The sequence below is a fragment of the Nipponia nippon genome, unplaced genomic scaffold (assembly GCF_047370975.1).
Source record: "Nipponia nippon isolate SJK-2023a ecotype South Korea unplaced genomic scaffold, ASM4737097v1 scaffold_3, whole genome shotgun sequence".
Classification (NCBI taxonomy): Eukaryota; Metazoa; Chordata; class Aves; order Pelecaniformes; family Threskiornithidae; genus Nipponia; species Nipponia nippon.
The window spans coordinates 47,333,499-47,405,587 of NW_028262347.1; the positions used below are offsets into that span (position 1 = coordinate 47,333,499).

Here is a 72,089-nt window from a genome sequence, read left to right on the forward strand (position 1 = left end):
AACTTAAGGCAGTTGGGTATGTAAACACCTAGTAGTTAGCCTGAATAATATTTCAGAATCTAACTTCCATCAGTTTAAATCCCTAAATATCTTTCAGGATCTGGGCTATAAACACTTGAAAATTTTTTTTGTTTCACTAATGTCTTAAAAGTCTCAGTTGTGTGACTTTACTCTGAGATGTAAATTCCCTCAAGTTTCCTGTCCTCACAAGCAATAAATACTCTGTATTTTTAATAGGCTTTGCTGTATGTAGTAATTTACTAGAGGATTTATATTAGCTTCTACCTTTTAAAAATTCTATGTGTGCCATGCTGGGCCTGCTTTTGCTTCTAGAGAAGAAAATTCAGAACCCTAGTTGGCTTCATTGGATGCTAGAGCAGTCCTACAGTAATGTATATGTATAGCAGGCCAAAGGGAAGATGCCTCTGTAGTATCTATGACAGATCACATATTCTCTGCCTAACAGCACTGCAATGAATGTCCTCAAAATTAGTGGGTCACTAGCATGTGAGATACATTCCTATATGTTTGCATGCATTTATGTTACTGTGTTTTGATATTAATGATGTTTCCTCATTGTTGTGTTGTATAATTGTATAATATTGTACGTTATGATATCATTAAGGATGTCCCACTTACAATTGCCATGAGAATTAATTGTTCATCTTTATCTGTTACTTGGACAGGCTTTCCATAAAAGATGTAAGAAGCATTTATGTTTCCCCTGTATGCTATACTGCAGTGAAGAGCAATATCTGTTTCCATTATGAATCACTTAATCAGAAGGCAATGTTAGCCCTGCAACATAAAAGCATAAGAAAAACAGGCCTCTTGCTATGCAGGAAAAGATACATGCAGAATCATAGCAATATGAGAAGATTATGATGGCTGGGAAAAAGCTTCAGGGCAAAAGAAATGGGTGGAGAGAGGAGGGAGGATCAGCTTATAGAAATGAACTGGCATGGCTCTGGGGTTTTTTTGAACCATTCCATTTAATTCTATCACAGAAGCAAATGATGACTGCAAAATCTTCCCAAAAAACCTACTGCTGTCTAAACAGTGGTAGCACTGTTGGGAACAATGTTGAAAGTGAGCACTTTTGAATTTCAATAGGGCCTTATACAAAGAGGAGAATAACAGCCCTGTACATCGTGTAACTTTGGACCAGACACCTTATGAGGACAGCTACTACACAGCTAGGAAAATAATCTGAAGCCTATTACAGAACAAGAGAGCAACTGTTTGTGGGAATATGAAAGTACTGGCAATGAAAAACAGAACAGAGAAAACAGTCCATTAAAAATGCAACAAGGAAATTTACATACATTAAAAAAATATGTGAAAATGTCAGAAATCAGCTGGTCAGTTTATAGAAGGTAGATAGTAATTCAATTTGTACCCTGATACCTGAGAAACTGGAACAAGAAAATTAATTAACAGTTTGTCTAATATAATTAGGTCAACTTAACCTGGAAACAATTTCATTTGGCAGAAAGAAATGAACCAATATTGTATTGAGGAGAGCTCTGGAGAGGATTGTGTTCTGATTAATGAGAAACTGGAACACTATAACAAGCAGCAAAAGCTTTGGACCCCATTCTGATTTTAATTACACCAATATGAATAAGACTAACCTTGCTAATGAGTTTTCCAGTGCAAAAGTCAGATCACAAACAATTCAAACTTCAAGACCTACCTGGAAGAGGTCAGCAGTAAGTAGTAAAGAAAATTACTTATTCTTGTAAATTATGATACTCAGAAGAGTCACTATGGAATTTGGAATACAAAATAAAAGCAGTTTGTTATTCCCAAAGAGCATCAGAGAAACTGAATTTCCTATTGAGGGAAAAAAAAAAAAAGTTGTTATATAATGTTTATACTGTTTCCATGCCCATATAATTTATTTCTAATGATGACCTTGATTATGGCATGTTAACTTACATACATCAAAAAATTGTATCTGAGGTAAACGTGATAGAAGCAAAATGAAGAGGTTCCAAAACAGCCTAAAGTGATGTGGCTCACAGGATGATTTTCTAGGTAATACAGCACAAAATCCATAGATAGCACAGCTGGAGATCTCATCACTGTATTAAAAAGGGGGAAATTTTGAGTGTTATTGTCTATGGCCTCTGAGTTACAGTTTGGGAAATAGGATGTGTACAGAAGATTGTAGGGTTTGAGGGGTTTCTCCTCAAAAGGAGACTCTGCATCTACATAATCCATGAGACCTACACAGCTCTGCCTTTATTTTTTTGAACCACCTGTGTGTCACAACCTTACAACATGTTGCCATGGCCTTTTTTTTTCCCAGCCTCATCAATTATTTTCTTCACATTTGTTTTTTTCTGTGAGGTCTTTTATCCTGGCCATATTGCCAAAGGCTACTAGACTGTAACCTGCCCTGCATGAGAATTTCAAAAGAATTGTACTCCATAGGAAAAGTATGAAAGAGTCCTTCGTGTTCTTTGGAATAACAAATTAAAACAAAGGCAAAAGATCATGTTCCTCTCTCCCATGCTACTTTGAACACATGCTCAAAATGCTTACAAACTGAAATGCTGCTACCCAATACAGCCACAACAAAGAACAGTACTTTTTAAAGTGTAGTGGAAGGCCATTTAGTGTTATATGCAGAAGCATCAGTCTATCAATTTTCTTCATTTTCCATGGGTTTGGAAGTCCAACACATGTGACCACATTATTCAATGAGAAATTTCAAAGAGGAATTTCACAGAATTCATTGGATACATTCATAAAATGGAAGTGAAAGTAGTAAATGCAAATCATATATTCTTGTTCATAGTAACTAGAGGTACATTCTCATTTTTAATTGTTGTCCAACCCACAAAAGCACTTTAAGCATGTACTTACTTGCTTACTGCATTACAAAGTTTTAACAGTAATGGTCCCATTGGGACTTTTACCATTGACTTCAAAGGGAACCAGATTAGGATTTATACAGATTTGGCTAGTAGCACTGCTTATTATTAAAGACCTTCTTTTATGTTGCATAAAACTTTGCCAGACTTTAACCATTTAGGCTGAAATTCCATATGCTTCATAGCTGCCTCAGGCTGAATTATTCTGGAAAAATCCAAACAAAACAATTCAGCTCTTTTCAAGAGCTAAGACTGACTAGGCAAGAAGACTGGGGCAGGGAAACCAAGGAATGTGAGTGGGACTGGGAATGTCTGGAAGACAAAACTTGGACTGGTAGTGGCAGAAGTAATCTAGGACTACAAGGAAAAGCTAAGAGATAGAATCAAGAAATATATGTTAGAAAATGACAAGCCTGAGGAGCTGGAAATAAAATATCATGGACAGGGCAACATGACTGGTACAAGAAACCATGAGTGGGAAAGATGCAAAACTGGGAAACAGGCATTAGGTTAAAGAAGCTGGAACATGAGGATGGGCTATAATGTTGGAACAGCCTGTGCTGTTGCAGCACCATCTTCTCTGGAACTTGGAGCAGAGCCCTGAGCTCCGTAATCTTATTGTTCATTCCTCCTGTGGGCAAATAGCCATAAAAGCCACTAGCAAAATTGCTCATTCTCCTCTACATCTTGTTCATGCAGAGGATAAAAATTTTGACTTCATTAGCTTTGATAAGCTTAAATCCTCTCTTTTATTCCATTGGTTTAAATGAGGCATATAAATACTCCAACTTCAATGACCCATACTGGTGTCAACATGAAACCACGTCACAGAACTTAATTTTTCCCCATTTCTTCAAAAAATTTTCATCTGCCTCCTGACTTCCCTGATAAAAAGAGCGTTATTTCACCTGTGAAATGTCAGATTTAGAGTCAGATCTAAGAAATTGTCCCCTTGTGACCATGTGATTCCTGCTGCTAACTAAACTTTTTCTGGTGAGGAACAGGAATTATATATTAAAGAGAGACCAACAATAAAACAAACAAAGACAACCATTTGTGAACTAAATAGGAAACCCCAGGAAAAAAAGAGAGAACTGACATTTTGAATTGTAACCTAGATTATTCCTAGAAGCTCCTACAGAACTGTGAAGAAAAGTGTGTGTCTGATTTATTTGCTTCCAACTTGCATATTATCTTCCCTATCATAGAGTGAGACAGTCAGGTCAACTCCTCAGGAAGATAAGAGGTTGCTCCTTAGGTCATGGACAAGGAGAAGTTTCCCAGAGACTGCAGAGAAGAGCAGAACAAGATAGAAGGGGAACGACACCAAGAAACTGGGAGCACAAACCACTATGAAGATCAGAGAAGGGACAGACATGCCTCTAAGACAATGGAAAGAGAAAATACCTAAGGACCAACAAGAACTGTGTCATTTGTTGCACAATTGGCAACATCAAGCCAGGACCTGTCTTCAGGGACACAGTTGACAAAGCGAGTGGGGCTTTTTTATTTCTATTCTGTTTCTATTTCTATTTTATTTTTAAAAAAATATGCATTGTAATATCTAATCCTAAAATACCTAGACATGTGATGGCGTTGCTTTGAGTGTTTGATTTGGTTAAGGTTGGTTTTTCTTTTTTACTTTAAAAACCTTGTGGCGCTCACCATAAGCAAAAGGTCTAAGCAGTTGGCTGAAAGATCAGCATATCTGGGGTTCTGACATGATGGTGAAACAGAGGTTTCAAGGACAACTACTGATTTTGCATTCCTTGACTCCTAAACAGACAGATTCCATAGGAAGAAGGCTGATAGGTCTACTCTCTCCCTGACAAACAGTACCATCCCACCTAGACCCTAGACCTTGTGCTATGCATCACATGCCATGGTTACAGTGCTGTAGCTGCATTGCTCTTCTCCCCCTCCACCTGGACCACTTAGAGAACTGAGTTCCACTGAGAACCCGATGTCTAACTGAGGCGCATCCTGAAGCCACAATGAAATGTAAATGAAAACAATGGAAGTCGGGACTTTGAACTCGTACCTGTCATTGAGGGCTGTACATTAATGCTATGAGTTAAGTGCTGAAGAACTCTTGTTAAACATGCAATATTAATGGAAATGTTTGACCTTAAGCTCTTTCTGCTTCAGCTTCTCCTCTTCTAAGAGAGGCGTATAACAAGATATTTGTGAGTCTTTGTGAATCTTTTGTGTCTTTGATTCCATGGATGCCTCCCACAGTGAAATCCAGGAGGGAATTAATAAGTCGTCCTAATGTCTGAATAGTGTACAATGCATAGAGCAGAAGGCCACACAGGGAACAAGGAGAGAATAATACCTGAAACAGTGGTCCATTATGTGATAACAACTTTTCCTGCTGAAAAATATCATATGTTAATGTGATTGGTCTCTGCATATTATAATGCATGAAGTCAGAGGAAGTGAATTCATTCTGTGAAAGGAAACTAACCCTGACATTTGAGTACTTGATATTGCAGTTAAATTATACGTTTTTAAAATCGTTTTCTTGGATAGTATATTTTAAAATAAAAGCTGTGCCTCTATAATCTGCATACAGAAATAACAAAAATATGAAAAAAATAGGAAGCTATTTAAATACCCCAAATGTTAATGATTTAAGAACTATTTCTATTATACAAAAGGAAATGGCACTTTTAAAGTTACAAATCTTTTTCCATATAAAGTACTTGCATGTTGACAGAGGAAAAAGGCAACGCTGTATTTATTTTGTTTTCCATGTCAATATCTTATAAATTATCAATTAACATAAGTTAGTTCCTAAAAATTCATAAAATATTTTACTTTAAAAAAAAAAAGAAACTTTTATGTTTGAAAACCTGGGTTTCTTTACAGACATTTTTTAATTTATATAATCTCGCAAATCCCAGAAAAACTATTGGTTTTTGCTGTTAATTGTGTCTCTGGATTAGAAGGCAATAATCTTCCAGAAAGAAGGCAGAGTTAAAAACCTCTGGTACCAACAATAACTGTTACTGTGGATCTTTTCGTCCACCTAAATGGGAACTGGTAGAAAATAATGGACAGAGGACTATTCTAGGACTGATCATTAAAAATCCCAACTCTACCACTGACTGACTGTCTGAGTGATCTTAGCCAACCCAATTTTCTTCTTCTGCCTTGATTTACCTTGGAAATAGTAATACTGATATATTTCATAAGGCATTGTAAGACCTTAAGATGAAAATCATTAGAAGCATTAGAGCTATGCTTTCCTAAAAGCTATTACTGAAATGGTCAGATGTAATGAAATTGCTGCTGCGTTTTATATTAAAATTCAGGCATTCTGATTTTTAACTTTTTTTTCTTATTCCTCCTGCCCAATGTACACCTACACATAACTTTTGCCCATCTAAAAACATGCTCATGAATCCATCCCCACGCTCCTGGAGGTCAAATGGCTTCCCCAGTACATATCTACAAAAGAGCTCAGCTCTCTTAGCAGGCACTTGAACAATGTGGCTTTTCTGCTCAGATAGTATATGAGAAGGAAAGTTTTCAAAACATATCCCCTAGAGTCACTGCTTAATAGAGGCAAGCCACAGTCACAAGTGGCAATGATTCTAACACTAGTCGCTTTGTCTCTTGCTTTTGCTTTGAAAATGTTTCAAGATGTGATCCTGTGGTGATAACAAAAGCCATGAGATTCTATTATATTTGGTAGTGATGGCAGACCCTATGTCATTTGTTGCCACAGCAGGAAACTCCTAACTATGCCCCAGATGATGTATCATATGGCAGAAAATTCAAAGTGAATCCTACATGCTATTCCTAACTCATACACACAGCATGTCCTTTGTAGTGAGAAACTAAGCAGTTCCACAAATATAATAAAGAGGCTGTTGCATAACTCTGCACACTTGGCAAAAACCCTGCTATTGTTTTTTTGAAAATTACTGTTGGTAAACACTGAAAATCTTGGTGCAATAGCGCCTTTGGCATGAGGAAGCAATGTTCTGCTGTAAAGCTGATGGTTGTTTTATTCCATACTTAATCAATACTCAATGCACAGCTTTCCTCGGGCCCACGATCAGCCATGGTGCAGGTATAAGACTCCATGCATGGAGAAATGCCAACTTGAGCCCTAGAAACTGGACAAGAAAGTGACTCTTCTTCCTCTGTACCAGGGGCACTGCCAGCCACATTACACAGAAGCCTCACTCACAGTTTCCCAGCCTCTTGTGAGCTGAGGGAGTCCATTTTTAAAGAAATAAATCTATGTGCAACATATTTATTCTCACTTCCTCTCCCACATCCTAGTGCTGGCAGGAGAATATGGAGAGAATTTCACTACTGGTATACCTTCCCTTGTCTCTCCTTCCCATTTCTTCTTTGCAGTTCAAAATCCACTTCCAACCAAAGAGTCCAACAGAGGCCTACTCTGCTGGATGTCTGGATTATAACTGATCCAAATTTTGTAACATAAACCTTTGCACAGTACCTTGTTATCAACAATTTCCTTCTACTAGATGAGTATTTCTAAAGTGAGTAGCAACTGCAGAGGTTAGGCAGACTTCAAACTAAGAGTGAGTATTTTTCAGTATCTTACCATTTTTACTTCTCTCTCTTGTGAAATGTTTTTTCTTAGAAATCTGCATTGCCATAACTAGTTTTGAATAGTTATTCTGGGATCAGTTTTCTCTCTAGCACTTCCTCCCTTTGATGTATTTATAAAATACCTTATGCTCCTTAATTCTTTTGCCTGGCAGCAATAGTTTGCTATGAATGATTTCACTGTCAATGTTCCTGCAAAATTTTACACTTCTAAGTCACATGCAAATTTTCTGACATTTATTAAAAAAACCAACAGTCTATGCAAATACAAGGAACTCATTATTAAAAAAAAAAAAAAAAAGAGAAAAGGAAGAAGTTACCAGAGTTTTCCATTTGTAGCAAGAAGTCCATAGTATAGGCCTGAGAATGACACAATTTCTTAAATTACTTGTTCTGGACCGCTAGGATCCTAAACTGGGAGAGCATTGTGTTGCATCCTGCACAAACACACGATGCTTTCACACAGAATAACAGAGAAATTGCTTCTTGATGTTTGTAGCATCCTATAGCATCCATCATGACTGTATTTGCTGTATTAGCCCTGAAATTGCTTTAAGATGCAGCATAATCCTTGCTGAAGATTCAGGTCTGCTTATTTGAGAACTAAGTGTACCAAGTTCCCTGCTGGTTTTGTGAAGTCAGATCACTATTTCCACCTTGACAACCCTTGAGCAATTCTTCCTTTTTTTCAATGCCTCATGGCTTTTGCAGGCCTCATGGTACAGTTTCCAAGTACATCTAGGTTTTGAGAGACTATCGAAACAGCAATTCCGGTTCTTCTTTTCGTCTCTACTTGTCTGTTCCCAAGAATATTATATCATTTGCCAAGTTAGGTGAGGAAAGGGGTATTTAACTTACTAGCGAGGAAAGTCATGCAACTCCATATGAAATAGCTATTCCTTTAAGGAATAAATTGAGCTTAAATTGCAGATGTTCTTATGCTTTCACATGTAATTTGCTGCTCAGCATGGGTGTGTATATTCAGAGATCCACACAGTTCTGCAGGGAAGCAGGCTGTTTTCAAATAACTTATATTTAATAAAAGGCTATTTGAAAAATTACTTTTCAGAGGCTGCTATCAAAAAAGCACATTCGTACCAATAGTCTATCAACTTTTTTATATAGTAAATTATCCAATTCCCGTTACAACAGATGGAGTGCAGCAATTAGATGATGTCTCATATAGGACGATATGAATTTTATTAGCTGATGCCTTTGCTGAAACTAAAGCTGAAGAATGCACAGGACCATTTCTACTTAGTGTGTGATCACATGTTAAATGAGATGATTTATCTTACTTTTGTCAATCAGGGTAAATGCAATTATACTGAAAATTTCTAATAATGAACTGCTATTGTATTGAATACTTCACGTGTTGGACCCTGAACAATACATGATGAATTGTGGTTCAGTGCACAGGCATAAACACAAGTTGTACATCAGGAAGTGTTTACTAAAACCTGCTGTCCCAGTGAAGTTCCACAATAAGCTAAAGATGGGTAGACTCTGCTAACTCCTGTTTCTTGAGCTCAAGGAAGTGATACTTTCATGGAAAAGCTTTTGGTTTGTTTTGCTTCATTTTGCCTCTTTTAACTAAAGGCTTTTTCTTTCAATACAGATATTAGAAGTATCAGTAGAGAAGACCAAGAAAGTGAGATCAGGTTTTGATACTAAACGAATTTCAGTCAGATCACTACTGGTGAAATAACTTTCGTAAAATACTTATCAGGCCATGAGTGAGAAATACCATGTAGGACAGAATATTTTTGTTAAAAATATTGAAAGAGAGATTGATCCTTCTCAATCTGTTCCTTTTATTGACTAACTTGCATTGCCCATAGTCCCATGAGGTATCTTAAAGCATTATTTTGGGGGTGTTCAAATTTCATGCTTTAGTGAAGTGAGGTTATCAAACACCCCAGATTTCTCATCCTTTATCACTTTTTCAAGTTTTTGACCATACACAGCCATTAGGTCAGATATCTTATCTCTTAAGTGTTCTGATCTGTCACTTTTCTTATCAGGGATCAGTTTTCAGATGCTATTCTTCTGAAATATACCTTAGATATCTTTCCAGCCATGACCAGCTTGTGATGTAGAGAAAGCTGTAAGGAAAAGGAGAAGGGATGGAAGAACATTTTTTTTCTACAGTTTTCTGGGGTGGGGTCATCTGAAGGGTCCATTGTGTGTAACTTCTGGAAACATTCTGAAAAAGATGAAAAACTCTTTCCTGTGCTGGCACAAGGTTTCTTTTTTTGTGTGAGCTCAAGAGAGCAGATCAATAGTCTGTGATTTAAAAGGGTATATGTCAATACCAACCCCTGGAACACTGTGTTCTCATGTTTTTGACATTTGTTCCAAGTACATGTAATGTACCTCTTATTCCTCAATCTTACAAACAACTTCTGAGAATTTACTAAGCTATGTAACTGGCAATGCAAGCCTAACATTATTACAGCACTTCTGTTTGTGTGCTTGATGATTTACAGTGAATATACAAAGAAAAAAAAAATGCAGAAATCAGCTTTGCAGCTATAGTTTTATAGCAATAGGTTAAAGCAACTTGACTGTGATTACATGACAGAAAGTTTAAATAAACTAAACCATCTCATACTTTAACCCTAATAAAACAAGACGAAGACTAATGTTTAGAATTTTACTTCATATGCTTACATGCAGCAGAACTGTCCCAAGCTTAGACTGAAATAGTGAATGGAAAACTAAGAACTAAATTTGAAGTAGTTTGGAAATTTACAATTCATCCTAAGAAGGATGTGGCATGCAGCTAAAAGCTAAAGCAGAAGACAGAATTAATACCTTTGGGCTATGGTATTTCCCTTCTCCATCTTTTGCACTGTTGAAGAAAAGAGTCAGAAAGTGCTTCGCCTCTTTTTTTTTATATGGCACATTATTTTCCCTTTGCATTCATCCATTCTCCCCATCTTCTTTTCACCTGTTATGAGGTGTTGCACCTGAAGTATTCCCACTCTTTGAGCCCTGTAGTAGTATTACAATTTCAGCAGGAGCAAGTAGGAAAGATTTACTGTGTGCCAGGGCGTCATGTTTTAATCCCAGCTGGCAACTAAGCACCACATAGCCGCTCACTCACTCCCCTCCCGTGGGACAGGGGAAAGAATCGGAAGAATAAAAGTGAGAAAACTTGTGGGTTGAGATAGAGACAGTTTAATAGGTAAAGCAAAACTGCGCATGCAAGCAAAGCAAAACAAAGAATGAATTCAGTACTTCCCATCAGCAGGCAGGTGTTCAGCCATCTCCAGGAAAGCAGGGCTCCATCACGTGTAATAGTTACTTGGGAAGACAAACGCCATCAATCTGAACATCCCCCACTTCTTTCTTCTTCCCCCAGCTTTATATGCTGAGCATGACATCATATAGTATGGAATATCCCTTTGATCAGTTGAGGTCAGCTGTCCTGGCTGGGTCGCCTCCCAGCTTCTTGTGCACCCCCAGCCTACTTGCTGGTGGTGTGGTGTGAGAAGCGGAAAAGGCCTTGATGTTGCATAAGCACTGCTCAGCAATAACTAAACCATTCCTATATTATCAACACTGTTTTCAGCACAAATCCAAATCATAGCCCGATACTAGCTACTATGAAGAAAATTAACTCTATCCCAGCCAAAACCAGCACTTTGTCAGTCTAGTTCCTTTGGACCTTTCTGCTTCTTTTCCTCCAGTAAAGTGCTCCATGATGTGAGACTGGATGGCAGAAACTAGATAGGAGGGAAAGTTTTAGCGTTAGTAGCATGATAGATTCACGCCTAATTCTATTTATTTCCTGTCTCTGACAGAAGCTTCACAACTTTGAGTGACTCAGTCATTCTGAGCCTAGTTTCTCACATGTAAGAAGACACTCTTTCTTTGTCTGCTTAGACAGTCATTGTATGGGCAGGTAAATCTCTACATGGTTTGACATGAGAGATGTACACTATGGAAGTGTAGGCAATACTTCTTTCAATTGCCAGAAGAGAAAGTAGTAGAGAACTTGCAGCTTGCTTTTTTTTTTTTTCTGTACAAAATTTTCAGTTAGGCTGTGACTACAACCAAGTCTAGGGACATAATAATTCCAGAACAAGCAGATTTGCCCATTCTGGAAACAGTGGTGCTTTATTATAAGGAAAACATTTTAGACCAGTGCTTCAGCCCTCCTCTTTCCCTTCATCATTTTCTGACAAGGTTATGCTTCTGAGCAGCTGTAAATTTTAAGGGCAAATTTTAAGACATAAGGATCATCTGGTTTGATCTTTGCTTAACACAGGCCATAAAATTTCACCAATAATTCTTGTAGTGGAACATATCATCTTCCCCTAAAATGTAAGTGAATACTGTCAAGCCCAATAACTTGCGGTTTACTAGAGCATAAAAACATCCTGTCTCAATTTAAGGAATCCTGGAGATGATGAATTTCCTTCTTCCTTGGCAATGGATGATTACTATCACTGCAGAACAGTTGTTTCTAATTTTCATTTTGAACTAGAAACAAATACGGGGCTGCCATATGATATGGGTGGGTATGGCCTGAGAGTTTGTCACACCCACAGCAACGGACAACATATTCTACTTTATATCTGTGCATATGTCCTTGCTCTGCTGGCCTTTTATAACTATGTTTTAAAGGTTTTACATTATGGTTGGCTCCAGTTCAACCATTACTTTACTTTTATCCTATTTCCTGCTAAACCACACTTAACTTCATTCCTCTCTCAGGCCTCACAAAAGCTGTCCCAGGCCACAGAAAAGAGGAGGCAGAAATTATCTGGTATGTCATGAGATGTAACAGATTGTGGATTGTGTGATGACGGTGCTTTTTACTCATATAAGATTATGTGCTGGGAGAAAAACTATGGTAGCACAATTCAGTTGTGAGACTCAGAATTACCAGCCTTGTGAGCCAAGCATCTGTCAAGCATGAATTTACCAACTTCTGCATAAATCACGCTGGAACTGCAACTACCAGATGCAACCGGTCATATCTAAGCCTGCCTGACTGCATCAGGCACATGGGATCATGCAGTAGGAGAGTGTCAGCACAGTGAATGCCAGAAATACTACTGTTGTAACAGGGAAACTTGAAATTGGAGGAAGATATATGCAAATGCATAAGTCATAAGAAGTTCATTCCCAGAGTATTTCCATACTCTTTTTAACTGTAAAAAAAAAAGAACAAAACCCCCAACCTCTCCCAGAGTGAAATCCTACAGATAAACTTTCCTTATGCTCTTTATGTGTTGGTGATTTTCCATTCTTAGTGTCAATCTATACTGTAATTGGCAAAATCATGTATTTGCCTTATAAACACATTTTTAAAAGTACTGATAAAAAGTCTGACTCAATAGTGTAGCAGCTGCACTAACAAACTGAAGTATCTAAAACTGCATGCACCGATTATGGGTCAAAATGCTATTTAGGGAGAGTCATAGTCTAAAAAGAAGGAAAATCCAATGTTAATTAACAAAGCATAGATACAAACTGTAAGATTATTACTTAGCAACATAAAAGATTAATTAATCCAGTAGAGTATAAAAAAACCCACACTGTTTAAAAGAGACAAAAGAAGTCATGTAGAGAATGCTACAAGACAGTGGAAAATTAACTGGGAATCACAACAAACTGTTGTGCTTTTATGGAGAAATATAAGGATATTAATCTACTTATAGAAAACAGATGGTAGTATTCTTTCCTTGTTTTATTCCACTGAATTTACTTATAGCATAAATTTGAACTCCTATATCACTCATTCATTTTTCAGGCAGTCTTCTGCGAAGCTAGAAGAGGAAGTTTATTTCCCTCCCCTCTCCTAGTGACAGCAGAGTCCCATGTAATCACAAAATTCAAGAAATTAACTTATCAGGAAATTACAGTTAATAAAGCATTCTCTTGCCATCTTCACCAAGATACAGTTGTAGAACACTTGTGTTGCAGCAGATGCTGTGAGATGGCTCTGCCTCCACTCCATAGTCATATATAAACAATTCCTCTTTCCTGAATCTTGTGGAATTTTACAGCAATGAAACAGTTACACAACCACAGGACTTGGCCTTTCTCTAAATGCCTATGTTGCATAGCTCAAATATTGACTTAACTACAAACACTCTCAGGCTGTAATTTTAGACATCAAAACCAAATACATGAAATATGTCTTGAAAAAGAACACTGAGAGCAGCAATGGTACGATAGTGACTAATCTGTACAGAAAGGAATAGTACAATTTTTTTTCAAAACACTTGAGATAAAATTTGTTTATATCATTCTGCTTTTGCAAAAAAGAGAAATGAAAAACAGCTAAAGATCTGCTTGTTAATACAAAGTCCTTCCCAAAGAAAGGGACGGTTCAAATTTACAGAACAAAATTGTTTGCATAGTAAAATAATCATCCAGATGGCAAAAATAAGCAACCCTGAAAATGGTAACTGTTAAGAGGAAGACTATGCCTCTTGGGGTCATCATCAGTAACAGTTTCATAACAACTATTTCAAGCCCTCAGCTTTAAGCATACTAGAAGAGTTTAGTGAACATTAGCTAATCCATGTATTGCTAATCTATTATTCTACAAATGTGTGACTGTGCAATACAGTCCTGGGTTTATGATTGACCTGGCCCTGTTTGACATGAAAATACCAGAAAAGAAATACCAGTTCAGAATTTTTTTTGTATAACTCCTCTGCTGTCAGAATTTAGTGCAACTATAAATAATGTAGGAAATATTTTAATCAAGACATTCCTATGTTACATAAAAGCATCTTCCGATCCACTTAAATTTTTTCATACATAAAGAAGAGCAAAAGGGCAATTTACTATATGCAAACTATTAAGAGGCTAATCAACTTGGTGAACTTAGATTTAAACAGTAACCTCCTTCCTCAAGAAAGTATGTATATCTATTTTATATTATAGCAAAATAAAATATGAAGCAGTAGCTACTTAATCTGCAGTTTAAAACAAATACATGCACTCAGAAATAAGAACTTGAAATACAGCTGATCTGAAGCAAAAAAGGAATGAACATAAAATAAAAGAGCACAATATTTGATGTTGGAAGAAATTCTAAATTAAATTTGATCTAATCAAACATTTGAGTTTGAATAACTCAAAAAAGTGCAGATATGAACGTAATGGAAGTTGCATGGAGCTGCAAATACATAAGACTGGTAATTATTTACATGAAGTATGGAGATGAGTCAAATCAGAATTGGGGAAAATGGTCAAATAAGCTTTACATTCACACAGTCTGCAAAATAATTAAAATTACCATGAACACTGTATATTTTTCTGTCGCTATAGTCTAATGCAAAAGAAGTCCACACTACTTCTAGGTAATGAATGACAAAAGCTCTCTAAATCAAAAGGTCCTTCTCTATGTCTAGCAAAAACTCTGAATACAGATAGAAAGGAATTAATAATTGCTTCCTCATGCAAATAACTCTCCCTTTCCCTCTACAATCTGTAACAGAGGTGCTGGCATGTAGTATTCTCAGGAATGCACTGGTAAAGCGCTCAGATATTTTTGTATCTTGCATATTCCTCTAATGCTTTGCATTGTGGAACAACACAATTTTTTTATCATAGCAAGTAACTGCATGACTTTCTCCATAGTTAATATTATATGATCTATCCAGTCTTGATACTTTGTACAATTATATTGAACTTCTAGCTGACAGTGAACTTGTTCTACCAGCTGGGCTTTTTACTTTATCTTAACTGGATGCTAGCAAGATGATCCCTGTATTATTCTTAACAAAATAATTCCTCTGTCCCCAGAAAGAATTATTATTTCCTGAAAAATGGATGTCAGTGAGTGGATTAAACATCACAAGTTAAGTTTTCAAATATTGGGGTGAACTAAAATCTCCACCAACAGGCTAGTCAAGCAAAATATGCATATACTCATTGCATAAGCAAAAACCTGCGTTTACATGCACAAAGACTAAATTTTCCCACCCTTATGTGGGATTCAGCTGACAAAGCTAACAGAGTCAACAATTCTTAGTGTAAATATTTTTGAACATGGAATGATCATTTGGTTTTTGAATGAATCATTGATGCGAAAACCCTCAAATTCCAGATGAATAAGATAGAAAACTGGAATGAATGGTCAGATTTGAAGTTTGGGGCTTTCTTTTTTTTTTTTTACACCTGAAAAATGAATGTAGCATAAAATGTAAGCACTTAATTCATGATTCAGGAAAAGTGAAATACTGCCCAAACATAACTATAGGGTCTTATTTGGGAATATTTCCTGAATTAAACCTGAAGGCTTGTAAAACATTATGAACAGGTCCTATTGAAATTAGTGGCTGGATTCCAGTTGGACTTGATCTATTGGAGATGCAAGGCAGCCACAAATCTGATTCCAAAAAATCAGTCTGTAATTATCCATCTGAAAAGCTATGTTTGATGTAAGGCATATTAACTAAATATTAGAATCTGTTAAGTATTAGAAAGAAAATCTTGATGTCTGTATTTTATATCCTAGCAGTCCTCTCTTTGGAAGAAAATAATTTCAGTCATGAATAGTTTTGTTTGAGAAAGGACTATGAGATTTTGACATAGTATAATATATTCTGAGTTTCTTGTTAAATTAAAAAAACAACAACAAACTTTGGAATGAGACTATTACATTTTACAAAACACTGTATCAAAAAGGCAATATAATATTAAAAAAAACCCTAAACTTGTTTAAACACATTTCAGGAAAAAATTAATGGTTTTACTATATGGAAAATATGATTATATTATGGAGACTGGAAATGTAGTCGTATTTGTTCTGAAGTATGTTTAAGTTGTCAGATGGAGCCCTGAGAAAGACAGTAAACAGCAACTTATTTTCGGAAGTTATAAAATGCCAAATAACCTACTTGTCTTTTAAATGCTGTAGTAAAATACCCAGAAGGATAAACACCACAGCTCTAGGAAAAGAAAAATATTATGTGTGTAATCATTATGAGCATGCTACTGTTGTAAGAAAACAGTCATTTATGGTCAAGCTAACTAAAATGGCGAGACAAGAAGAGATGGTCTAAGGTAGGTTTAGAAAAAAGCCCTTTGGATTAGAGACTTCTGTTCTTAAATGCATGTTCCACTTGCACTGTTAATGAAAATGTTTGTCATTACCAAAGATATTTTATTACAAAAACAGTGTTTCATGAGATGAAAATGGAAAATAAAAAGTTGTTGTGTTTTTTTTTTTTATCAGAATGAACAGTCACAAGAATACTAAAAATTTAGCAAGGAATGCTTACATATTATTAAAGAGGATATAATATGCATCACACACAAAATCATTCAAATTATTATTTGCTTATAGTTAGATATATCAGTACTTTGCTGAATTAGGTGCATGGATCTAAATCTTTGTCCAAAGAGATGAACACAATTAGGGAATCAGAAATAGAAATTATATGATTTTGTAATAAAGATTTGTTACATTACATCTATTTATGTCTTTACACCGTTGGAATATGCTGAAACTAACAAATGGTGATTCTGGGCATGAAGAGAAATGTAAAGCCTATTAATCCTAGCAGCCTAAAGCTGCAAGTTGAAGCTCTCATCTCTCGTGAATGTCAATCTGTCAGTATCATATAATCGAATAGCCTGTGTTAGCAATAAGTATGTACGTATGGAGCACAAGACAACCAGTAGAACAACCCCTGAATGCACAATCTGAAGACAAATATATAATCTGTAAGTTTGAAGTGATAAAAGTTCTTGGGGACTGCTCAGTTTTGCAAGGAAAAAAAAAGCAATAATCCTGTAATTACACAGTAATTTTTAAGAACATAAATGGATGGTAAATACTGTAAATTTATATATAACCAAATGATAATTATGTTTTATATTTGAAAGAGTCATCAAGGAACTAGAGCAGGTAATTAAATTGACTCATCTCCTTTCATCAAATTTGTAAAACTATATAATAAAGTCAGGCAGAAACATGAGGTTGGGGTATACACTGTATTCCCTGGAAATTGCTGGAGTTATATTGGTTATAAATATATACGTGAAACCATTTAAGTATGTAGGATCCAAAGAACTTTGTATTAGGCAAGTCCATTTATTTCAGTACTGTTAGCCTGGATGACAGTCACTGAAAATCTCTGCCTAGATTCATATGAGGGACTAACCTATCCCTCCCCAAAACAGTCATGTTACAAGCTGAGTCTGGTGCCTACTCACCACGATATTCCTCTCACACTGAAGAAATAACTGTCTTTCTGTCAAAAACCCCTTGTACAGATGAGTGTAATGGACGGAATTTCTTTTCATTTCACTTTGACTTTTCACATTTCCACTCCCTGGGTAGAATTTTTCTCTCCTCTTATGCAGGGCTTCTTTGATCTTCCTTTTTGTCAGTAAGTATAACATACTCCATGGAAAATTTTATAAAATAAAACACAAATGTGAAGATGGAAAGGGAACCGGCTTAAGAGAATGACAGGAAATGAGCCAAAGTGTTTGATTGTGCATTTCCTTATGCGAGTTAAGAAAAAAATCATAGATAGTTGAGACAAAAGAAGAATGGTTAAGTAAGGAGTATAAAGGTTCATAAAGTATACTTTTAGCATCCTAAAAACAGATTGAACAAGTATATGAAAAGTGTAGAGACAGATAAACAGCAAAAAGCGCACACAGTCTTTAATCATCTTGTACATTCATCTAAATTCTGAAAGAAACCAGTTTGTTTGAGATATCAAAGTATAAGCTTCAAATATAAGCTTCAAAACACTGGATTTTTTTTATATTATTTTATTTTTTAAGAAATACTCTCTCCCAACCTATTTTTCCTATTTTCTTCTTAAAACACAGTAATACTCTTAAGATCTACACACTGCAGGGGATGTACAATCAAGCACTTAGTGTGGATAAAGACCAGTTCTGAGAACCAGTACAAGTTCTTATGAGTGAAATAAATCTGATAGAGTATGAGTGGAAATTAGTTCCCCCACCGGTCTTGTACTAGCCTGCACAGCTGTGAATATTATTCTGTTTGAATTCTTTATCCCCTAAGTATTTATATAAAAACCGACTCATTAGAAATAACTGTTAGCTAAATTCACAAGAACTCACAGACTACATTAGCCTACTCTCAACATTCAGAGCTCTGTGCTTACTACTTGTCAGAGTGATACCACAGAGTTCAAAAGATGCTGAGTTGCGTTAATAAATTATTACAAAGATAAGATAATATATTTGATACATACTTGTGTTTCCATCAGGAGCTGAGTCTAAATATTACATATTATTATGGAAGCATTCAAATAACATTGTGTGACAAAAACACAACACAAAATATATTAAGGCAACTAGCACACTTTCCTGGAACAGAAACTATTTATAATATCCAGGATTAAAAAAAAAACTTTAAAAAAACCCACAAAAATTGCCTTTTTAGAAAATAATTTTTCTCCTTTTCTTTTTTTTTTCTACATCAAATATGTGCTAATCAGTAGTCCTAGCACTTTGGTCATTTTAGAAAACAGATGGTTGACAGATACTTAAGAGAAGAAAAATACAGAAAGGGAAAGCAGTGTATCTGAAATTATTTTATATTTATACCTTCTAGGTACTGTCCGTTCATTTACTTAGTAGGCTTTTAATTCCAGGATCTGTTTGGTTTTTGCTAGAGCTAAACTTTATTTAGAAACACTGTAACTATTTCTCTGTTTAATTCATTTAATCAAAATCGTTAAACAGATCGATCTGCAAAATATAAACATGGCAACCCAGAAATTACTCATGTACTCTCTGTTCGCAGAGTCTCTAACTCAAGTCAGAAATCTTGTTCAGTAACTGAGAACACCTCAGTTATATACCTTCTCTTTCGATTCAGAGCAACGTGCTGGAGAAGGATTTGAGATCAACTACTACATCCTAAGTGAAATCATTTGACTTAACCACATAGTTGTAAAATTCTCATGTTTTGCATTCCTTCTTTTTTTCCTGGGGTCCAATATTTAATTAGCTATATAAAGTGGATCAGCTTTAGCTGTATTCCAAAGTCCTCACTGAGGAAGTAGGATCTACAGGTCCATATCCCTGCTCCAAAACAGCACGAGACGGGATTTGACAACCTACCTGCTATGTGAAAATGGTAACTACCTGGCTATTGGGAAACAGTGTCTAGCTGGAGCCAAAAATGTCTGGTTCCTGCCTGTCCCTTCTGTTATGCTTTATTTGGTAGTCATGATCTGAGGAGGCCTAAGACACTGGATCCGACTGGTGAGATAGGCAGGAGAAAGCCTTGCTGAAAATGCCCCTGGGGTTAGGTGTGAGCTTGGGATTTGAGCATCTCGCGCAAGCAGGACGTGGGCAGTTCTGACATGCCCGCTGGCAGAAACTATGTGGACTTAAGCATCACTGGGGCAACTACAGGGTAACAGCAGATAAGTAGGGGTTTTAAGGATCTTAAAAGCAGTTAAATGCTGCTGAAAGAGAAATGGAAATGGAAATTAAAAACCTATGTGTGTAAAGGTAATTTTTAAAATGGGACTTAGGTGTTTTTGAAAATATCATCCTGATAACTCAAAACTAAATTTAAATATACTGCATAAATGCAATTGCATTTTTTTTGTCCTACAATATCGTAAAAATTATTTTTCAACAGATTAAATGCTCGATTACATATTCCTTTACAGCAGCTTCATGGCAGGGAAACTCCAGCTGAATAAAGCTAATGTAACAGAGCAGAAAATCAAGCTCGCTGTCTAGTTTGGTCTTATCTCTAATTCACATTCCTAAAAAGTTAGAGAGATGCAGAAGTGGACCCAAAGATTAGGGGATATCAAATCTCCAGACTTTTGGTCCAAGCCAGTCAGAATGCTCCTGTTTCACTGAGTATCAATATTACAAGGTCTAAACAGTCTGTCCTGATTTAGCAAAGCCAGCAACCTTGCACCTATTAGCAGTTAACCCATGAGACTGCCCATGCATTTAAGCACAAGTATACTATGAAGCACATAAATAGACACTGTTTACTTGGCTAAAGTGGTGCCACAGTTTTAACATCTTGAAGGTCTGAAATCTCAAGACAAGGTTTACTAATTCTTATAAATATCCTCCAAAATATAACTTTTCATAAATGCGTGACTGTTTTCAACTATGTTGACAACAGTAACATGTCCCCTGAAGTTATTTCAGAGTCCTGACTGTGTGTAGAGCTGATTCCAGTGTCAGAGTCTGTATCATTTATGTCCAGATTAGTCACTCTATGAACAAAGTCAGGAACAGCAATGCTGTTACTGGAGATGCCACTGCCCTTGGATGGCTCTTCATTTGATGGAAGCCTAGTTTCACTGTTGTCTTTAACATGTAGTAAATTAAATTCTTCTGTAAGAAGTTCATATTCTTTTTCCTTCTTTTGAAGCAGTGAGTCCCTGTATGTAAGTTCTTTCTGAACACAGCTCAAGTATGAGTTGATTCTCAGACCATCTTTCATACTTTTTTCTAGTTCATATTTCACACTTTCCAAATTTGAGTTTTCCAGTTCAGCATTAGCAGTTCCTTCTGTGCGAACATCATCTCCATTTTTTTCTGTGCATATACCGTGTACCTCTCTTTCAATTTCAGCACACAGCTTCTCTATTAATTGTTTGTGATGTTTCAGCCTCTCTTCAACCTGTAAAATTCCCTCACTTTTGCTCAAATAGTCATGCATCTCTTTTTGATCATCTGGCCTACTCTCTTGCTGCTCAGCCTCACTTGGATAGATCATTAAATAGGAGTCCTGCACATAATTTTCTCCATCATTAGCCACACGATCTAGATGGAACTTCGCTTCACATTTTTCAATTTCCATATCTAGTTCCTTCATTCTAAGGACTTGTTGATGAATGGTATGATCTTGAGAAATGATTAGGTGAATCAGTGTCTCCATATTATCTCTTTCTTGCTGAACGCTGTCCTGTTTAAGCTTGGCCAGTTTCCGGAAAGTCTTCCTGACAATTTTCTTTTGCTTGTCTATTGGCAACATCTTCATATAATTTGCTGGACTGAGCTCCCACTGTTTTTCTACATTTTGTACTACCTTAGCTTCAGCTGTCTTCCACAATGGAAATGAGAGGAAAGCATCTGACTTTACCAACACAAAGTGCAAATTAGACTGCTCTTCTCCCCAGGCCTTCCAAAGTCTCAGAATCTTTGTCAAGGGTGGAAGTACTCGCTCCGAGCCTCTCCATTTTTCTACAATGCAGTAATCACTAGGTTTTCCAAAAAGGACCTTTTTTTCTCCAAATGTTGCCTGATGTTCCTCAAGCAGTGCTTGAATCACTTCTGAGCAAGTTGTGCGCTTTGTCAAGCCACATACAATTTTCTCTTCCTGGCAAACCCAAACAACAATCTCTCTCTCATTTGAAGCCATGTCCTTGCTGGGAGACCTGAAAAACAAGGAGAGACCAAATAGTAATTATATATCAGTGGCACAGACTGTATGAATAATAGCTATAACTCTGATATGACTACCACATTGAAAAATTCCCATATTATTGTATAAGGCAATATACTTGTTTAAATTACATTAAGAAATACATTTGGATTAAGTAACAGAAAAACATAGCCATTTCAGCTGCTGCTTTAATATTATTACTAGTCCAGCTCAATGTGAATCTCACACAAAATGTCTTTTATCAAATTTAGGTTTTGTACACATAATAAGTGTGTACTAACAATAAGTGGTAAAGTTTGGCAATCTGCACTGCACTTCCAGACTGTCCTAGGATAACATAACTTTCAGATCTGCATATCTGTTCTCATCACGCAGACATTGCATAAACATTTGTAAGCTCTTAATATCACCAAGGCTTCTGAAGGGAAGAATCATGCCTCCAAATATGCACTGAACATAGATGGACTAAGAAAAGATGTTTGAACACCATCTAAGTTAAAAGAACTTGATGACAGGATAAATCTATAGCTCTTTTGCCACACCTGCACCCACACAAGTACAAACACCATTGTTTTCCACTGTGATTTTTCATTAACAAGTCTCAAGAAATTTGTTGCTTTTCATGAAGTACCAAATAGCCTGAATTCCAGTGAGTTGTGAGAGAATACGAACTACAAGAGAATACTTATATAGACCTGTATTTTATAACCTTTGTAATGTTACAGAAATGCCAGAAAAATGTAAAAAGTTTAAGTTTTTTTTTTTTATTTATTAATGAATTCCAATGAATGTGGTATTAACCTGACATTAGCAGCTGGTACCTCTTTATACATTGAGATACTAACTTCAGGTGTCTAAGATCCCATTATGGCTACTGTAGCTGTCTAATCAATACAATCAGTGGAGCCTAGAGAATGATTCAGCTGACCAAATGTAGAAGTTCACTTTACAGTTAACTCTCAAGTTTGTCTCCATCTGAGTAGCCCTGGACTGCCATGGGTCTACATTGGCAGAGTGGCCTTGTGGAACCTGTCCAGAACATTCCTGTCATCTAGCCTCCACATGCATACTTTGCTGCTTGCCCAGACCTGGTGAGTTTGCCTCTTGTCTAAAATGATAAACCAATAAATCCCCTGAGGAAAAATGCATTTCTTCGGATTTTCTGGTATCACTTCCAGTTCATTTCAATGAATGAGATTTAACCCAGTCTGACAGAGAAAGCTTGAAAATGAAAATGACAATTCGGACAATATTCTAAGGGCACAATAACACATTTGTTTCTATCTGGGACTACTTATTCGCAGTACTTTTCTAGTCTTTTGAGATGTAGTAGAAATGGAGTTTTACTTGGCTTAATTAGTGTTATACCTTATGATTATTAAAGCAATCCAACTTGTTTCTTTTTCTTAATTACTACGCAACACGAGACAAACTGCAATCCAATAAATTGAACTATGATTGACTCAGCTCTAGATGCCACTCTGACCAGGAGGCAATAATCCTCAAACGATGGGAGACTGCAAATGAATACTAGCAAAACTTACAAGAATGAGTTTATTAGTATCATCGCACAGCAGAGCTCTGTCCAACTACATTGCTCTAGAGCTTGGAACATTCCTCCGTAAAATTTGTGTTTTAGTAGATTACTCTGAATAATGACATCATTTTCGCACTTCAGTAGCTCCCTCTTACAGCCCAGCATTTTACAGTAATTATTTTTTAAAACTGGTGTTCAGAAGATTAATAACATTTTAACAGACTACTCAAAATAGGAAAGCTTATGTCACAGACACAGAAAATGACAAAATGGCACAAAGAAACAGAAATACTCAAGTTTAAATGGGGGGAGGGAATGAAAGACAATATCATATTGAATGGCATTACTGTTAAATATGTCACATGCTAAAAAGTCAGTATCTGTAAGGTTTTTTAGGTTTACAGAATACAGGATGCTATAGAAATATTTCTGTCTGTTGATAGATTGATAGTTAAATGAAACTTAAATAAATAGACAATTGTAACATGTCAGCTGTGACTCAAATAACTCGGTATTTATTTTACACTACAGATATAAAAAGAAAAAAAAAATGATAAACTACAGTTACATTATAAGTTAAGCATAAAATTATGCAAAATGAGTTATAAAAAAAGGACAGTATCTCAAACAATGTTCACTATTGATACATAAATAATTGAGCTAGAAATAAAAGTATATTACCAGTTATTGAATTTCAACTTATAAAAGTACTTACAGAAAACCAAAAATTAAACAAGAAATACTAGATTGGGACTTTGAGGCAGTAAATTCAGATTGTATCTTTCCTGTTGCTGTTTTTTGTAATCAATAAATACATTTCAGGGAATACATGTTATCTCAGTCTTTTAGCATTCTTCTGGGAGTCTTATGAAGTTTGTTTGCACATTAAAACTTCTCCTATTTTTTTTCTCATTCTTGTTTTTGGTTGATTGCCATATTGTCTCCTAGGCAATATTTTTAGCGTGTAACAGATTATGTGAGTTAAGCAGAAGCTTACTGCCTCTTTTCCTCCTGGCCCTTTTAAAGCTTCCTATGAAGACAGTTTCTTTCTGTGATATTAGTAAATCTTCAGATAAATTTGGAAACCCCATAGATACTCCATGGTATTATGGTACTGATAAATACGTTTGCTATATCCATTTTTTACATTCATTTCCCACTGACTTCAGCAGGAGTTAGGCAAGCTTCTGATGGAAACACATTGCTTATTGTAAAGCAATCTCTACAGGATCTGTGCAAACAATATGGATATAAAATAACATTTTAAAATTACCATTTTCAGTCATTTTCTAACTGTTTATCACCCCCTGTTATTTTTTCGGTTACAATGCACCTGTCTACCCAGACTTTACATTGGGCTTTTTGGGAAGGATTTTTCTTTACCTTCTCTATAGCGTATTTAACATACTGAAGTCTGAAAATAGTAGTAGCACTGCAGGAATGGATAATGTATGCACATAAAGGTACTCAAAGAACTCAAGTAGCTTATACATGAAAAGATACACACATATATATATGTATGTATAGCATATGTAACATACACCTTGTAATTATATTGTCACCTTTCACAGAAAAGGGGAGAAGAAAAAATAGAAATTCTGAACATCGCTGTAATTCTTGGATCAAAACAGAACTGTAAAGTGCAAATTCTTTCATTATTTTTTCCATGTGTTTGTCACAATATATATTATCTTCATTTTTATTCAGTAGCCTCACTAAATTTTTTATCTTCCTTTTTAATCAAAAAGAATTAGCAAGTCATTTATAATCTTACAGTGCCATGGAATTCTAATATCATCTAAAAAATCAAAAGTGTTCTTTATTATCTATCACTATAGAACGGTAAACTCATGTGGCCTACCAAACACCTTTTAAGTAAAATTTATTGTATAATTCTTTAATCATAGTTAATTCAGGTAGTGCCAAACAAAAATGAAGCTTCAGCGTGTCAATCACAACAATTATTAAAGACTTACTTTCAGGATGCAAGAAGATGTTAATACTAGGAACCATTTTTCATTAAGCTGTGCTTTCCTCATAGAAAGCAGAGAACAGATTCTGCATATACAAAGTGGAATTCATCTCACTTAGGCATCTGGAAGTTAAGATTTCAGTATGAATTCACTATTATAGAGTCATAGAATCATAGAATGCCCTGAGTTGGAAGAGACCCACATGGATCATCGACTCCAACCCCTGTTCCTGCATAGGACAACCCCAAAAATCACACCATATGCCTGAGGGCGTTGTCCAAATGCTTCTCAAATGTTGTCAGGCTTGGCACCATGACTACATCCCAGGGGAGCCTGTTCCAGTGCTTCACCACCCTCTGGGCGAAGAGCCTTTTCCTAATATCGAACCTAAACCTCCCCTGGCATATCTTCCTGCCATTCCCTCAGGTCCTATCATTGGTCTTCAGGGAGAAGAGATCAACGCCTGCCCCTCCTCCTTCCCTTGTGAGGAAGCTGTAGACTGCGATGAGGTCTCCCCTCAGTCTCCTCTTCTGCAGGCTGAACAGACCCAGTGACTTCAGCTGCTCCTTGCACGGCTTCCCCTCTAAACCCTTCATCATCTTTGTGGCTCTCCTCTGGACACTCTCTAGTAGCTTCATATCCTTTTTGTACTGTGGTGCCCAAAACTGCACACAGTACTCAAGATGAGGCTGCATGAGTGCAGAGTAGAGCGGGACAATCACCTCCCTTGACCAGCTGGCAATACAGTGCTTGATGCACCCCAGGACACGGTTGGCCCTTCTGGCTGCCAGGGCGCACTCTTGGCTCATGTTCAACTTGCTGTCGACCAGAACCTCCAGATCCGTCTCCATGGGGCTGGTCTCCAGCCTCCCATTCCCGTCTGTATGTACATCCAGGTTTGCCATGTCCCAGGTGCAAAATCTGGCACTTGCCCTTGGTAACTTCATACGGTTGGTGATTGCCCAGCTCTCTAATTTGTCCAGATCTCTCTGCAGGGCCTCTCTGCCCTCAAGAGTGTCAATGGCTCCTTCCAATTTTGTGTCATCAGCAAACTTTGATAACAAACCTTCAAGTCATTTATGAAGATATTGAAGAGCACTGGCCCCAAGATGGATCCCTGCGAAAGTTCCTCCTTGTCATGGGAGGAGAGTGGACCTCCCAGGAGGAAGTCACCACAGCCTAAACTAAATAGCTCATTTTCAGGTAGCTAAATAGAGGTGAGAATAATCCAATCAGATTCTGGTTTATTGTCTGAGAGAAATGTAACAGGAATGGTTCAGACAGCAGTAGATTTAATAAAGATAACTAAACATGAGACCTACGTATTATGACTTCATACCTTAGTTTAGATTCTCACTATTCCATTTGTTGTTCAATTTATTGCTATCATTTATAAGGAAATTCATTAAGTCATTTCAATATTAAGGAAGATGTAATCCAGTTTGTAACTCCTCATTATGAATAAATGTTGGTCATTGATAGTGATTTTTTTTCCCGAGATGTAATACTAAAAATAACAATATACAGTAAAAAGATCTGCTTTTACATGGTCATTTTAATGAAGAGGTAAGCTTCTTATATTTACTGATTCTTTGGCCTTGACATCTTGCAGCTTTGTAAAGAAAGCAAAAGAACTGTCATTCTTTAATAACCTATCAGTTAATGAGTCTCTAATAGCTAAGGTGTTTATCCAGTTTAAATGACTTTCTTGAAAAAGAATTTCAGTACTAACTTATTCAAAACTTGCTAGGCAACTTCTTCATTTTTTCAAAAGTTTATTGCTGTTGCAGTAAACAGGCAAAACTTTCAGTTCTGTCTTGAATTTTGTTTCTTTGAGTTGATCACTGGAATGTTCTGTTTATCCATCTATGATTTTAAAGCCTTGGTGATTATGAGAAAATACAGATCTATCTTTTTTTGCAAAGTCACTTGTTGCTCAGAAACCAATGAGAATTTAAGCTTAAGAATGGTCAAAAGTACACTTTCAATCTCTTTTGTTTGTTTTTTTGTTTTGATTGCTAGTTTTATGACTTCTACTCTTTGCTTTACTTCATGATGACCCAAAAAAACATTCTAATCACGTTATAGACCTCACACAAAGGCTTGATTGTGTCAGCACAAGCTGATTGTTGTGTGTCAGATATACACTTAATTAATTTAGTATTCAGGCCTAGGGGAAGAAAGGTAATACATTCCAGCAATGCATAGACAAAACAAAAACACGTACTTATGTTGCACAAAGTCAAAATATGAGATAGCTTAAATGCTGGAAGCAGCACTTTTGATATTCACTAACTTTAAGGGATGTCCAGCACAAAAACATACATATCAAACATACAATTCTCTGCCTTCCTAAAAATTTTAACGTTCTTCCTAAATATGCAACATACAGTTTTACAACCAATCATGCCAATCAAATAAAGAGATCCCCCTACTTTTTAGAATATCATCAACATGTCTCCAAGATGCTCGTTTTTCCTTTACTAAGTTCAGCAAACATTCTGTTGGGACTAGATCACTTACATATCATATTGTTAGCAGATTAATATAGTGCTTCTGAAATATCATTGATATTAAAAGAATATTTTGTCTCTGTTGAGAAAACAACAGAAATAAAACTCTTCTCTCCCTTCACTGTAATAAATTCTTTGTAGACTTTCACAGAAAAATAAAATGGAATTCCATTCTCAACATTTCCGTATTTCTTGATGTACTGTCCCCAAGGAACTAATCAAACTGATTAGCTCAAAAATACCTAGATAATGGCTAGAAATTTCACAGCCAAGACATTTTTGTGAAACCCTTGCTAGCACTATCGTTTAACACTTTACTAATTTTAAGTCAGCATGACCAACTGAACCAATTTTAAGTTAACATGACCATGAAAGTTTTTGTGTTAGGAAAGGGATCAAAAACTTGAGGTTATGTTCATGATCAAAAACTTTCTTAATTGTTTCCTCCCAGTCATTCAAATCATTTATACAGAATAAAAAATCTGCAGGTGAAAATAAATGGCACACAAAGCAATACATTCATCCTTTGCTTGAAAATGTATCCAACTTAAGAATTTATAAATTTGACATCAAAGAAGTTATGTTGGAAAGCCATTCGTGAAAAATAGCTTAGATACTTTTTCACCAATTTATTGGGGATATCATGTCTTATAATCTTAATTTTCAGAGGTGGAAGAGCTTTGACTTATTATATATGAATTAAATTATTGTTAATCAGATGTCATAAAGCTGCATCTGTTAGAGAGTACAAATATTTGTGGGTTGGAATATTCTTGTACTTCTTAGTGTAATAATGTCACCTTTTTTTTCTTTTATCAATGCATCTGCAAGTGGCACATAATCTGTAATTAATTATCCTTTATGTCAGAAGGATTGCTTCTAGTATTATGCTAGCAGATAATATAACTAATTTATCCAATTTTAGTGTAGAAAATTAATTAAATTTTGTACTTTTGAGATCTTTTCTTCTCTTCATCTATTTTTTTATTTTTGATGCTGTGCTTGCATAAATACATTTCAGCATACATAAGCCCCAGAAAGCCCCACAACACAACTGTCATTTGCAATGCAAAAAAAGCATCAAAACAATAATTTATAAATAGCCTCCTATTGACAGCATAAACCCTCTCAATAACGCATTTGAACATACAGTCTAATCTGCAGCAAATCAGAAGATAATTGTGGTTTATGATTGATTGGCTGCCGTGATGGGGTCCTCAGTTGACCAGAGCTCTCAGGTAGGTATGCTGTTGTTATGACCTCCCCAGAGTAAGACCAAAATGCTTCTAAACTTCTAAGAAACAAACCTCTACATTATGTCAAAATACCAGCCAGAACAATTCACTTCTTCAATGGAGAAACCAAAAGCAACTAAGGGACAGAACAGAAAAAAAAAAAGGCTTTAAGAGATAACCCTCCTGCTGCCTGCTGCATCCTTGCAGTGAAGTCCTTGCCTAGAGCTTCAGTGTCTGCCATCTCAGTGCTCTCCTGGAATCCACTGAGAAACATGAAACTTTTAGGCAGACCCAGGCAGGGTCTGTGCTCCCCGCACCTCTCAGCAGGCTCTCCCTTTCTCAAGCTGCACACTCCCAGCTCCTCACCAGGACCTTCAGTGCCTCATCTGCTACCTGCCATGCTGCACAGTGGGGAACAATGTCCCAGCCAAGCATGCCCAGTTGCTGAGACACTTGCTCTCTTTTGAAAACGGTGTGACACGATGACGTAAAACATCCTGGGAAAACAAGACAGATCTGCCACAAAAGCATTTAATGATCTGGTGTTTTCAAGGGGATGGTCTTTAAGCACGCTGCTGGGGCGTGCAAATCTGCTCACTTGGATTTTGGCAAGTATGTATTTCTGCTATGGTCTTCTCTTTGTTCTGCACCTATAAATGTTTCCTTCATGTGCAAGGGCCCAGAGAACACATGCCTTGTTTAAGCACTTGCTAATAACCTTGTTATCTCTGTGTCTCAGATCCAAGCCATAATTACCTACCAAAGAAATATGATGGCTTTTAATTATATTTACTTGTTGGAACTAAGGAGAGGCCAATATTACAGGGATACCTACTTGATACAAACAACCTGCATTTGTAGCATAGGACACATGCTCCATGTCATTTGAGAGCTTCTGATACCAGTGATATTCACATGTCAGGGTATATAAAGGCTAGTATCAGTTGCTACATTCCATTTAGAAATTATAATATAATATTGCTTTTATTATTTATTTTTCACAATTTCAGCATGTTACCACATATATATATATATATATATATAAATAAAAGCATATATGAGACAGTGGAAGATCAATCTGAAAGAAAAGATCAAAATATATTTTGGCTCTGTGGGATTTTTATCTGTGAAATTTGCAAAAAAGTAAACGTATTGGTGCCATGTGTTGCAGCCCTTGCTTGGAAGAAACTCTAACTTAATTTGATCCAAATGGATTTTTGACAGTGAGTTTAAACATTAAAGCTATAAAGAATACACAGCCCATATGAAAGCTGAGGTCAGAAGTATTTCAACATTTCAGGCACAATGGATCATATTAGAAGTTCACACTAAGTTTATTCAGACTATCCACATTTAATCCACCTTTTTTCTCAACTGTCACCTTCTATAAAGTTATTCAGAAAGCAATAAAGGCCAAATCTTATACTCAGTATGCCTCCTGCCTAAGTAGATAACATGCTTCTGAGTTTCCTAAGGGCAGCAATGAGGAAGTTTCTACTCTCTCACCACCCAATGAAGCTGGAATTACTCTAAAGCCTTAGGGATTCAAGACAGCCTATTAACTAACTGCATTCCCATTCCCCTTCACTTATCCCTAAAAAACAATATTAATGGGGGCACAGTAAAAGTCCATATCATGTAAGAGAGAAAAATTCCATACATGATGCGTCAGAAACTTGGTCCTTCTTCCCTTCTGCATCACACGAAAGTCAGGGCAGTGTCCAGCCAAAAACTATCATGGCAAGACAGAGCTGGTATTTTAGCTATAAGAATAATAATAATAAAAAACCCCTTTGATATAGATAATTGGAGTAGTCCCAATACTGCAGGAAGACTTGTAAAGAACACCATAGAACTTGTGAAAGCAAAATAATTATTTCAAAAGAAATAAATTTCCCTCTACCATCTGTTTCTGTATCCATTTAATGTTGCTTTATGATAAAGCTTCCTCCTTTACAGAAATGTACATAGGTATTTATTTAAAAGAAAAGAAAATTAGGTATCTAGATATTCATGTGACATTTTTCAAACATACACATATACACAGTAGTCTGGATGCTCTAATTGAAATATTTCAGATATTTAAAACAAGAAAACAATTTAAACAAAGGCTATTTTAACTAGCTACATACAATACATTTCTCCTAGTATAAGTTTATGTTCATTTTGTAATTCCTTTTTAAATGCATAGATTTTTAACTCAGCAAGATTCGCATACTGTCAGGAAGCCTTTAAGAAACATTTTAATTAGCAACAGCTGTTGCAAATTATGTCCTATATCAATTATCATTTGTGCACTTAAAACTATAACTAGTTCCTTAATACTTTCTGCAGAGGAATGCCATCACCTCAGTTAGCTACTGTACAAAATTGCATACATTATAATTCAGCAGTGATCTTGGTGAAAATTTCTGTTCATCCAATCATTTTACAGTGTATTAGTACTCTATGACAAATTTCAGTTAAATAATTGTGAATTGGAATGGGATAGTACTGTTCTGTTATAGAATAAATACCATGAAAAGTATGAAGGATTTAAAAAAAAAAGTTCTGTAAGATAATTATTTTATTGCAAATAAGTAATTCACACCAGAGTTCTTGCTAACTTGAAAAGTCAGACTTCAGTAAAAATCCATGGGAAATCATGTGCTTCATTCTAATAATTGCACTTCTTGGACACAGGTGCCTAAACAGGGACCAATATTTAAGAAAAATAAAAAGGGGAAAAAAACCCTGACACTACTTAAAGCAGATACAGAAAAATAAAAGCAGCCAACAAGAAGAACCAACAAGGACTGACAGTAATAATTCTATCATCTAATAAGTAGATGCATAGCAGAGTTTATACTACATAGAAAATAAGCCAAGAAATTACACTAACTCAGAATGTTGCACTAATTGAAAAAAGAAAAAAAAAACAAAAGACATTGTAAGAGGAATTATACACCTTGCTCACTAGATAAGAGTGATAGTTATGGTGGATTATCATGAACACCCTCCTGCCCCCCTGTTTAATAATGACATAACCCTCTGTCATTGCTCCAGTGACCGGTACTGTTTTGCAAAATCTCATTTGCAAACTTCAAGTGCAGATTTTCAGCAGAGGTGACCAAAAGGCTTCTAAGTCCTCCCCTTCACTTATTAGCTCTGCCCTATACCATGTTTATGCTCCCAATCACTTAACCTACAAGCAAGTGCAAAGGCTGTAGTCTCCATTCAGATGAAGACTGCATCTGCCCCTGCCCTTTTCTCCTGTCTTACCTCTGAAATTATTCCTCTCCCCCTAACGGTACACGTTCTCTATAAATTACATCTATGCTTTAAATCTGCCTTCCTGTCAGACAAATCATCATTTCTCCATTGTATATTCAAAGTCATAAGGTTGGTAAGTGGATATTAGTCAAAAAAATGTTTCGAATTGCAGTGAGTAACAGCAGCAAGTGTGCTGTGTACAGAAAATGCCATGACAGGTAACATATTCATCGTATCAGTTCTGTATGTGTGGTGGCCTGACACAGTTGAGGTTTGAGAACAGAGGAGAGCTAGCTGTCCACCAAAATATTTTCCAAGATGAGCAACAATAACATTAACAATTTGCTTTACTGGGAAAACATATTTTGATGTGTATATTGCAACTGTTACTGAGGAAGCAGCTGTGATACAGGAATGGAAGGTCCAGGAAAAACTCCAGAGCCAAAACAAACACTGACATATTCAGTGGTAATAATTCTTTAGACCATGATGGGGGGAATGGGAAGATGGACATTTTCAAATTCTTCAGTGTTAGTAAGCAAGATGCAAAATTTAGGAATATCAATACAGAAAATGCTACATCTTGATTTTGGGCAGTGGATAGTTCTCACTAGTTGACAAATGAAGATGCCACTGGTATTTTTTACCTACCACAAGAATTTTGCTACATTTGCAAAAATATAATTCTTTATATTGTTCCTGTGTCTATTTAAGTGCCTATGCATATTTAAGCACTGGTTAAACTATACAAGCTTTTTGGGTGTCCCATTAATCATGTACAGAATGTATCTAAAATTCCATCACTTTCAATAATACAGAGGAAGCAGAATCATTTATGGCTCATTTAGAACATAGACTTCTAAATGACAAAGTCAGAGCTGCTATTACAGCTAACAGAAATTTGGTTCATCTAACTTCTCCCATTAGAATTTTCACAAGTGTCTTTTAGAAGCACTCTGGTTGTTTATGAGCTTTTGAGATCAAAGAAGCAAGGGGAATTCCAATGGCTGAAAGCGTGATTTTTGTTGTTGTTGTTGTTCCACGAAATTCAGTTCAGCATTTGTTGAAAGGCAAACATATACTATTTCTCTCCACTGGGTTTGTTGACATCTTGCCCAGTGAAGAAATAAACAAAGCATTCTGAGGTTGGGTCTGGACTGCCAAAACATGAACAAAGCACACTGTATGGAGACCAAGGGTAATAAGGGAAGTTGAATAAAGGAACAAGATAAAGACAAGGAAATAATAAGATTTCATACCACCTTTCCAATACTCCCTGGGATAAAGGAGGCTGGTATGGTTACCTTCTTATGAACCCTTATACACAGTGCATGGCTCAAACAGTTCAGTGTACCTCTTCTCTACTCCTGGTGGCACTGTGTGAGGCAGATGCTAACCTCATTCACAATGAAAGCAAAGAAAGTCTAAATGGACTTGGTTTCTTTTCACCAGTTCCCCAAGTTGAACTCAGCAAAGCATCTCTTCTTTTCCTTACAGCCTTTTCCTGATGGCCACCTACTCTAACTACTTCTGTGGCTCCTCTAGCAGCAGCCTGAAGTGAATTTCAGAGTTTGGACACTATACTTCATGATTCTGAAAAGGAACATTGTAGGAATCAGTATTTTTATCTTCTGTTTTTTAAACACCCCAACACTCCCCATATCCATCCCCAAAATATACAAAAGTATTTACAAGATAACTGTCTTAGGAAAGTGATTATCCTAAATACTATTTTTACGGCTAAATCTAGTCTTATAGGTTAGCAACTGTATGACTTAAGATTTCATGAAGTAGTTTAGGCAATCAATCTGATGTCTACCTGGCATTCCTATCTCCTTGCTTGTGCCAGCTCTTCTAGTTTAACCAAAGGGTTTCCAGCTTGTTAAACTGGTAGCAAACTAACCCTGAAAAAAGAAAATGAAAATAAAAAAGAGAAAAAAAAGGGAAAAAAAGGGAAAAAAATGGAAAAGAAGGGAAAAGAAGGGAAAAGAAGGGAAAAGAAGGGAAAAGAAGGGAAAAGAAGAAGGGAAAAGAAGAAGGGAAAAGAAGGGAAAAGAAGGGAAAAGAAGGAAAAAAAGGGGGGAAAGGGGGAGAAAGGGGAGAAAAGGGGGGAAAAGGGGGGAAGAAACAAGGAAAAAGGAAAAAGGAAAAGGAAAAGGAAAAGGAAAAGGAAAAGGAAAAGGAAAAGGAAAAGGAAAAGGAAAAGGAAAAGGAAAAGGAAAAGGAAAAGGAAAAGGAAAAAGGAGAAGGAAAAAGGAGAAGGAAAAGGAAAAAGGAAAAAGGAGAAGGAAAAAAAAAGTGGAAAAAAAAGGAAAAACTTTTTTCTTTTTTTTTTAGTAGTGCTCCCTGAGTTGGGTTCTATGGTGTCAGGTGAGAATAGTACCAGTACAAAGGAAATGGCAGAAAGTGGTCAGGAGCCTGGAAAGGGGGCTTAGGACTGCCCTTTGTGCAACAGCAAGCCTTTATATCTGTTCAGCTATCTCATCAAACATCACGCTTTCTTAACTTTTTGACATCTAATGATCTTTCAAAATAGCTTTTTTTGTATATTATAAAAACTAGTTTGAGTATCTCTTTACAGTTTGCCAGGAGTGAGAAAGGCCGGATGGGCTTTAATTTTCTTCTGTATTTATTGCAATAAATTTTGCAGTAAGTGAACCACCCCACTTTGAAATTATACTGTATGATCTTCCCCTTTTCATTTGCTTTCATTAAATTATATTGAAGATGTCACCTGAAAAAGGGTTCTATCAAGAACTCATTTACAATCAATTCTTTTTTTTTTCTCAAATTTCTCCCTCAAACTTTCTGAAAGATAATTCACTAACAAATGTGCTCCATTACTTACAATATTTGAAGAGCTGAAAGGAAAAAAAGATGAGATGATGAAGTGGACTCTTATATAAATCTTCACCCTGAAGAGCTAAATTGAGTACTAGATACATAATTATGCTAACAAGAAGAGTGGACATAAATTTTAAAAAAAGAAACCTGGAGCATTTTAGTGTCCATTGACAATCTGAGAGATTTGTGCAGCTTATGCTTTCAAGTAATTTTCTAAAATTGCTTATCAATGAATGCTTCAATATGTAGTTAGTCAGGCACAGGCTGATAGGGTCTCTGAAATATCACCACATCCTCTCTGAAGAAGCTACTGAACAAATGAAAGAAATTGTTAACCTTACCAACTGCACTCTGCCCTAGTAACAGATATGCTAAAGAGGGCACAAGAGCTTGCAAAACTAGTTCTAGCCAGCTGAGCAATAGAGATAGGGGAGGCAAGAAGGGAGGAATTGCTGTCTGGAAGCAAGGTTAATGCTGGATCATAATGACCAAGACTAATGGGAAATTCACTGGATTCATGTAAAGAAGAAAGTGTAGGCAAGAGAGGGATACAGAGAATAGCGTCCAGTAGCATACACACACAATTTTTAGCTGTGAGAAGATGAAGGAAACTGACTGCAGAGGAAAGACATTCCATGATTCAGATAAAAAGCCATGTGAACCCTAAAATATTTGAATGAACATGACTTAGGGCCAAAAACTGTTCTAGAAAAGAGCTAATGAGTACAGATAATGAGTTTCCAGCTGGGGCCACCTGAAGAGGCTCATAGCCATGTCAGTTGTCCATCACAACCCTCCCACTGGAGCTGAGCTGCTTGTCTGACTGTTCTCCAAACCACATGAGTCATGATGAATTAGACCATAAAGATAAAGGCCTTGTTAAACTGTCTGAGATAACCCACGTGAATGCAATTGAACAGTTTAGGAAGAAATCATTCAAAAATTTGTTGCAGCTGAAAAGATGGTAACCCCTGGCAAAGGATTTGTGATGAACAGTGAGAGCAGATGTGGGCCAAAAATCTGCAGTGAGCACAGCTGAAGCCAAATGAGGCCAGGTGTCTGTGGCCAAAGATCAAGGCAGGCCCAAGAAATAATGGAGCTAGTTTTGTGAGGTGCTTCTATGGCAGGATAGTGATTATTCTAAGAAGGCTGTGACACCAGAAAGAGACTGCAAGGTACTTGTCTTTAGTTCACAGAAAGTCAGACTGAGTCAACATTGAAATTAATCCAATGTTTCTTTATTTCACATATCCAAATGTCTTTGCAGGTGGGGATCCTTTCAACATACAAGCAATTCAGATGACTTCATAGCTCAGGGAGGATAAAAAGGCAGTTTACTTCTAATAAGGCACGTCATAAGCTGAATGGATACTGCAGTGACAGCTGAATGAAAGCATTCTTCCTTCTGCCATGCGAACAACTCTGTGATGTTTGGAGAAATATACATATTTAGCATTCTTCTGTGACACGTTCACATTCTGTTTGTCACTTCTGACTTTTAAAGCACCCTTGTATGCACCCAATTTTGTAATATGTAGATGCATATGTATGCAATTTACAAAGTGGCTATTTCTGCACATATTGTTTATATATATGATGATCTGGGGTTTGTCATATATTTTATTGTATGTTAGATGTAGATGACAGGTTAGATCTATAATAAGATATGTGACACTATATCTTACGTGCTACACATATGCATTACATGATCACATACAACACGAACTGTCATATATGCATTTATATACTGAATATACGCCTACCATGCACAAACCCTTTAGCAGAAAGACATATGCGTAAGTTGCAGTCAAGCACTCAAAATTTTTAAGCATTGGTGTTAAAGTCTTCCATGCTACTTAGTTCAGAGAAAATGGATTTTATTCAGCGTATCCATAGCAAGGTGCATTCTCTCCCTTACGTCAGACCTCTCCCTCACTTGAATGATACAAAGGACAATACTCAGTTTTGCCAGAACCACAGAAGGTACTGAGGCATTGCAGATGCTCAGTGTTACAACTTTCAGGTATCTTCCCCACTGCTGAAATTCATAGTCCCCTCTTGGACACCTCAACTTCCACAAAAAGTGCCACGGAAGAGTTGAACTCCTAACAATGGGATTTGCTGATACCAGCAAGTTCAGCAAGAACTGACCTAAAGTAGTCAGAAACATGAACAAAAGGGCAGGACTTAGGTAATGTTAGACTACATTCAGATGTTCACTGCATAAAAAATACAATATTAATTAGAACAGCAACCAAAAGCCTAATGCCTTTTTCCCACTGAAGCCTTCAACACAAATCCTTGTCTTTCTCTGGGCTACTGTAACTCATATGAGCCAGCACAAAATGGAACAGCTTCAACAGGAAATACTGAGAGAATTTCAGTTTAGAATAGCTTGACAGGACTTTCCTGACAAATACATGTTGAGGATGCCAGGGCAGGCATCTTACAGGGTTGTTCTGGCCACCGGGGGCGCCTGGCTGCACTTTGTGTGTTGTTGCACATGCTCTGAATAGGGTTATTAGATGAGACCTCATGATTGAAAAAGCTGAAAGACTGCCTTTTTCTTAATTTTGGTAAGGTGTGAGGGAGGCACATAACCGCAGGGTTTTGAGAACTGGTGTAAGACATGATGGGAGTATAGGTGGCTGGGGAGTGCTGCCAGTAAAAATGTTACTGCCTCAGGATTTAATCATAATTTTGTGAACATCAGAAGTTCTTAAAGCCTGTCTTGGGTGAGTACAATGACATCTAGGTAACAAAGTCTCCTTCATAAATCTAGCCCTTATTACTTACATTTGTGCAGTATGCGTTCATTTATATCTTCTCTCCTATGTATGGTACTACCCTTTATAGAAGACACATTTTTTAATTTATTTTTTTGCTATATGCCTTTTATCACCAGATACTCAATTGTTTCACAAGCTGACACATTACTGAATTTACCTCCACATACTCTAGTAGGGAGAGAACTCCCTTTTACAAAACAAAGCTCAAAAAGATTTAGGCCAAAGCTATCCACTTGTTTAAGTTCCCACTCTGGCTAACTGAATTGATATCTACAGAGATGTCCAAATCAGGACATCCATAAACTTTCTTTGCTCAGCCCTTGTGCAAAACAGATTACAGTACCTTGAATTAGCAAATGAGGAACATACAGTGAGTAACCACTTCTGTAAACTGTGGTTTATGTGACTTGCCCAACACCACATAGAAATTTTGTGGCAGGGACAGGGAAGGCATCCATGCTATTAGGATGGTTCTCCCTTAAATCATACATTATCCACCTGTAATTCACCTCTCCATTCACTATTCCTTTTTAATTTCTAAAATGAATGGTACGAAACATGGTTAATTAGGTGCTCTACAAAGTCTGAGCATGCTCCATGAAGACCTTCCCTTTGAAAGTGATTGGGGTGGAGCTCATGTCATGTACCTTCAGGTATTTAAAATGTAGATGTGTAGTCAAAGATAATTTTCTGACCTTACTCTGTAATCAGTGGCATAAGATAGGCACCTCCAAAAGGGTGACTAATCCCATACTGAAAGCCTGTCTAAAGCTGAATGAATTGCCCTCTGGAAGTGTTTAGATGTATCCATTAACTACAAAGAGTACCTAGATACCTAAATTTTCAATGGCTCAAGTTGAATAAGATGAAGCTCGACTTTGGTGTTTTACCATGTACCTGAATCTTATGAACAGTATGACTGCCAGTAAAAGTAAGTACTGTGACCATCCACAACTGCAGTTCCAAAAATAACTCAGATCTTTGTCTGACACCTGTAGTGGCCTTCATGGGTAAACAAACATGATCAGTTATCTACCTAGACCTTAAAGTACCAGAAGTCTGGGAAAGTGCAGTAAAGTCAATGCCAATCCTAAATTTTTGTTAGAAAACTGGATTTGTACAGAGCTTTTCTGTAAAACAGGCTACTAAAAACAAAGTGGCCCCAAGAGATACAGGCAATAATCAAGTTAAAAAAGTACACTTAGTGCCTTAGCAATCAGTACAGAGGAAGTCTGTCAACAGGTAATGTCCAAGTGAAACAACAGTTCAGAACATCAATTTACCAATTATGAAGCCAACAGAAACAAGAGCAGCTGAAAATCAGCGTATGATCCCGCATTTATAAATATCATTAAGCCACTCTTTGATTAGTGAGCAGAATCTGATAACTTCCTATGACAAATGAGGCGCACTTTATGTCATCAAAACAGTGCCCCAACTGTTGCTCTGAAAATTTTTGTAGTTTAAAAGTGCTTTCACAGTGGAAACTACCCTCTGTAGAAATAATCCTTTTGAATTTGGAGGAAGCTGGGGAAAGCAAAGTAAGGTGTTCCACATGGATGAAGGAATCTATTAACACAGAGCAAATTGCAGGTTCAAGACCCAAGGGCAGACTGTCCTAAAAATTAGTAGTCTTCACTCAACTACATTATTCCACTGAGGTCATGCATCCTTAGAAGTTAAAGGTAAACATATTTATACCTGACCAAAACAAAACTTGGTCTAATAGATTATTACATTTTTATAAACCTGATTTTGTCCCCAAACATGAGAATTGTATGCTTTTGTTTGTTTATTTTATGCTTTGTTAGTTTTGTATTATTAAAAGGAGGAGAAAATAAATATCTTGTGCTTATCGAGAGAGCTGATTATATTTTCCATTATGATGGGAAATTCATACCTCAGAATTCTTTACATTAATGAATGAGAACAGATAGGGGTGGACAATAAAGAAAGCAAATTAATCAGATTGATGGTTTTGACCCTCAAAATAGACAAATCATATTTATGTATTTGATCAACCCCAAGCCAGGAAAACAGAGGTTTACATAACCTCCAAGATTACAACATAAGAAATAAGTTGGTAGCCTGGCTTCTTCTAATGCTAATGCTCAAAAAATGTATGTCTAGCAACCATCTAAACTACAAATGAAATGGTTCAAATTGACAGAGGCAAACGTGTAGTCAGGCAGACAGGAGTGACAGTGAAATAGGAAAAAGCTGGTGAAAGGGAAACATACCTTTAAATAAAGTGCATTTGAGAGGTGTACCAAACTTGCACTGGAAAAATTTCTTTCAAGTTTAGGGTCTTTTATTCCTCTCCATGGGATATCAGGACTTAGGTTTCATAGCATTAAAAATATAATTACATGACAACTTTATTATCATTGCCAGTGAAAACCTTCCTTTCTGATTTTTGGTTTCAAAAGTTAACTTTCTTTCCTTATGTTCACCTCACAAAACCACCTCAAAATCTGTTAAGATACACATGGCATTTTTTTATTTATTTCCTTTCTGTGATGCTACAACCCTCCTCACAAGCCATTTTTAACATTATGAAAAATTTTAGATCATTGAAAATTCCTCAGTGAATCATGTGACATCAAACTTAAATGATCTGCAGCGTATTCTCATTACTCCTGGTGGCAGCCAGCTCTAGTGAACCGTACAAGAATTAGAAACAAGGAACTCCCAGATTTTATTCATGCCTCTCTCACTAACTGGCTTTCACACTCTGCACTTCTACAGATTTTACACTGTCTAGTCATGTCCTACTTATGTTCCTGAGGCATGTAAATATTATCACCCAAATTACAACTAAGGAAAACTAAGTATGCTTATCAGTTGTCTGAGGTCACGAACATGTTGGTATCGTTATCACTATTACAACACGTGCACTTTAAATGCATTTCTGGATAGGTCGAGACAGGAAAAAGCGACTAGTGGGTGCCCATTTGAGGGAAGTTCCAGAAAGGTGCTCAAAATTTTTCTTTTGGAGAAAGGCTCCCCAGAAAATGCAACTTCCAAAATCACTAATTAGCTCTTGGCTTTTATATTTATGCATAACACATATGCATGAGAAATGATTTATGAAAAAATCTCATTTTTTATTGCAAGAATTTTGCAGGTCCATGGAAAATTTACAGCCCTGGAAGATAAAATGCCATCACCAGAATTTTCACGAAAACTATACTGCACTCAGCAGTTCTTAGTAATTTTTTCTAATGGGAGACATAGGCATGAAATAGTTGATTAAAGAAGACCAGACACAAACTGATCTGATAGAAATTTTCAGAGAACTCTGCATGACATTTGTCTGTAACATAGTATCTTACCTACCTGAAGATTACACTGAACCGTATTTGTTTAGTACCTACATTCTGTAGAGGAAGGTTCTGGCATTTGTTATACTACCAAATTTGGTCATCTGTTTTCCCCTCTAATTCCATTTGGTTGGTCACTCTTTCTTTCTGTTCATCCTGAAACCATTTGACTCTTATCTGTTGTATCTTGTGTGATACTTGGGGAATTGCTAGCACAGTAATACTGCAGAATAAGACAGAAGAGAAAGTATCATAACACGTAAGAGAAACAACAGAAGTGACAATAATAGCTCAGTTACCTATGGACACGACTGGGTACCAACATGTCCAATATTCAGTTCTAGGCTTCACTTAGTGTGTGGTCTTAAACAAAAACTTTATGTTGCATCATCCTTTCTGTCACCATTAATAAGGATTTACCTGCATACTAAATACAGAAGTTAGACGAGCTAATTAAGGCTTGTACAGCATGTGTGATGTTAATGCTTGCAAATAATAATGTTTAAGATCATAATTTTAAGTTGTTATTATTCATCACATAAAACAAACAAAACAAAAAAATAAGATTTTCTAAGCATAAGTGCAGGTCAATCAAGAGGTACTACTCTGTGATTATCACTAATTTTCATTAAAGTTATTAGAATTAAAAAAAAATCTCTGAAAACTTACTTCTCTCTACTGAAATCATTACACATTTAGCAACATGTCTGAGTCTTTCCTCTACATGTAAAATGCCAATTTTTCATCAGTAAAACAGGAATCAACACTGACCAGCAAGATTTTTCTTCTGTATTACTAAAAATATGTTTTGTTCTCTGAAGTGTATCTTCTCAGCCTGACTCTACATTATACTAGTGTTTCAGATTAGCTTCAACTTAACCTAAGTAATGCTCTTTCCTTAGATGGTGTAGTATTACACACATCTATTACTCATTTTATTTACTCCTTTGGAATGAAATTGCTGTCTACCCTTCTGGAATAGTAGATAATTAACTCTTTAGAAATAAGGTTAGTGTTTTGCTAGACGAAAAGCTCTTCCTGAAAGTGAAGTGAACAAATATGTACAAAGATTATTAGAAAATGTATGCAAAGATTTTGACCCCTGAGACAAAGCTGACAAGCCAGACCAGAAAATAAATTATAATGTATGAACACTGGCTCAAAAAGGAACTTCTTCTTTGATAATTCACTAATACATCTCATGTTCAAGGAAAAGTAAAAATAAGAAGAATGTGTTCCTCCATTACCAAACAAGCACCATCTTTTCAATCTAAAAATTTAAGACAGATTTAGCACCACTGATTCTAAATAACCTTTTATCCACTCCCTCCAACATACATACCAAGTGCCTGGTAGTCTTGAATCAAAAAGCACCTTTATAGCTTCATACAGACTGTTCTCCGAGTATGCTCATCCAAGAGGAGAAGTATTAGACCTCTCACATGATCCCATGAGACTTTAACAGTGTGGGTCATACACAGTTCATTCAGATAAGCAGCTGATCTCCAAGAGCTTTTCCAGCCCAAACCTAAATGCTGAGTATTTTCAGTTTTGCTTCACCAAGGCTTAAAATGCACAGCAGTGTACTCAGTCGTAGAGCAGTAGAGATGTTCAGAGTAACACTCAAATCACTGTGCTAACTAGGTATGATGAGAAACTACTGGAGGGAGGGAAGAAGGGAGGGAACATGGTAATGCTAGGTCAGTATCAGATAGATGAAGTCTCTAATCTAATTCATTAACCCGTGCTTGTAATATAAAACCTGAGAGAATAATTGAATGTTTCTCTCACTGGGGAGGGGCCTCTGACTGTCAGGACAGGAAGAACTCCCTCTATATCCACACAAATTAATTGATATATATATGGTCTTTCTTTCTACCTGTGAACCAGAGATGAGCTGACTAAAGAGAGGCAGACATAAAGAGTACGCAAAGTAGATCTCTGCCTCCTATACAGAAACACTATGCTAACTGCTGTAGCACTGAGACATGGACAGTAAAAGGAAGGAAAAGCAAAAGAAATAAATACATTTATATAATAACAGATTTTTAAAAAACCTGTTTCATCATCAAAGAGTAACATGGGTTCAGATGTGTTGTATGTCAACAGAGCATACAAATGGTTGTGGTAAACTTAGGACCAGTCTGAATTACACTGGCAAAAAATATTTCTCAAGCTATTTGTGCCTAACAGGACAGCCCTACAGCATCAAGGACAAGCATCAAGCAGCGTCAAGGATGTCTTCACATTCTGTGAAGAAGACGGATTGTCTGTACCCTCTCCCTTGCAGACTGCTACTTCCCTGGCTACAACTTGCATGGAACAGTAGAGCTTCAAGTTTGGGTAAGGTTTATGTGAAACACTCAAGGATGTGGCCTCAATGAAAGAGAAATAGCAATGGAGACAGCTTTCTTGGTGTGAGATCACTAGGCAGCTTAGACAATGATAGATCCAGATATCCTTGAGATGGTGGGTAATGCCCAAATTATTTAAATAAACCTCAAGACCCATTCTCAGAAGTGACCAAATCTAGCACCCCAGAGCAGAGAAGTCCAAATCTTACAGAAAATCAATGGGGCACAGATTCTTGTTCTACTTAGCAACCAGGAAATCATATACAACGTGAAACCCTGATACATAAACACTGCGAGTATACATGCTTTGTATTTGTTGCTCATATTTGGATAAGGAGCTCTTTTGTCTCTGTGCAGTTCAATGTGTTAGATCAATACTAGACCTTATCTGCAAAGAACTCAATGCTCTTTCTCTTACTCCATCTTGGGCTGAGCATTTCCTCACATTACCACACTTCCAAAGTGTGATGTCAGCTGAGCAATCCTCACACACTTAGAGAATAGCATCTTTCAGAGATTTGCACAAAAATAACCCTCCTTGAGTTTATTCATGTTACAGAGACTTAGTCCTGCAGGAAACTGTCCCTATTTCTTTGCTGCCTTAGAGGGTACAGCCTGTGCCTGCTGAGCACATTTGGATTTGTAGGTGGGTGGGGCATGGCCTTGCTACCTTTTGAATGTATTGTTCTCCAGGGGACATGTTGACAAGCACATACACGCTCTGGGGACTATGATTATTTTTGGATGTCACAGGACTTCAAAGAATAGTAGAAAAACTCCTCATAACTCTTGGAAAAGCTATCAAGATATCACTCATTCTCTTCCTGGCCAAGAAAAATATGTTGAGGCCACATTTCTAGCAGCTGCTCCTCTGATATCAAATCAGGGCTTACAGTGATCTAATGGTTACCTAGGCCTTGTGCTGTTTCTGCATGAGTGAAACTTCAAGAGCCCAAGAGAGTAATACCAACTGAAAATCTTTCAAATACTAGAAACAGTTCAGCACAGGTTTTGTCTTCCTGAGGTCTAATCTCAGTTTCTTTCTCTGAAGGCTCATGGCATCACAGCCAACATCCCCCACCTCTTGCTCAAATACCTCATACACACAGATACAGTTAGAGTAACCTCTTTGTTTAAACTCTGAGGTCTTAGGGGTAGAGACTGGCATTTTATGATCTGGATGTGAAGAGTCTACTATGAAACAGGGCCCTGATCTGGGATCTCTGGGCAATGCTGCCAGACAAGCACTAATTACAGAGGTGTCATCTTCTTATCTGAGCAAATGACTATAACGCCTTCATTTTCCTTCTGGCTCTTCTTCCAACTACCTTTGTTGCCTTGACTTAGCTTTATGTCCTCCTCCTGTAAACACAGATTTTATTCCTCATTTGCTTATCTTATAACTCTCAAGAGTTATATTTGCATGTAGTTAATGGTCATTAAATACTTTCAGTGGAAAAGCAAAATGGGAAGAGAAGGAAGGAGAGTTCTTGCTTCTCCCGTACTCCACCTTTACTCAACAATTTTTCTTTTACAAAAACTGAGTTTCTCAAAGAGAAGCACTAGACCTAATAAACAAAGCAGCAGATTAAATATAGACATACATATATGTCCCTTTTTGGTCCTTCTTTACAGGTAGGCAAACTAAGACAAGGTAATGAATCACGAGTTCTGACTCCCCAACTACTGCTCTAAACACAGTCAAGGTCTTTAAGCTCACTTGACTTCCCTTTCAAGGTTTTGAATCAGTTCACAAAGATACAATTATAATGAAAAAAGGAATTATTACATAGCTCTTCAATCGTACTACAAGTCCCTTTTATTAACTGCATAAGCAAAGTTTAATTCTCAAAATTCAGTACCAAAAGCTGATGTTAAATGCACAGAAATGTAAATATTTGAATAGGTAATAGCGTCTTAAGAATTATATAGTTTGCTTTGTTCTTGACACCTCCCCCCCATCTCTGTAGGCACAAAATTTTCAGCCCCTTCTTATTGCCACAACATTTCTCTACCATTACAGGCATTAATTGCTTTTTTCGGGAGGGGGGGATGGGATGGGTGAAATGAGAAGAAAGTGCTAGATGTTCACACTAGTGGTTCCTTTGGTATTTTAATTTTTATTGGCTATTTAAAGCTTTGGATTATGACTTTCTTTTCCTGAGGAATAAAATGTCACATCAGCAAACACAGTGAGATTGATGCAATTAGTATGAAGGTATTTTAAATGTCCAAAAGAGAAACAGTTTCACCGTTGAATGGAGTGGAACTGTGCTTTGTGATTTAACACAGTTACTCAGGTAATTGATGGCACTAGCAAAACTTCTATTTTAATAGCAATAAATTTACAGCTCTATGTAAAAGCAATTTAATGTAAAAGTTCATGTCCACCTTTCCAGATCTTCTGAACACAAAATGGCCACGAGAAGTGCATCAAAGTTTTTCCGTTTCCAGACACATTAGCAAAATATACTGTTTAATCAGTAACTTACAGTATTAATAATTCTAAAATAGGATCCTATTGTTTAAACCTTGACTGCTACAGTCTTTCTGATTTATATTCCATACCATATGCTAAGCTCCCAACAAATACAACCCCCTCAGAATAACGTTCAGTGCATCAAATGGGAAAACCGAAAGCCAAACCTGGAAAAAAATCAGGACATTTTTTCAGGACTTTTTAGGGTCCAATTATATTCCCTCTGGAGAAGATTTTCCCTTGCATACTCTTAAATATGAACTAAGTTTCAGTGGTGAGCACCAGTCAAAGTGGGGAAGAGAGTCTAAGTGATTTTCGAGTTTCTTGCTAAGCCAAAATTTCAGTGATCTGTTTCTGTTCAGTCTTAGCTAGATGGGTTCAGCCACTGTAAATTCCATAGGGTACAAGCAAATTTACTCCACTCCAAGCACATTTACTGTTAAAAAATCGAGTGCCATCCTAGCACTTAAAATTATTACATAACTCTTTTTCTTCTTTTTACAGTTGGTGTGCGTGCATGTGGAAGCACGCACAACGTGAGGGGCAAAGTCCCCATAAAGAAACTTCGCAGGAGCCAACCCAGGGACCACAGCTGCCACCCTGAACATTTTTCTAGGCAAAAAAAACCCATAGGCAGTCAAGTCCAGCTCAGACTAAAGGCTAACCAAAAAAAGTATCCCCCCTGCCCACGCTGGACGATCGATGCTCTCCCACCTCCCAGGCTTAGAGCCAGCGGACGAGTTAAGGGACGGAGTTGATCCTAAGAGGTTGCAGGGTGCGGCTCTCCCTCCCAGGGAAACGGGGGGAAAGCGGACGGCGAGGGGCCCTGAGCCCGACCCTCGTCCCGCCGCCGCAGCCCTCCCCTGAGAAACTCGGGGAGTTTTTTCCCAGCAGGCAGGACCCGCACGGCGGGGCCGCCAGCCTCCCCTCCCAAGCCCGGCCGAGTCTCACCTCGTTAACACGGGGGACTTGCAAGGTTCGCCTTGGTTTAGACGGGGGAGGTTCAAAGTCAGGAAGAGCTATCTTCCCCTCGCTGAAAATATTGCCCCGGAGTCAAAAGAACCAGAGCGAAGAGGGGAGAGACAGGTCCAGAGCGGGGGATGGGGCGGGGGAGCGCCCCTTCCCTCCGCACACGCCGGCCCGCTCCCTCCGGCCCCACTCCCACTCGCAGGTGAGCCCCGAAGTTACAGCTCCCGGGAGCGGCATGGGTCCGGAGCAACACATCCTTCCCCCAGAACCAAAAAAAAATCATAAAAGAAATCCATCCCATATCGCCCTCCCTTTTCCTCCACGTACCCACGCACTTTACCTGTTTTTATGCCGGGTTTTTAATAAATTCCTTCCAAAGGGAGCCATGATCCCAGCGGCAGAAGCATAACATCAGCGATCCCCAAACAATTCGAGGGTGTTCCCTTCTCCCCTATTTTTTTCCCTGAGCGCCTTCCAGCTTGTTAATAGTCACTGAGCGTAGCGATGAGCTGGAAGTTGTGCAATTTACTGCTAACTTTGAACTCCGGCTTGTTGCTGCTGTTGCTGCTGCACCTTTGGAGTCCTGCCCAGCTGCAAACTTGAAGGAGGCGTTTAGGAGCAGGAAAAAGAAAGGAGGGAGGGAAACACGCACTTGCTCTTGTGATGTGAAGTTATGCACAGAACTTGCTAAACTTTCAGCCTCGTCAGCCTCAGGGCACCATCCAGCAAATGGGAAAGAAGGGCTTTTGCTCCGGTGGGGAACTCTGTAAAAACACACAACAAAAGGACGGAAAACTTTCCCCGGGAGGCTCCAGCCACTTCAGGTCAAGTCGTTCAGCTAAACACTAGCTTTAATGAAGGACAAGCAACAGTTGCCACACCAGTTCTCAGTGCATAACCACCTGCCTTTTCAGTACCTCTTTACAAAGTGTTGGACAAGTAATGGGAAGATGAAGGGAAAAAGTCAGACCACTGTGGCCCCTCTGCTCTCCCTGGATTTTTAAATAAACGAGCAATTTGCATGAAAGCCTTCGCAGACTAAAAGCACCTCGGAAAACCTCTTAAGCGTGGCCTAGCAGAGAAAAGTGAGGCAGCAACACGAAAGGCTCAGTTCGTACTGCGATGTCGCAGGACCTTTTTGTTATTATTTTAAGCTGGCTTCGCCAGAAGGGAAATGAACGCACACTACAGTTCCTGTTCGCTGCAGTCCCCTGGGAACGAGAGTTCGGGAGTAAAGCTTCAGAAGGGAAAACATTTTAAAGCTTCAACAGGAGAAAAACTTTTCCTCTTTTTTTTTTTTTTGCCTCACCCCTCCTCCAGAGCAAGGAAAAGTGGACTCATTGTACCCCAAAGCCTGATGCTGGTGGGTGAAGGTCCCAGGGCCGGATAGCAGGTGGGAAGTCCCCAGCACAGCCCTAGCCCACGCTAGCCCTCTGCTTTCTGCAGTTAATTTAACAGGTATATATTAGATGTAAATCACTCCTTTTTTTCTTTTTTTTCCCCTTGTTTTTCACATATTACAAGGCAAATTCTTTATGTGGCTGCCCAGAGATGCAGCAAAATAGGGAATTGTTTTATTAACCAGCGGGGATGATTAAATAGGACCCTACCAGAATAAGGGCTTATCTGAAAAAAGGCTTTCTCTTTTTCTAAAATTCCCCTTTCCTCCCTTAGTCAAGATAGTCACAGCAGCCTGAAAAAAACAAAGCAAAGGCCCATTCCATGGGTTACCTATTACTGGCAGCTCTGGGAATACCCCACATATTTTCAGTTCAGTCCCACGCCTCCAAATTCTCTGAGCTGTAACTACAAAGAGAGGGACCAGAGCCTCTTAAAAGCCTTATTTGGGTAATCATCCAAATAACACAAAAATAGGGAAGCTGAAGCAAAACAATTTTCAGATTTTTTATCCTGCTGCCACGGTAGATTTTATGTAGTCTGATTTTGGCATTACAAACGTAAGCCCAAACACATTAAATCCATAGAAGACTTTCCTTTTGCTTTGAATCAGATTGTATATGCCACGAAGAGGGTATTTTCTTATATCTAAAGGACTGGGAAAATTTTTCAGTCCCTAAGAGATGTTCAAGGCGTATTTGGCATAAAAATCAAATCAGTGTAGAATTTCCTAGAGAATAATTAATATTCAAATAATTATTTTTATTGGCAGAGGTAAAATGAAATAGCTTTATCTACAGAATAATATTCACTTTTCTCTTCATTATGAAAATAAACAGGAACTTGATGATATTTGTAGCTGTTTTTATTACTTCTGAATAGTCATCTCACAATTTGAATTTATTCAAATATTAAAATACCATGTATATACTAGCAAATGCAAAATAATCTTCAACCAAAGGTATGTAATGTGGGAACTAGGTCCCTCTATGCAAGTAGATCAAAATGTTTGTTACATTCATGTAGCTATGCAAAGAATTGTAGGAAAGACTCCAGCATAATAAGCAGACATTTTTCCCCACAGCTGAGGGAGAAGAGAAGGCTTTTAGTCTGTGCACTTTCACAATTAGGCTAACCAAAACCAGGAAGAAAGTAAGTGGGTGTATGATAAAGTCTTATGAAGTAATAAAGGAGAGAATCCTAAGAACGAGGAACATTGGTCTTTACTAAAAACCAGACAAAAGCCCATTTAGAATACCATAAAGAAGTGAACACATGCTGTTTCACTCAGTATTCAACTAATCTGTAGAGCCCAAATGAAAGTATCATGGGGGCAAAAAGACTTACTGAGTTTATACAAATACATACACAAAAACATAAAAATACATAAAAATACATGCATATTTCTCTTAGTAACAGAAGGAATATGAATTTCCATTCCTCAGCACATAAACTAGTCTCTGAATAGAGTAGAAATAGGAGCAAAACATTTCAGAGGGACAGGTTAATTTCATAGGCAGTGTTGACACAACAGTTCAGCTAGATTGCCCTCAAACTTCCAAAGTGCCTCAAACTATTTGTATTTGTATGTACACGTCTTTAGTTTTCTTTAAACTCCAGCTCTGATCTTCCAGGAATATTGGGCCAACATTCCAGACCAGGGCCCTGGCACTTCCCAGCATGCCACGTGCATGTGAAAAGCAACCGCCTCTCAAGTCTTGAGCATGATCACCTTCTAATCATGCTTTCTTCATGCAAAAATCTAAAAGGTGAATAGCTGGTAACATCCCATTTTTCACCCGTGAGCTGTTAAGCTCAGCCAAATTGTTCTCTGACATAGTATCTTCCCCCTAGGAGAAGTAATGAATGAACAGCAGATAGTTCAGTTTGCAGGATTCGTTTTTTGAAAACACTCCATAAAATATCTATGTACTGAACTTGAGATCATCAGAAAGACGTGTCAACAATTCACTCTGATATTTAAAAGAGAAAGGAATTATAAACACTAGAGTATCACTTGCCACTTGGGTAAGCTTACTGAACAATAAATCTGGGTGCAAATCTTGGGTGCTTGATTAGAAAGCTTAAGGTTAATAAACTGAAATGTTTAATTTGCCATCTTCCAAAGCAACTCACACTGAGCGTTGTATACATTTCTTTGGCAAAAATACTGCAGCATAGCAATGCTTTAAACCCCAGCTTTAACCTAGCTTTAAACCCCAGCTTTAACTGTATCAGTCTATGGGTATAGTTTCAAATGAACTTCCTACATGCAACAAGGAGCGGGTGTGCTACTTCTCTCTCGTTCCCTTTCTTACCTCTTTTACCCACCACTTGGTTCCAGTGCCTATCTTACACAGTCTCTGGGATCTCATCTGATCTCCTGGTAAGCTGACGTAACTCATTCAAATTCCAAACCAGCAACAAAAGTTTGTTCCTTCTGTTTTGGACAGATTGGTGAGTTGGCTGACCTCGGGATCAGACAAGATCAGTCAGACAGTGTGATTTCCAGAGCTGATGCAAGCGAGGAGTTGAACTATAAGCAGGGCTAAGAGAACGAAAGAGAGGAAGCAAAGTGAAAGGAGGACTTGGAAATAGGGGGAGGGAGCAAGAACTCCTCCTTTGGCTGTGTGGTAGGGCAGCTTGGCAGCTCAATGAAACCTATTCTAAGAGTGGGTTTACATGAAATAACTTCATCTAATCTAATGGCTTGCTGTCCTTAAAAGTGAGGAGGTCTCATTCCTGTCCCACTGGCCACAGATTCCAGATCCTTTCCTTGTGAAAGATCTGGTTGTCAACAGGCTTGTGGTCATACCATTCAACTTTTCAAATGGATGGGAACCTGACTTGACACAGGAAAGTGAATAAGCAGCTTTTTGTTGGGGTGACTAGTTAAATTGGCTTATTGAGGTGTCAGAAAATGGGCAGGACTGGCATGTGAGGACAGAAACAGGACCATGTGGCCAAGAGTGTGGGCACAGAGATGTGGGAGGAAGACGTCCTGTCTGAGCAGCCCCGAGCAGCTGGATTGGCTCACCCACATTGTGTAACTTCATTCTGGCTGCAGCAGTGAGCAGCTCAATGGAGGCAGCAAAAGCTGCCTTAGGAACAGGACAAATTGCCCATTCCTTGCTCTAGATTACTGTGCATAGGCTGCTTCTGATCCCTTGGCTCCCTAATTTTAAACCATCATAAATATTTATGTCTGCTTTAAGTGCAACTAGGTATATGAATACAAGACACTAGACTAAATGGTCCAATAGAGTAAGAGGGAAAGGTCAGTGCTGGGATTATAACTAACTGGTTAAAAGGCAGGAAACTGGGTGATCCATCTTCAGAGAGGCTGTGGATTTGTGCTGCTCAACTTACTCACTTGAGAAGATATGCAAAAGGGATTCAGACGACTGGTGGCTGATGATAAACTGGCAGGTGAAGGTCATGTTGATAAGTGCAGAGTAATATACTGAGAAGAAAATCTAAACAAACCTTTGAATTAGCTGTCATATCTCAGAAACATAATTTATTTGGGGCAGTTCACTCAAAGCCTTAGATCAATGTTCTATACTGGTAAAATCAAAACCAAACAAACAAAAAAAGAGAGTTAACAATTAATGAGAAAGGAATACAGAATGATGTGGAAAAGCTCAGTATGCCACTGTAAGCATTCATTCTGAACCTACATTTTGAATACCCCAAGTACCCCATCTGAAAAAGGATGGAGGGGGAGGGCAGCAAATGGCAGCAAGAGAGTTTTAATATACAGAATAGCTTAATATGTGAGGAGAAATTAAATAGAGAGATAAGACTCTTGAAACTGAAGAAAGGTGAATATCTGATTATTATAAGAGAGGTCTATAATAATCTATATCATGGAGAAAATAAATAAGAAATAGTTATTTCTCACAGTAAAAGTAGAAAGGCCCACTGAAAGAAATAATCAGACAGCAAAGTTAAACACAAAAAATATATTACAAGTAAATGACAGAACTGCCTTCTGACTGCAAATGTCAGAGAGAACAAAAGTATGAGTCAAAAAAGAGATTAGGCAAAACCATGGACCATATGGCCAACAGAGGTCACAAAAATCACTGAGTTCTTGGGTCTGTATTGCCTCAGTCCAGCTGTTTCCCAGTCCTTTTTTTTTCCCCTTCCTTCCCCTACAGCTCACTAGCTACTGGCATAGCCCTAAGTACAGTAAACCTCACATGTTACTTTTGACTTGCAGATTGGGTCCAGATGTAGCATCACCTCAGCTCCTGTGATCTCTGTAGAGGACTTCCATTTAAGGATTTTCCTGTGTTTTGATACAGCAGTAAACAAAACAGGCAGCTTGTCCCCCTGTAAGCAGATTTTTATTCAATATTGCAGATACAGAACTATTTTTTATGTTTTACAAGCCCTGAGTACTCCTAAGCATGTATCTCAAGGCAGGGAGCAACTCCTCAGATGTGGAGTCAAATTCTTTGTCTGTGCATGACTGTCCCAGTCAGCACATTCTTCATCCAGCCCCAAATCTTTCTCTCCTTGCTTTCTTTAGGTACTGAGATGATGTCCTGTGACTGAATTTACCATTTTCTCCATTTATAACACTCTCTTCCCTTATGTGTTCCCACTCTTTCTGTAATGGTGTAAATGTTTGTCAGTTAGGTACTTGAAGACTCTGCAATAAAGAGGCTGAAGCAAATTAAGTTAGCATCAAGGTATATGAAAGAACATCCTTCTGTCTGTTGCAGGGACTATTAAATATAATGGTCCAAATAAGCTTTCAGCTCTGAAAATCCTTGAATTGCTGATTACCTGATGCTGGGAGTAAAAGACTACCTCATATTTGCCTTGCTTTCATACTCTTCCCTAAACATCTGCTAGTGCCCACTATCAGAGACAGGATATGATGCCAGCAAGGCATTTAGTGCGATCTAGTAGAGCCGCTCTTCTGTTAATGATTGCATGTAACATGACAATTGCTCCTCTCCTTGTGTCTTTTCTCCAGCTCCCTAGCAGATCCTTTTTCTTCACTCTGCAATTTTGATTAAAATGTGTTGAGAGACATGAACTAAATTCTCAGCTCCTACAGATTTGCTCAGTAATCACGGAAATGGCAGACAGGGTTAAATGATCTATCTAATACACTTTTAATTTTTTTTTAATCCTCTTATGAAACATATAATATAATTACTTTTCATAACAGTTTTTGCAGCATGCTGCAATAGTATTTTGTGGTTATATTCTTTGGTGTAAGTGCCTGACTTAGCAGCTATGACTATTGTGGCATCTAAGTCAAAGAGAGCAGTTTAGATGAACCGCTTTGTCCCAAGCTGCCATGCCTGGGTCACCAATAATTTGTGTAGAGGATTTATTGCAAAACCTAAAACTGATCTGAGTGCACCTCCAGGAGCCCTAGCTCAAACTGCATCCATTATGAAAGGCACATTGGAAACACACCAGGTATACCAAAGAAACTTCCTGTTACTGGAGGGGTTTAGAAGTTGAAGAGAAGAGACACAAAGAAAATAATTTTCCTTATTTAAAAATATGACAAAAATACTTCTTGATACAAATACAATACAAGGTTCTAAATATCTTTAATGAAACTTTTTCAATATAGCAATTTTTTCTTTCAAAAGACATATGCTAAATTTGCATAATGTACTAAAACCTACTCCCATGTTCTGAAAAAAGCTGCTTATACTGCCTACATCCAAGGATAAGCAGTGACAGTTCTTGCAGCACTAAATGAGAAAAGATGAGCATAGAATTTGTAGATAAGCAATTGACAGTATTATTTTCAATGATTTGAAGACTTCTAAACACACAGAAAGCAAAGGAATACAGGAAAAATCTATGGAAATATTCTCAGAACAGTCCCCCTGACTTTAAACCTCCATTAATGATGATATGATATGCTTTGCCCTCCACTATGTGAGTAAAAAAAGGAATATTAATTGTATGCCTTGGTCTGCAATGATAATGTCCCATTCATTTCATATTTCATGGTTTTATGAGGTTCACATTTAGTTAGGACTCTCCCAAGATCTTGGTTGACACAGCAGGAGAATAAATGGTTTCAAACCACAAACTGGAGAATAATATTATTGTTCCTCCTCTTCCTGCCCAAATTTTAATCATGTAAGCTTTAAGAAAGACAAGGACCATGTATCCACTAGCCTCCGAGGTACAGAGTCTTCATGCCCTATGTACAGAATTCACCTCTTTTTTTAAATGTTTTTATTTAATTTAAAATTGTGTCTTAACAGAGTGATGCATTTTCACTGGAATTAAAGATAAGATAACAGATAAACTGTTGACATGCTCATGGCCAGGTTTGATTCCTCAAATACACACATATACAGCGGTAATATTTTATTTTGCAGAAGCTTCTTGCTCAGCTGAGATGGATCAATTGGTACATATTTAACTTTGGGTCATTATTTCATATTTCAAAAGAGGAACTAATTTTTAGGCAATGTAAGTAGATTTTACATTATTTAGAATAACTGACCTTTGCAAGTGAAAATGATTTTCAGAAAGAAACAAGCCTCTGAGTGTGCTCTTGTCTGCTGAATGAGAACATCTTTTAGAGACAAACATCTGAAACAAATGCCCCCTGGAGGTGTGCACTACTCCAGTCATTACAGAGGGAGTTCTCATGTTCTTCTTTAATGCCAGTCCCTGAGATCCTGTCAGTACCTGCACCCATTAAGCCTATCACTTCTCAACTTTACACCAAAATCCTTGATACTGTTTTCCTGATGTATGCTTCCAGCATGCCTGTTCTCGTCTTCCTTCACAGAGAGAGTGATATCTTCTCCAGATGTCAGCTCACATGTGGGCCAGATGCACATTAAGATACAAGCCCCCTCCCCTTCTTAGATTCCAGCCATGCATGGAAAATACTCAGACCCTACCTAAACAGCAGAATAATTCTGTCCCTGCAGTCTATTTTCATGAAGGACAGTAACAAATGTTTACACCTCCCCTACCCCCATGTCATCTCATCTAGGGGAACATGGAGAGTTTCACAGATAATTCCACAGTGGCAGAAAGCTGCTGTTGCATAATCTTATACTGGCACACTGCCAGTTCATGAATTACTTTTAAAGGAAATTAGGGCATCATGAAGAATAAGAAATCTTCTAACACACAACATATGAAAATTCTAGGCTGAAGCAGTTTCTAAATCTTTCTCTCACTCCATTTCTTATTAAAAAAAATCAGCAGGGTAGGAATCTGCATATGATGTAATACCTGGAGACAATTAAATTCACATTTCTGTGTGCTTTTATGAAGCTTTTGCATTGAAGCCAGTGGGAGTTTTGTTTGATCAAGGCCTTCTTACACAAATGAACAACTGCAAATGTGTTAGGAAAGACTGATCTCTGGGACAGTGAATCACAAGTGTTTTGTCTCCTTTAGAAGAAAAAAGGAAAACCTCTTGAGATTGTTTGGTAATTCTTATCCAAAAGAATTTCTTACTTTCATCCTAGCTGGAAAGCAGATTTATTGCACAGAACATTAACTTAAGAATAAACCTGGTGTTAACTTCAGAATAAAGCAATTCAAATAAGACCAATTTAAGACACAAAAATAATACTAAAAAAAAAGATAAAGCTGTATTGAGCTTACTCTCCAGATGGGGCAGAATATTTTATATTGTATTTTCTAGTTTCTTTGTTTATTTCAAATGTAATAATACAATCAAAACTATCTGAGTCCTTCAGAAATCTAAGACACATTTGCTCTTTCATGGATTTAGCATTAGTTCCAATAAGGAATACAGGTCTCTAGCAAAAGGTTTAGGAGGATTTTACATGCCTGAATGTTTCTGACAGAGATGCCAGAGACGGCATTCCAGACCAGCTAATATCAGGAAGATATTCAAAGGGTGGAAAGCCTTGTGGGATACATGCTTGCATATGACAGACGAAAAAGAAGCAGCAGGATGAGACAGTTTACATAGCAAAGATACGTATGCCAAGATGCACATCTTCTCCTGAAGATGTTATCATGTATTGAACTGGGGTATAATTCTTCATAATGGAGGAGACTTGCCTTCTTGTAAACGATTTCTCCTGTGAAACTCTTTTGTGCCTCTTGGTCAAGTATATATTTTTTCCCAGCTAATTTGTTAATTATTATGTCAGCAAGAAAATTGCCAGAGGCCCAGGCACCTAAACTCTAGAGGATAAAAGGAATGTACTCCACTGGTTTCTTCCCCATCCCGCTGGCTGCTAGTATCCTAATTCCTGAAGCAGTATAAAGGAAATATAGTTATCTAATAAAAAGGTATAGAGGCTTTTGACTTAGCATTGCCTCAGTCCAAATCCACAAAGTTGTTTAGATAATTAACTCCCACTGATTTTAATATGTATGGATACTTCTACTATTTAAGCCTAGCTACCTTGTGCTAGAAGATGTAGCATTAGGGGGAAGATGGTCAGTCCCTGACTGTGACTATGACTGACTGTGCAGGCCTCTGTGATGGCTTGAAGGCCTTACTCAAAAAAGATCTAGTTGGTAGCGTGCATAAATCTATGACCGGGACTGGTATACAATTAGCTACATAACCACAAAGAGTATGATCTGGCAAGAAACTGCTGCCATTGAATTATACATGCAAAAGCACAGGTTCAGCACTGCAAATGTGAATGACATCTAGCAGCAGCGTGTGTGTGGGGGGGGGAGCTGGAATGGTTGTTATGCATGGCAGAGAAGTGTCCTCTTCTCTCCTCCATAGTAAAAATTACTGTTAAAAACACATATGAATCTGGCCCTGGTACAAGGGCTGTAGGCTATGTTATGATGGTGCTGGTGTCTGCACACTGTAAGCATTTCAAAACACAACTGCAAGCCCTGTTCCGCGAAAAGAAAATGTACAAGATCACCCAGCACAGGCTATCTGATGAGGTCAGCATTATATCTGAACTACCTGTTATAAACAAGTGTGTAAATAATAGCCAACTCCTTATCTCTAATGTTTATGTTTCTGAGAAACTTTGAAGAGTGGTAAAGTTGGTCAGTGTTGTCCTGTGTTCTCTACTAAGGTCAGTAAGATGAATATCTGAAAACCCATAAAAAGGGTTAATCAAATGCATCTGCCACTTTAACTGAGGCATTGGTCTGTGATGCACATCCTTCTTCTGTGGCTTTAGGAAGGTGTAGGAGCTACCTATACTTGCTGTACCTGTGTAAGCCTGCAATAGATAACGTGTCAAACCTGCTAAGTTTTTGAACTCCTTCACACCTTCTAACACCCCTTAGCTCTATAGGGATGCTATCTAACATTATTCTTTCTCCATTAAGACCTCAGCTGGCTGTTTGCACAGCAGAGGGACCTTGTCTGTGTAAACAAGCCTTTTCCTTTTGGTGATGTTAATTGAAATAGGGTCAGAGAGGTTCACTTCTGATGCTTTACCTTGCTTGTAAAGATATGGAGTGAGACCATTGCAGCTACGTCTATGCAAAGCTATCCTTTACTTGTTAGCCCTAACAGTGAATGTCAAGCTGTCTCACCAGTTACCAATGAATACAGCTGGAGCATTTGTTCATCCAGGAGAGTCTGGGGACAATGAGGAGCAAAGGAGGAAAATACTGAAGTTTGTCTCTTTGCCCTAAATATTTATTCCTGATTTTCAAAAGTTTCAGTTTTACCTAAATCAACAATGTGAAATGTTACAGGGCACCACCAGGTATATGTAATGCTCTTCAAACCTACTTGTAATCTTTGACTGCTGACATCTTTTCAGTTGATGCCCAAAGTATTCCATAGGTATCTCACTAAAATCAAGAGTTGCAATCCAGGCCTCACTGTTTAAATCAACAATTCATGTTCCTCAGTGTGGGTACATGAAATTTACAGATACAGACAAGCTTAAGTTTTAGCATTTGAGTCATGCTACTCATCTTCTTAAAATTAGGCATGTATGGAGGTGTTTGCAGGATTGGGGCTACATCATCAGGTGATTAGAAAACAGTCCCCTCTGGGTCTCAATTAAACATGGCTCCAATAGCACAAATCAATGTACCGGGGGGAGGTTTGAAGCTGAGATCATGTCTACAGCACAAGGCACGGCTGACATCACCGTGTTAATCTGGGGTGTGAGCGCTCTGTGCTTGCTGAATCCCCTAGTTTACCTGCAGTTATAACAGCACAACTGTTCTCTTGCCAGTCTAACATATTTCTGCTGGGAGGAAGAGGGGGGAGAGAGAGAGGAGTGAGTAAACCAAGGCTTGATGCCGTTATGATATGGATGGTGATCACAGATGTGGAATTACTGTCATGACACCTGTCCAGGAGAAAGGACTGCTCTGGATGGTTTTGATAAGGGATAGAGAGAAAGATTGCAGCTCTTCAGCATTCCCTGTGATAAGCCTTACCAGTAAAAACAAGGCTGGTATAGGCTGCCACAGATGACAAGCATTTTTTTTTTCCAGACCAGTGTATATTTATAAGCTGTATTCTAGTTTAGACATGGCTATAGTTAATTAATGTTTGTAAAGCGCTGAAATTGAAAGGTGCTATGCAAATGCAAAATATTCTTCAGATGCAAAGCCTTATTTTATTTTTCAGAAAGGGTGCTTTCTTTCTTTGTCAGTTATGTTTTTGCTTATGTTGTAAACGATTGGTTGCCTGTGTTTGCTGTTATAACATGTATTCTTATTACCACTTTGTCTGTCTTTATTGGGATGTCTGCTTTTCAGTCTCTGAGGAATTTCTTAAATGCTATGCATGCAAATTTCAGTTCACAGATGTGCAAATTACATAGATGCTTTCCATCCCTCATAGGTAAAAAGGCTGGAAGTTGCAGAAGGGGTGTATACTTGGAATGTGCATGCTGGCACAGCACTGAAACCACAGCTCTTTGAATTCATATTTTGCTTCTGAGGATTACTTCTAAATCAAAACCAATCAGATTTAGCAATGATTTTTAAATGGTCTACTCATAAATGGTCAAACCAAGCACTTTGTATATGAAGAATAAATTTAAAACTAGTGCTTCTGCCCTGATTAATGAAATTTTCTGAAGAAGGAAAAATAACTAACAACTTGAATGAGGGAAACACTCTGTAAAATGAGGCAGTGATTCTTAGTCTTCTCTTATGTTGCAGTAGAACTGTGGAAGACTGTCCATGACTCTTGAGGCTCCCTTTTATGAAAAGAAAAAAGAAAAAAAAAAAAAAAAAAAAAAGAGGTTACTGGTTGTTAGGAAACCTCTTAAGGACTCCTGGCAAAGAACCCATATCTGGCCAAGATGAAGGTCTCAGCATAATCTCACTGATTTACAGTAATAATAACATGTTGCCTCTCTACTGTGCACAGAGGAAATATTCCTCAGTATTTTTAACTCAAAATCTTTTCATGGCTGTGTGATTCTAAGTAACTAGTTAAAGTGAAATTGTCTCTTGGGTACAAGGAAACAGCATGATTACTCAAGAAATTTGTGAAGGTGGCAGGAAAGACAAAATAGAATGATTTCAAGAGTTTCACAGTGTGGAGTCCAGTTCCTACTTATGTGACATAACTAAACCAGTGTAATATAACACTGCATACTGCATGTCTTCAGTTACCATGTTCCAGGGAAAACTGAAAAATTATTGCAGGCAAAAACTGAGTATCATGGGAAAAAGAGAGTCATCCCTCTGAATTCAGATCAATTTCATTTTGCTCTTTCAGGAATTGTGGATAATCATTGTTATCTGATCAGTCCAACTGTAACACTATTAAAACAATAAATTTGCATCTTGTAACTATTTCATCTGTTTAACACAGACTTTCAAAGCATGATCACTCTGATGAACAGGGGATTACATGAATATGCAGTCTTCAACAAAGTTGTATCAAGCTTTTCACCCATGTCCATTGTATATATTATATCCTGAAACTTAAATTAAAATATTCATAGCTCACTGGAGAGAAATGAAAAATTGATTAACTTAGGTATTCGGAGAAAATGTGTAATCAGAGAAAAGAGAAAGATGCAGTCTGGCCTGGGAATGCATTGCTGAGAGGTGAAAGTAAGGAGGAGGTGCCCAAAGCATAACTCCCATGACACACTGTGGTGGCACTTCTAACTGCACTATTTGCTTTCTCAGATAGGAGAATTCCAGTAAAAGCAAAAAAAAGGAAATAGAAATTAGGAGTAGGAGGGAAGATTGTTTTCTTATGGTCTTTTTTATCCAAAATGACTTTTCTTAAACAATTTCCAAACAGTTACATATACATATGACCAAAAGGTTCACATTTTTAGTACTTTTAACTGTAGGTGTGTAGATGCATACATGCTGTATTTGCTTTATAGTAATGAAAGTATAGAATCTGGTTTTTTCATGAGATGGGTTAGAGAATCTCAAAGTCTTGAAAATGTAATGGCTGTGTTTTAATGGAAAAAAAAAAATTGAATTCAAAAGAAGAAATGATACTTTAGATCATTCTGTTGAGATGATACTTTAAAATTTTCTGTGATTTGAGAATTGTGATCCCCTGGGGTACTGAGATGTTGTTACTGTTTGAAACGTCAAAGCATCAAGGAAAAAAGCTCTGCCATGCATGTAGACCTCATATGTAGAGGCTACACAGAATGCCACTTTCACAGTTTCTGACTCTGGAACTTTAAAGAATAAAGAAATAGCTCATTAGATGTCCAAGAAGTTTCTGCTGAATTGCAGCTCCTTACAAATGTGGCATAGATTTGCTGCATATTAAGAAATATTTCTGATTCAGATAATAATGTGGTTGCTTATGTGTTTTTTTCTACAGCAGTAAGTTCTTGAATATTATTCAGTTGACTCCTCAAGGTTTCTGTAAAGTGCACAACTTCACAAATCTAAAAAACTGAGTCATAGAATGGCTAAAGAAGACTGGATTTGAAGCAGAGAGAATGCTTAATGTTTACTTAGTTAGGAATGATCCACTGTGTTAAGCATCATCTCTTTTTTACTTTTGAATTTTTTTCTGATATCCTCTGCAGCACAGGTGATGTCCAGGATTTTCAGCAGTTGAATACACCATCATTTTTTGAGCATCACTGTCCTTACCAAACAGAATAAAAAACCTAGACGTATTTTAAGCTCAGAGAAAGAGATGCTGAGAACTCACAATGCTTGGGAAATTCAGATGCAGTTTCTGACTGTTCTTTAAATGTGCTTTGAATACCCTTCCTTGTCTGTCCTGCTGCTTTGCTTGAGCTTATTGTCCCTTGAGCTGACTTGATAGAAATTAATTTGAGTCACCAGTTTTCTACTCAGCATGTTAACCTAAACTGCTGATAGCCAAACTGTTGTAGGGGCAAAGCAGCTTAATCGACACAACTAAATTCAAATTTGAGATTGTGAGTGAATATCTTGAGCCAGTTTGCTGTATGAAATTTTGTCTTGCTGACCACCTCCAGAATGATTCCTCTTCTAGTTTCCATTATTTCTATAACTACCACAAGGTTTGGATAAAAAACATAAAAAAATTAAAAAATCCACAAAACAATTCTCAGACATTAATATATTTAATGACAAGATTGATCAGCTTGAATTGCCTTCCATTCATTCTCACTGTGTTTATTTCTGTTCCCAAGGCATAAGACTGCTAACTGGAACATCGACTGTTCCTTGTTATAGTCTCCAGTACCTTCTACTGCAGGATCATTAGCAGAATGGTTTTCTCCTTCTGTTTGGTGATTACATCTTTTGTGTTTGGTGTCATCCATATATTATGATGGTAGTTTTATGTGCCAGTGACAAAGTAAATAGAGGTTCATGTATCTGTTCTTTCATGAATCTGCCATTTGCTTGATTGTTTCATTACCTTCAGATGGCTCACAGTTGTGAATGGAGCTGATTTATAGGCCTGGACAGGCTGTTTAAATCACATGTTGAGGGCAAGTAAAGATAAACTGAGTTTCCCAAGCTGACTGACAGTAATGAACAGTTATAAATGTTTTCTTTAGCTGAGGAACATTTAAAAAGAAAGAGGGAGAGAAAGAGAGAAACTGATCTGCAAAGAGGTGTTTTTGGTTTTTTGTTTTTTTTGTTTTTTTTTTCTTATAAAAGCTTCTCTGGAGCACATTTCTCATTAGGAGAAATGTGATATGAAGATGACTTGAGGAAGTCAAGGTGATTTAGGGAATTAATTATTGAAAGGGTTAAAATTCCTACTATGCAATTCTTAATGGAGCAGTAGAAGCTACAAATGTAGAAAAGAGGTAGAAAAAGTAAGTAAAGGAGCATCTGAGAAACAGAAGACCTTTCAGTTCTACTGAGAAAAAATATAATTATCCAAGCTCAGTTGTTCCTGATCCAGGGGACTTGAAGATAGTATGTCAAGAACATTCAACGTGATAAGAAAGCAAAGAAAATATTCAACACTGAAGTTTCTGCCTTGTCATTTTCCAGAAAAAAAAAGGTGAAAACAGAGGAATGACAAAAAGGATTATGGCCCATAACATACCATACATATCATCCTCTTGAAATCACTAATAATTAGTATGTCAGCATTAAAAAAAAAAGGCAACAATCAGGTGATCACAGATCTAATGGCAGGAAAAATGGCAATTACTCTCTTCCTGAGGAAAAAATAAAACTTAATTCCTATAAATTCCAGTTACATAAGAATATGGGCAATTACACTATTGAAGAAATCTGTGACAGAGAGTAGGCACTAGAAAATATCTATGAAATATGATTCTCATTCATAGAGCTTTCTGAACTGCAGAACACCCACAGAGCAAAATCGGCAGCAGATTGGTCTTTCTACATCATGGAAATAATAGAAAATAGGACTAGAGAGGAGTGTGAGTGGCTATCTAATCTAACCTCTGTGCTAGGACTAGAGGGGAGTGTGAGTGACTATCTAATCTAACCTCTGTGCTAGGACAGATGAGCCATAGCTGAAAATTTCTGGCAGACTAGCACAGCCCATACAATGCAATAAATGTGTTTTGAGGGTTTTGTTTGTTTGAATGTTTGTTTTTAAATTCTCTCTTAGTAGGACAGAAAGATGTGTTTCCAACTGTATGCAAAAACCCATGTTCTTGAAACATCTAATACCACCGGAATGCACTCAACTTTATTTCTGTGCCTATTCATTTTACCATAAACCAAAACAACATTCAAATTTAAATTTTGTTGTGCCGCAGAAGTTGATTCAGGGAAGAAGGAATTCAGTTAATTAAACTTTTCTCACCAGGTGTTCCCTGTGGCAGGATTTTGAAAATTCGTGTTTTCTGTTTCTGCAGCATCTATTCAGTCGCAAAGATAGGCACAGAGGGTACGGGAGGAAAGCAGCACCCATCACTGCTCTTTGCATTTTAAAGAAAACTTTCTGCAGTGAAGCGAACATCCACGCTGGCAGAACCTACCATTCACGGAGTGCGTTCCTGCTATGTGTGGCATGTATATCTGTCCTTAAATGTATTCACAGAGATCAAAATGTTCTGCATTGTAGTATCTGCATTCAACAGATGAAGCATTTGTCTGTATCTGAGAAAAAATCACAGTAAAAGCAGCAGCGTGATGGAGGCTGATGCGAGTCTTCAAGCTTTACATCTATATATTCATACGTTAAAGATTACCCTGCCCTACCTCCACTTCGGGTAATTTCCGTGGGTTTTACGGCTCAGGAGCTGAGATCTAGAAGGCAGAAGAGCCCGGGACAGACACCGGCTCCCCTGCCCGCAGGGAGGGCAGGGCGTGCGATGAGGAGACGGGGTCCCCGCGCCCCCCGCTGCCACCGCGCCCCTCCCGGGGCACAGCGCGCCCGCTCCGCGCCCCCACCGCCGCCGCGCTGCCTCCCGCCGCCAGTGCCCGGCGTGTTTCACTGGGTCTTGAGCTCTGGATGCTGTTCACGGAGCCTGTTCTTTGCTGGTCGTTGAGGAAAGACATCTATTGTAAAAATCAACCGGGAAAAGTACATCTTACGAGAAATGTCTCTTAGGAGCGCTTACTCTCTTGTGAAACCGTAGCTTATGGCATGCACTCTTCAGAAGTAATAGGAAGTCTCGCCGTGTCGGGTATTAGAATTTTTTGCGCATCTATGAAAAATCTTTATCAAGTGACTTTCCCGTTATCTTTCTCCATCGCTCTCTCTCTCACACAGACTTCTCTTTTTTTTTCCCCCCCCGCTACCCGTGCCCGATGTAACACCCATGCCCAGGATTATACCCCTGCCCATGCCCGATGTCACACACCCCTGCCCATCCCCGGTTTAACACCCCTTTCCCTGCCCGGTGTCACACCCCTGCCGGTCACCGGTGTGCGGTTCTCTCCTTGTTTTTTTCCCTCGCTGGAGGGAAAGCTAAAAGAGATGACAGACAAAGCGCATCAGACGACGACGCACGAGGACCGCGGCGCTACACGCGGTGCTTACGCTAGGCGCGGCCGTTTCCCGCCCCTGACCCAGCGCACAGCACGCGCTAGGGGTCAGAGCAACTGCGGTAACTTTTTTTTTTTTTCCTTAATACTAAAAAAACCCATTATTTCGGGGCTTTTCCAGATCAGAGGATAGTTCCCGTTCGGGAAAAACCCGCTCCGGCCGCGCCCCGCGGCGGTGGGTGCGGGGGTTCGCTGCGCGCCCCGCGGGGCTCCGCATGCGTCAGGCGCCGAGTGGCGTCAGCGCTGGCGGGCGCGGAGAGGCGGGGAGGGGGCAGCGGGAGCGGGGGGGGGGTTGGGGGGGGGCCTGGAGGGGGAGGGGGGAGGGCCCTTCATCAGGAGGCGATGGCGGCACCGCCGTGACATCACCCCGCGGCTTATATAGTTGGGGAAGGGTCCGGGTCCCCCGTCTGGTGCCTGCAGCCGCCTGCCAGCGCGCGTGCTGAGGACGCGGAGCGGCGAGGCTCTCTCTCTCTCTCTGTCTGTCTCTCTCTCCGTCTCTCCCCAGGATTTATGGACTTTACTTTCTAGAGGGCGGCGCAGCAAGGATGAGAGCCCAGCTGGTGTGCGTGGTGCTGCTGGCCTTGGCCTCCTGCAGCCTCTGCTCAGGTAAGCCCCCAGCGGCGCTCCGCACCGCCCTCCGCCCGGGCGCGGCCCCGCAAAGCGGGCTTGGCGCTCGCCGCCGGCCCCCGAAGTCTCTGAGCGGTGGGCGCTGAGCCGCTCTCGGAGCCTTGAGAGGGGCCAAAAGAAAGGAGGTGAAGTCGCTTCGGGGTACCACGGCTGTACCCAGTGATCGCCAAGGAGCTGGCCCTGATAACGGGCTCTGGCCAGCATCATTTTTTCGGTCACTCCCATAACTTTCTCCCTTCGTGTAAGCCCTTCCCCCACACACCATCCATACCATGGCAGTTAGTGTAAACTAGTCATTGGAAATATACATCAGTATAGACCATCTGCTTGATTATGCTGCCTTGTTTGTGATTTATTGAATACCATGCATTTCCAAACTATCATAGATATTATAATTTCTGCAGCTCTTATGAATAGTTGCCATAAGCCAAATCAACATGAATATAGATGCACTTTAGTCACTTTTTAGTGACAGCAATACAATTTTAGTATTCTGGGGAAAAAATTGCTCGCAACTGATCTGAAATTATGACAAAAAATGCTGAATCAGATGCAGATCGCACAATAGGAAGGTTAATGTAAATGCATTTCTACTCCAAGAGCAGTTGCTTTAGAAACCTAAAAAAAAAGGGCCATATATTAAAATGCATTGCCTGCACCTTTGGAAAATGACACAGGTAAGTGTGTGTCATTTATGCCCGAAGTTTGTGACCAAAAATAGGTATGGTGACGATTAAACAGGTGTACAGACACAGACATGAAGCAGAATAGGCTTCAAAATCCAGTCCTAACTAACTTGCAAATTACTTTAAACTCCACAAAATTTAAAGAGTAAATTTACAAGTAGCTTCATTTTTCAGCTTCAGTATTCAGGAGGAGTCAGAAGTCCTAATTCTCGCTTTAGATGAAAGTTTCCAGTTTGTATTTCCCTGCAGAAGAAAAATGTAGAACACGTAGTATCCGCATTTTATCACAGTTTAAACATAATTGTTCTGTATATTATAGAGAACTGGTGATCTTAGTGACAAGGCTTAATGTTTATTATTTTCTCCCCATATATTTGAAGCTTTTTAAACAAATACTTGACTAGTATTTTCAGTGAGGCAATTTCAAATTCAACTGTTTGTAGAGCCTGAATGAAAGCCCACTAAAATAAAAAAAAAAAAATCAGTGGAAATTAGAATGGGCTCATAAAAAAACCCAGAAACAAAATTGTATGTGTAACTGACATGATGGTTTATTTGCTTGAAAATTTGAAATTACATTTAAATGAGAAATGGCATGGAGAGGCTTGTGTGGAGGGGCCAAATCAGTTTTAACTAATATAGACAGTTATTTCATAAAGAAAATGATCATTCATTTTAATTTTCTTTTGAAAATGTTTGCTCTCAGGGGAAAGTGTGTACTTGTAGAATGTAACTATTCCTGTAAAATGTCAATATATGAATAGAAGCTATATTTCTTGTCAATAAGAAGTGAATCAAGAGGACATCAAACTGTGTGAATTTCCCTCTGATTTGAACAATAATGTGTAACCAGACTTTTTATACATTGCTCTCTGAGAGTCTGCTCTTTTTACACTTTTACCCCTCATCTGTCCCTCTCACTCCTGAACTACCTGGATGTGCTCCCTTCTCCTCCTCCAAGCCTGGCTTTATTCTTCAGTCAAGGAATCTTGACCAGCCTCCTAAATAATGTCCTCCAGACTTCTTTTCTCAATCAAAATGTTTCTTAATACCTACCTACCTTCCACGTCTGCAGCTGTCTTCCAGCCTCGATGGCGTGGAAGCTGTCTTCCATCCTCTATAGAATATAAAAACCAAGTGCTAACCAGACACAAGTCCTTTCATTGTCCTCAGCTGGTATGACCCAGGACACCACAAATCATGATGCTGTCACACGTGTGCTGCTCACCCATTCACAGGAGCTGCTGCTATCAGTAGAAATTCAGCTGAGGTGATCTTGTGCTGCCAGCAGAACTTTGGCTAATGGTAAAGCGGTTAAGAGATCGGGTAACACTGACAACCAGTAGTGCTGAAAGGCCTGAAAGGCATTGGGTTTGTGATTAGTTGCTAGTGATTTGCTGTAATACTGATCTACAAACCAGTCTTAATATTTTCAATAACAACTCCAATGAAAAAAGTAAGAATGAACGAAAGTAGTGCGCTGGTAATGCAGAGGTGAACAGGAGCATCACTATAGAGGAAGATGGGCATAACACACAGAAGTTTTTGATGACCTGAGTAATAGAAATGAGAAGCAGTGCAACAGTACAAAATGCAATAGCTTAGGAAATAACAGAAGTTCCTATTAAAAGCTCCTTTTAACAGAAGCAGAGCTGTTGGAAATATCTGGGGAGATAAAAGACTTGGTTGTATTATCTGACTTTTTTTTAAGAGATACTAAAGTTTTTCAGCGATGAAAGACAAACAAAATAAAAAAATGTGTAAGAGAGCTACTTCCTGTAGTTAATGGTAAGCATTAAGGTAGTTAAGTACTGAGGCTTCTGATCCAAACTGTACTATGCTGTGCTGTTGTGAGATCACATCAGGCACAGAGGAGGGCCACTCTGATGAGTTGGGGAATACAAGGCTATTACAACAGAGGAGAATAGCTGAGAGTCTCATAGCTCTGGGCATCGCCTTTCAGTGAAGTATTTATGGGATTTCCAGGGGAATGGTTTATGTCCAAAAGGCACAGTGATCTTGCATTTGTTTGCTAATCACCGTGTAAGCACACCCTAAAAATCTAAGCTGGGAAGGGCTGTGATTGCTTTCAAAAAATACATGAGTTGGGTAAATATTACAAATAGAAAGGTATCATTTATAGTGAAGGAAGTTATATACAAACCATTAATAAATTTGTAATTAGAAATAAATTAGGCTTGAAATTAGAAGGTGAATAACCATTGATAGTTTGGAAGAATTCTCCAAAGAAGAAATACAGTGGTGGTGGTGGTGAGATCTTGTTATTAAGATTGAATGTGATTGATTTTTAAGAATATTATAATGCTTGGCTTTCGTGTGCTAGCAGAAGTCTGACAAGTTAGCACACGTTTGTATAAAAGATCCCTTGCAGTCTCATGTTCTGTGAAAGGTAGTGACGCAACATGGTGATGATCCCTGAAATGAAGGCATAGGCAGAATCTATCCATGGATTCTGTGGTGGGGTGTTACATGCCAACAGCATTAATCATTTTAATTAAAGTGAGGTATGACTTATATGAATATGGAATAGATTTTGGTTTAGTTTGGTTTTAAATATAAGCAAGCATATCATTTGGCTTTGGACTGCTAGTATTCCAGGAAAGCTAAAAGCCATGTGGAACTCTGTTTCGCCTGAAGACTTAACTGATTTCTATACACATCTCATCTTTGAGCTGTGATTGCTGCTACATTTTCAAGGCAGCAGGTTTTCCTTGTGATTCTGTACAGCACAAAGCAGAAAAGTTTGTGTCTGTTTTCTCTTTCTACAGCAATTTTTAGCCTATTCACCAAATCACAGGTCTTGCACGTCTGCTGAGCTATCAAAGGTTGATTAAAGTAGTAAAGAAAATCCTAAGGCTTTCAGTCAGAATACTTTCTTTTGGTGTATGTGTTGTCAAGAGCTTGTATCACAAACTGGTCAAGCTCAATTCCCTCATATCAGTAAAAATATTCTTAATTTAATCAAGAATAATCAAGACTAAATCTTGCCAAGTAATCATAACTGCCATTCACTTATACACTTAGCTGCTACTTAAATAAATATTCTTTGAAAATAAATATCCAAAATCTTCTTCCAAAGTAAGCAGAGATGACAAATAGTGATTATGAAAATCATACTGATTTTAAATGAGGAATATTGCAGCAGTTTTGTTTACTGAAAGGGCTGTAGGTTAGTGGGCTTGTCTACCAGTGAACTGAGATTAATGATTCATGTCATTCACTTCTCTAAGCTTGATCATGCTTTAAAAAGGTAGTATCCATTTTAACATAATGTTGCTGTTACCTGAAGACTCCTCACAGTCCCTCTAGATCACTTCACTGTGTTTTTATCTAAGTTGTTTGTTTGGGTTTTTTTTGTTTTTCAAAATTCATTGATATATCTAATTCTGTATGCTGAATTGAAATGTCCGTAATTTATGATGAAATAATAAACATATGTTTCTGGTTTATTCCCAGATTCAGAAGAGGAAATGAAAGCATTAGAAGCAGATTTATTGACCAATATGTACACATCAAAGGTAATTATTTTTCCTCTTTTAGCTGACGGGTAGGGAGCAAATGAATTCTCATTACAAACCCAGAAGTCTTTGCATGAAGTAATAACCTATGGTCTAGACCAAAAAGTTCAATGCTAGACATTACTTTGGTGCAAGATTTTCTCCAGTTCAAAGGAAATTTGAAGGTGTTGATGTGACACACTAAAAGTGCTCCTCACTAGTAACGCTGATACTTTCATTAAACTGTCAAAACTGTGTTAATGTGCAGAGATGTAAATTTATATAAGGAAATGTGTTTTGAATAGGATTATGCCTGATGAAAGCTAAATTAACCTTGAGTCAAATCCGTAAGTGCTATTTTTATGCAGAACTTTTCCTATAAGCATATAAAATTAAGACAGTCATAAAGCAAAAACTATTAGTACATATGCTGATTTTGGTTTAGGAACTTAATCATAGTGTTCGTATAGGAACATGGGGACATGACTGTGAAAATATTAACCTGATAAATTACATTTCCTTGACAAGTTGCAAGACTATGAGCGATGTACATGTTATTTAATACAAATAGACAAAAAATCAGTTCCAATCTCATACTGCAAGGTGAAGTAGCAAGTGTTGCACATATGTATTGAACAGGCTGATAGACAAACACTCTCTCAACACTGTTATTTTCCATGAATGATCTAAGAAATATATATGTCTAATATTTCCTCAGCAACATATTAAAGAACAAACCCTGAAACAGGTGCCATGGACTTAAGGTTGAATGCTTTAGTTCTTTGTTCTAATGAAGTTCAAGCGGTACTTAAATTCAATGGAAAATAAAATGAGAAATGAAAAATTTCCCTAAAAAAAGAATTTCATAAGCCAATGACTAGTTGAAGGTTAAAGACAAAACCTGCCTGGAAGAATTCTGTATTTACTGTATTTGCTTATATGTGAACTTTTTCACAGGATCCTTTGAATAGACTAGAATAAGAAATGAGGCCAGAAAATACATTGTTTTGATCTGGTCTGGCAGTTCTTAGGCTCCCATGTTCTTTACTGGCATGGTAATTAACCTTAGATGCCAAATAAACCTGATTACCACTCGCTTCTTTAAGGTACAGAAAGACTTAATAGATATTATTTTCCTGAGACAAATTTAAATGTAGGGGACTGACAAAAATAGTTCTTTCTCTGTGTGGCAAAGCATAGTATGCCTTGGGAGGAAACCCTGCAGCTATTGGTATTTCTGCTACTGACTAGTGGAACTGAACCTAAATTCCACTTCCATCTTTTTGTCCCTCTCAGCACAGAGCACAATCTCAGGTAACTAAAAATGCACAAATATAGTGCACCAGCTAATAATGTAATGATGTTTGCCATCATACTCTTATATGTTGTTTAACAGCATGTAGCTTGCTATTCAATTTTCTTATGGTATATACCATAAGTCAAGTGACATCTGAAGTTCACAGAAGCCGTAGATGCATGGTGGAGACATTGATTTAATTCTACATTATACTTCCTTAAATCACCATCTAAAACTCATTAGTTCAATATGTATTGTCTCTTGACATCAAAGTAAGGCATGATGGAACCACTAAAAAGGGTGCATAATTGCTTCTACAAGAGGCATACCACTATGCCATTCATTACTGAAATGACAAATTCTTTTTATTTTTTTCTGTTGTCCTCTGCTAGCTTTTAACCCTCATCAGAACCAAAGTATGATTCTGGTGTGAGAGACAAATTTGAGGATGGTATGTATAATAATTGTCTTGTAGTGTGCCTGAGATCTGGTTTCAGTTGAGGGCAATTACTGTTAAATTTCATTAACCATGTTTGACACTGACTTGGTAATAAGCAGCAAGGGAAATCCAGACAATTTAAATAGCATTAAGATAGGGGAAAAAAAAGAAAAAAAAAGAAAAATTTATGAAAGCTCAGATCTAAAACCACTGAAAAGTGGATTATCACTTGTGGTTCTAGTATTTGACAGAAAAAATCTTCATACTTGTAAAGTATAGCATCAAGACTACAGCTAGGGTTTAAGCACACACCTTTTGCAACATTCAGTAGTCTATCCAATATTATGGAAAGAGTTACCATATGCTTTTGACTTCACAGACTGCTGTCCAGTGTCTACTGGCCCTTTTCAAACTGCTCTTTAAAGTCTTCTATACGCTGAATCACTCTCAGTCTTTAAAGAAGTATGTCCATGCTTATTACCTTTCTTCAACATTTAATACAATATTACCCTTCCCTGTTGTTACACCTCAAAGAAGATACAAGGATCAAACAAGTCCCTAAAATGCTTTATCTGTCTTTCCTCTAGGATAAAATCCAAAGAGTCTTTTGGAAGATTTAATAAGACAACA

General features: G+C 37.8%; 2 protein-coding genes across 4 annotated transcripts in view; one reads left to right on the plus strand and one right to left on the minus strand.

Moving 5' to 3' along the window:
* Positions 1–17,154: 17,154 nt before the first annotated feature.
* On the minus strand, positions 17,155–48,232 carry RASSF9 (Ras association domain family member 9). Of its 2 annotated transcripts, none has more exons than XM_087767374.1 (2): positions 47,479–48,232; positions 17,155–21,862 (listed from the first exon to the last, which is right to left on the minus strand). In XM_087767374.1, exons 1-2 carry the CDS (start codon positions 47,523–47,525, stop codon positions 20,587–20,589), a joined length of 1,323 nt encoding a protein of 440 aa, XP_087623500.1. In that variant the 5' UTR covers positions 47,526–48,232; the 3' UTR covers positions 17,155–20,586. The 2 variants fall into 2 exon arrangements, with proteins under 2 accessions (XP_087623500.1, XP_087623501.1); XM_087767375.1 differs by lacking the exon at positions 47,479–48,232 and adding an exon at positions 47,121–47,316.
* Positions 48,233–64,826: 16,594 nt separating this feature from the next.
* Positions 64,827–72,089, plus strand: part of NTS (neurotensin) — an 18,968-nt gene continuing 11,705 nt past the window's right edge. The window contains exons 1-3 of one of the 2 annotated variants that reach the window (XM_087767146.1): positions 64,827–64,954; positions 65,398–65,498; positions 69,683–69,744. In XM_087767146.1, the coding sequence (XP_087623272.1) occupies positions 65,438–65,498; positions 69,683–69,744 (123 nt within the window). In that variant the 5' untranslated portion in view covers positions 64,827–64,954; positions 65,398–65,437. Of the gene's footprint in view, positions 64,955–65,218; positions 65,499–69,682; positions 69,745–72,089 lie in introns of those variants that run through there. The other variant, XM_009476624.2, reaches the window with a different exon arrangement.

What these genes read in the sequence shown, in the direction of transcription:
- RASSF9 (XM_087767374.1), bottom strand. Translation starts at nt 47,525, where the DNA reads ATGGCTCCCTTTGGAAGGAATTTATTAAAAACCCGGCATAAAAACAG. An exon ending in AAAACCCGGCATAAAAACAG is followed by an intron (nt 21,863 to 47,478) that starts GTAAAGTGCGTG and finishes CTTGTTTTTCAG; the next exon opens with GTCTCCCAGCAAGGACATGG.